Here is a 72,089-nt window from a genome sequence, read left to right on the forward strand (position 1 = left end):
TCCCAGATATGCTCAGAGCTAGTCCAAAATGACACAAAATACACTGAACCCACTGACATTGCCAACATTCTGGCAGTCAGGTTCAGTGCAAATTCACCCCCCCCAAAAGGAGAAATAACTATCCCAGCAGAGTGTAGCCTCCCTAACATCTCAGATGCCCAGGTGAGAGCCGCCCTCTCTAAAGCTAAAAACACAGCATCAATGGGACCGGATGGTGTCCCGGGCTGTGTGCTACATGAACTCCAAGAGGAACTAAACCCACACATAAGGCTGCTGTTTAATCTTAGCCTTACTACAGGATACGTACCTAAAGAGTGGTGTATGGCAACAGTGGTCCCACTTCACAAAGGCGGTGCTTCTACGGACCCTCGAAATTACCGCCCCATAAGCTTGACGAGCCTGGTCTGCAAAGCTATGGAGAGGATCATTATGGAACTCATAAACAAAGACATTGGGGACCTAAAGACATTGGATCCTACCCAATTTGGATTTGTCAAGGGCAGATCCTGCCTTCTGAACTTGGTCGACTTTTTTGAAACAGTCACTAAGGCCATTGATGAGGGTAAGGCAGTTCACACAGCCTACCTTGACCTTGCAAAAGCCTTTGACACAATACGCCACTCGGGCATCATAGACAAACTCACCAGCTTAAATGTAAACCCATATGTCACAAGATGGGTTGCAAACTGGCTCAAGGACAGAACCCACAGGGTCAGAGTTGCTGGAGCAATGTCAGACTCTAAGCCAGTCACAAGCGGTGTCCCACAGGGCTCAGTCCTGGGACCCCTCTTGTTCGGCATTTATTTTTCCGAGGTACAGGCAAACATAGGAGGATTGTGGCTGACAAAGTTCGCAGATGACTGCAAACTGGACGCCATAATTGATACTCCAGCGGACACAAACATCCTTCAGAGAGGCCTCATAGAAACGAATAATTGGTGCCTTAAGCTGAACGCCAAAAAATGTATAGTCATACCCTTTGGTTAAAACAAGGTACCGACAAATTACCACATAGGTGGTAATCCATTAAGTACGGAAGAGGTAATCAGGGACCTAGGGACCCAGGTTGACAGTAACCTCTCATTTGACACTCACATTGCCAAAGTGGTTAGGAAGACCTTCTATATTGCCCACCTTATCATGAAGGGTTTCACATCTAGATCAAGAGAGGTCATTGTGCCCCTGTACTCTTCTCTTATCAGGCCAATGATCGAGTACAATGCCCCATTTGGGATGTATCTCACCCGACACCTGCAGCAGTTGGAAAGACCCCAAAAGTTCCTCACCAAGAGGATAAAGGGTCTTAACATGTCATATGCTGCCCGACTGAAAAAACTCCAGCTCTATTCAGTCGCATACCGCCTACTCAGAGGTGATCTGTGCCTGATGTACAAGGCCATGTCCAATCCGGAATTAATGGACATGCTCCACCTCAGAAAATCCAAATCCATCAGATCCACGAGAACAAGAGACTTAAACCTCAACACAGAAATAAATAGGACGTGCTGGAGGGACAGATTCATAACCCAGAGGCTCCCTACACTCTGGAACAGAATCCCAGTCCATGTTAGGCAGAGCCCCTCACTGACTCTATTCAAGAGAAATCTTGACGAGTGGATGGGAGATCGTAGGTTTACCCCGGGGGTCATCTCTGTGTCACTACTAGACAGAGGCACAGTAAACTAAACCCTAAAAGGGCATAGTATTCTCATCCTAAGGGGTGGTGAAAACCACACACACTCTGGCTAGGCTTATAAATGCCCTAGGGCAGATAGCCTAGTACGAACCTATGAACCTATGTTCTTTCCAGAGTTTTACTTTTTTTTCTCCAGGCAGGAAAACAGATAATATTTTCTCCTGTTTTACTGTTTTCCTCTGGCTTGTGAATTTTTAGAGCATCCTCCTTTGATAAAAGAAGCTGGAACTAAGATTTGTACTCAGAAACCTGAAAGAAATATCCACAAAAAGCTTGACTTTGTAACACATACTATATTGACTTATAAATGCCAGCTACATATACTTTAAAGATCATTGTCTATTTTGTGCAAAGCACTTGTTTCTCTCTGTTAGTCAACAGAATACAGGCAAAGACAGGTGGTTAATGTGCCTCTCAGCTTAGTTCCTTCAAATCATACACCCACAAACCAGAGACAATCTGCAGTTTTCATTACCCGGAGATAAACTAAAAGCCCTGAGCAGAGACAGGCTTACCTGCTTGTACAGCAGACTGTAATAAAGGAATGTCCAATACAGATACTTCACTTAGCAAGCAGCTGATACATTTCCCGGCCAGATGATGCAATAATCAAAGTCAAAGAACCATGAAATTTATAGATTGTACTTCTATAAGGATCTTGGTATCTGCAAACTGATGGGTGTTATCACTGCATGCATATTACATCAAAATTATGTTTGCCAGCTGAACGTTTCCTAATACAGCGGGCTAGGTTAATATTGATTTCCTGTTGTGGTTTTTTAGGTTTCTTCTTTTGAAATACTCTGCATTACATTTTGCATAGATCATGAATATCAGGGCTATAACAGTCAGTCACACTGTCTGGGTCATTTTTAATTGCTTGTTTTGCCCAGATACAGAATACGGTTATGGATGAGTTAACAAGTTAAACTTTTATAAGTCTGAGTTGCTGTCACAAACGAAAGGGTGAAAGACAGAGGAGATAGTGGTAGTATACCACAGCAAGGAAGGTGCTCCAGTAACAATTCACTGTGTGCGTGTGTACGCGCGCGCACATGTGTGCATGTGTGTATATGTATGTATGTACTGGTGTATTGTAGGTTTATATATGTGTGCATGTATGTATACATACATACATACATATATATATATATATATATATATATATATATATATATATATATATATATATATATATGTAATGGATTCTCTTTAGAAGCTCGAATTCCCAAAAACCCAAACTTCATATGGTCAAGACTATAAGTTCGATATTCGGAAACTCGAACTCCTAAAATGAAACGTAAAAAACCCCAAAAAAGTCAAACATCACTTTTGCAGGGAGGCTCTCCACACACCTCCTACTTAAATATACCAAATCTGAGATTGCGCTACAGCTGGGAAAAGGGAAATCTCCCATTTCGCGCTGTATGCGGAAGCGCAAAACGGGAGATTTCCCATTTCCTGTTAACATTGCAAAAAAATTAAAACATTACTTACACACAGAGCATACAGGGGCCCTTGCCTCTGTGTGTAAGTAACGTTTTAAGGTAAGTAAAGTTTTATTTTTTAACAATTTACACATTTGAGAGTTACTGAAAGCTCGACCATATGCAATTTGAGCTTTCAGTAATTTGAGTATGTAAAGTGCTCCCATATATATATATATATATATATATATATATATATATATATATATATATATATATATACACACACACACACACACACACACACACACACACACACACACACACACGTGAACTTACTTCTTTTATACATATACTTCTGTTTCTTGTTTCCTAATTCCCCATCTTTATTAAAATTTTAACCCCATTTCCAACTAGCTTTCTCCCTCCCATACTGCTTTGCACTGTGTCTGTTTAAAATTACATCCATCACTAACAATACCCATTAATTCCACATTGCATGTTTTTCTCTTCCCAAATAAACCCTCATTTCTTATTTGGACTACATCATTAGACTACAGCCTTTAATACACATCTATTCTTTAAATTCCAGAGAAGATACCAGGACAACCTACAGCTCCTCTTTTATAGAAAATACTTCTCTCCTTACCTGTACTCTTCCAGCTTTCAGAATCCACCATCCCTGAATCTCCTACTGTCCTGCATCTTCTTGTTTTCTCCTTCTTTGTTGCTTTCTCCGCAACCTGACATGTATAAAATACAGATTCTTGTACTTAATTATGCTACTCTTCAGTTTATCCTCCCATGCCATCTTTCATCTTACCATGACTCCGTAATATCTCAACATTTCTCCTTCTCTGTCCCAACCACCTATCCATACTTTTCCTGCACCAAACCTATTTAATATTGCCCCTCACCTTCCAAATATAGGCTGATTAATTGCACTTAAACTAAAACCAAAAGAAAAAGAAGTGCAAGAATCCTCTCCAAAAACAAGTATGCATAATTCCCTAATATGCTAAAATCCTTCTAGGATGAGATATGCACCCTAATCATACCCCCAACTATCTCAATGAACACAAAGATAATTCTCTCTCACATACTTCTGTGACCCAACAACAGCCAACCCCCAAGCCTGGTGATCTAATTTTTTGCTGCAATAAATGTTAGAAGTGTAAGAAATAAAACTGCTGAACTACATGCCTGGATTACCCAACATAAGCCTGACGTTCTTCCTGTAAATGAAACTTGGTTTAAACCCAGCATAAAAGACTCTGAAGTTATACCTCCCGGCTATATCATCATCTGTAATGACTGTATAAAGAGGACAGGTGGAGGTATTGCTTTAATATTTCCCAGTACCTACCACATTTCCTCTTACACCAAACCAACACCAAACTTCAGTTCAGCAGAGCTTGTTATTGCTTTCCTCAAAATAAATAATTATAAACAAACACTTATTACTTTATTGTCTATCCCTCCTGACAATACAGCTATACTGGAAAACTTACTACATTGGATAGCCATAACATTTCTTCAAGAAAAATATTACTAGGTGACGTGAATGCCAACTGGCTGGACATAAACTCTAACTCTCTTACATCTAGCACGGACTTATATGGTTTCACACAACTAATTAACAGCCACAAACATTATACTAAGATATCATATTCTCTGTTAGACTGTATCCTATTATCAGACCCTAGCAAATACTCCACCACAGGCACAATGTCAGACTCTATCAGTGATCATCTCCCAATCTATGTGACTAGACCTCTCACACATCCAGTTAAACAGCATATTTATAAAACAACATGTAACCTTTCCAAGTTTAACCCAGAAATGTTCATTGCTACACTATCATTAATTAACTGGAACTTCATAAATATCCTCCCCTTAGATGATGGCATAATTAAATTCAATACAACTTCTCTAAATATCCAAAATAGCCTTACACCTCCGAGGAAGTGACTGAAAACAAATAATGCAATTTAGCTATCCAAAAAGAGTAGAATGCTAATGCAGGATAGAGAAAAAGCAAGGAAAGAATGGCAAGAATATAAAACACCTCAATATCTTAAACTTCAGAATACCTTGCAATCAGACTAAAAAGCAAATAAAGACAAAACCTACAGTAATTTTTAGAATAATATTAAATACAACCCTAAAAATATTGGACATCCATTAAAGAAAACTTACATTTTGGCCAACATTTCAACCCAAAATCCTCTCCTGATAACTCACCAATCAAAACTGCAATACAGCTCAACTCTTATTCTATAGATAGTATCTCTAACCAAGGAGTCCTCAACATCTAATCCCAACCATGCCCAACAGCTATATATCACCACATCCACTTTCACCTCAAAGTTGTGCCCACATCCTATATAAAATAACTCTTAAACAAACATAAACCATGTTTTTCAGCTGATGACCTTCCAAGCGAGTGCCTAAAAATAGCAGTCAATGGCCTTGCCTATCCTGTTTCAATCCATATAAGTAGGTCAGTCCAGGAATCCCACATTCCTTCCTTATGGAAAAGTCACATAGTATCCCTCTGCACAAAGAAGGACACTGAATAGACATTAATAGCTTTTGACCTACAGCAATCATATCTCCCCTTGCCAAAATACTTGAAAAATGTATTCAAAGACAATTGCTAGACTATCTCCTGCCAGAAGAACTCCTATCCCCTACACAACATGGCTCTTGTCCTTCCCATAGTACTAGTACTGTCATTCTATCCCCTACACAACATGGCTCTTGTCCTTCCCATAGTACTAGTACTGCCATTCTATCCCCTACACGACATGGCTCTTGTCCTTCCCATAGTACTAGTACTGTCATCCTATCCCCTACATGACATGGCTCTTGTCCTTCCCATAGTACTAGTACTGCCATTCTATCCCCTACACGACATGGCTCTTGTCCTTCCCATAGTACTAGTACTGTCATTCTATCCCCTACACGACATGGCTCTTGTCCTTCCCATAGTACTAGTACTGCCATTCTATCCCCTACACAACATGGCTCTTGTCCTTCCCATAGTACTAGTACTGTCATCCTATCCCCTACATGACATGGCTCTTGTCCTTCCCATAGTACTAGTACTGTCATTCTATCCCCTACACGACATGGCTCTTGTCCTTCCCATAGTACTAGTACTGTCATTCTATCCCCTACACAACATGGCTCTTGTCCTTCCCATAGTACTAGTACTGCCATTCTATCCCCTACACAACATGGCTCTTGTCCTTCCCATAGTACTAGTACTGTCATTCTAACCTGTACAGATACTGTTAAGGAAGCTAGAGATAACGGGCAGACTGGTCTCTTCCTTATTTCTAGACTTGTTTAAACCATTAGACAGTTTGTCACAGTAAACTTCTACTTCAAATGCCCTCACTAGGTCTCGCTCAGCCCAGACTTCCATGGTTCCAAAGCTACCTGTCCAATAGGTATCAGTCAGTAAAATGGTACTCCATGCTCTCTCCTTATCTCCCAGTCACCACCGGTGTACCACAAGGCTCTATCCTTGGTCCTATTCTGTCTGACATTTACACCAAGACCCTCTATACTTCCATACAACATGGCACCATAATACAATATGCAGGTGATTCCACTCTCACTTGTACATCTGACAACATGATACACCTCCAAAAACTTACTCAGGAAGCTTTAACCACCACTGAAACATGGCTTCATAACTCACAATTCATGCTCAACTCAAAAAGACCAAATTAATAGTTTCCCCCCATATCCATTTCTCATGAAAAAAATAACATCCTCTCTTTTGATAATACAACCACTGAAGCCACTTCTCATAGCAAATTATTAGAGGGTGATAGTGGATAATAATCTTACATTCGACCTGCATATACAAAATTGCACAAGAAAAACTCAGAAAAAACTAGGGATGCTTTACAGAGCAACCCCCAAAAAATCTGAAACACTATCAATCAAATCATCCACCCAGGCAACCCCACAACTCCAAACCCCTGTCCAAACAATACCCTCTTGAAACAGCCACCTGACTTTACTACTTTATTGACTGTCAGCAAACTAATACCAACCTCGATCTCCACTAACTCCACTGACCCCTCCACCACCTTTAACCAAAATAATTCCTTCTCTCTCAAACCTGTTCCCATGAGCTACATAAAACGTCTTCTGCATAAGCTTAAGCCTTGGTCTCCCTCTGTTGACAAACTACCTTGACTCTTCTCTCTGTTGACAAACTACCTTGACTCTTCCTTAAGTTATAAGCAAACTCCATGGCACACCCCATTTCCATCCTCATAATCTGCTGTATATCCAAATGCACAGTTCCCTGGCTCTGGAAATAGCTATCCACAGAGGTGGCAAGTCCACTGAACTATCTAACTACGACCCTATAGCTATACTCTCCCCCCTCTAAAATACTAGAAAAATGCATACATAAGCAAATCTTGGACTATCTACTCCTAGAAAACAAACTCACCCCCACCCAACCTGGCTTCCATCCAAACCACAGTGCCTCAACAGCCCTCATCTCTTTTACCCTCTCTAGTTCCAAACCCAGAGACGACAACAAGCTTGTTTATTGTCTTCTCCTAGACTTCTCTAAAGCTTTGGACACTGTCTTTCACCTCATGCTCCTCTCTAAACTCTTCCACCTCAACCTCTCTACTTCAACCATCTCCTGGTTTACCAGCTACCTCTCCAGCAGACAAAAATCTGTTTAAAGTCTCTTCTCACTACTTCCCTTCTTCCCATCAAGATGGAAGTTCCTCACGGTTCAATTCTTGTTCCCCTTCTGTTTAACATCTTCATCAATGACCTCTGCACATCCTGTCCTCAATCGACCCTCATTCAATATGCAGATGACTCTACTATCATTTCCACCTCTGATACCCTCTCTGATGTGCACATCCTCATCAAAAACTCCTTCACCTCTACTGAAAATTATTTTCAGTTCCAAAAAACCAAACTCCTCCTCTTTCTCCCAAAACTGCTCACCGACCTTAAACGCACCTTCTCTATAACATCACGTAACAAAACTGTCATTAATGCAGAAACTAACACTAAGCTTCTGGGGGCCATCATGGATGATCAACTCCAATTCATCCTCCATGTGCACCACTGTATAAAGAAAACCCACAAAAAACTCGGTTTACTATTCAGAAATAAAGAGTTCCTTTCCTTACAAAGGACTTTTGCATCTTTCTTGCCTATGCCAACCTTTTCTCCAGCCTCTTCTATTTTTTGTAACCAAGTGTATTCCACACTATATTTTCTCTGTAGTGTACTCATAAATTGTTACTTTGTAAACTTTGTGCATACTTTTGTGAAGCTTTTGTCCCTGGGCCTCTGCTAAAAAATTGCTCTGACTCAGTCGGATATTTCCGGTCAATAAATGTCAAATAAATAAAAAACTTTCTCACCAACGTAACTGAAGCTACCCTTGCCACCACTTACCTCTTCCTTACTCTTCTATATGGTGTTTCCATCCTTACAAACCTCCAAGCTTCACAAAAATTAAAACTTGATCAATGCTATAACAAAGTTCTTTAATTTGCAGCACATAGCCCTTTCAGAACCCACCAATTTATAGCACCAAAAAGCCTAAATTGGTTAGAACTGTCACATCAACTAACATATACACAATTTCTTACCAGCTATAAAATTATCCGGCATCCATCTGCCTGTCCATCACTAAAAACATTCTACACAACTATGCTCCCAGTTAGTCATTGCTCTCCAGTGACCAAAAACTCCTGCCTGTTTATAAACCTAAACAAATCCAAGGCTGAAGCAACTATTTTATTTGGTAAAACCACTTAAAACCAAACCAAAAAATACATATATTAAGTGCTTTTGTCCCTTATAGGAACTTCATCAGAATCCTATAGTTGCTGCTTGCGTTTTGGTTTTGGAGCCTCTTAGATTTTATGTTTTACTAGTTTGTTTGTAAACCTAGCAAATCTGTCTGTACTTGTACAAGGTTGCTAAGGCCTGGAATTCCTTAGCTGTATCCATCAGGTCTATATCATCCCTCACATCTTTCAAAACACTCTGAAAGACTTCCTAACTAAAATCTGGCTCTGTTCTTGCTCAAAACCAGAATAAACTATATCCCTAAATGTGAACAAGTACCTTTTCATTCCTTATACATCCTTACTCTCCCTTATTCACTTACTTCCTCACTGCTAATTTTCTTCCCCGACTTTCTTTCTAAAAAACAGAAGCCTGTTTTCCCTCACTTATATTGCAATTCCTATTTGTATTAGACTAACTTACATTTAATTTCTCTACAAACTGTCCAAAACTTCTCTAAATATTAAATGATTGTCACATACCCTGTATCAATTCTTTACCAATGTTTTTATATTATGTCTTGTTTGTGTCTTTCGGCTTTTTCCCGTTTAGGGGTCACCACAGCGGAACACCAGTCCGCTAATGTTTAGTAGCGGATTTTTACATACCGGGTTACCAGCCCTGATGCACAACCTTCAACGAAGGCACGCCCCATTCAAGTATGCCTCCACAAAGAAGACGCTCTAGCTGAGAATCGAACGGGACAACGTCTTGCTATGAGGCAACAACACTACCGCAGCACCACCACAACAGATGTAATGTTTTTATATTATGTCTAATTTGTTATAATTATTTAAACTATGGATGTTTTTGTTTTATGTTTGACAATTATAAAATTATAGTTCTTAAGATGTCTCCCTGCACACACGCATGCACACAGACACAGGCGTGTACACAAATGCACACAATCACATGCAAAAAGTTTTGAGAGGTGCTAAAAACAACTTTCTAGCACCAGTCTCCCTTTTTTGGTCTTATGGAAACATTTTTCCAACAGACAGACCCGTGTAGCACAGCAAGAACACAGTTATTGCCTACTCTTAGATTAAGTCCCCCATAATATAATTGTTTGTTATTTATCACTCTTAAAAACAGGATAGCAACGAATAAGCTGTCAGTTCATTACACATGCCATTATGCTAATAAACTACCACAATACAATCATTTTTTATATGAAATGAAATTAAGTCGTGCAATCAGAAAGATTAATATGCAAACAGCTAAATGCTTGCTGAATTAAACACAAAATAAAAGGTTTAAATAGACAGATGACAATTAGAAACAGAAGACTGGTCACTGATACTTCCATTAGATATAAAATGAATGTTGTCTGCCTAACTCTGAATTTAGAGAGCATTTATCATTTGCATAATTATAAGGATATGAACTCCAGATATGAGCTCGCAATCAAAAAAATTACTATAAAGACAAATACTCTCTGACAGTTACATACATCATTTAAAAGAACAAGGTTCTGTATTTTCTTTTCAATTTTGATTTCAAATATAGGCATCTTGTTTGTACAGCCAAACAGTTTTACAGAAAAGACAATTTAGTCATGGCAAAACCTTTGAAAGTAACTGGCTAAGGAAAAAAAGAGCTCTGCAGGGTGTGTTTTTGAAATCAGTGGCAAAGCTCATATGCATTTTACAAACAGTAGCAGATTTTCATCCATCTTTATACATTTCCCACATTTCTCATACTGCAAAATTTACTGGTATCAACAACTGAAGAGTTTGTTCAGCATTTGCATTTTTACTAAAAAGCATTACCCTTTACTTAGCTCATTATAGCTTTTATCCATTTCATAGTTTTACTACATTTTCACTAAAAAGACAAATTTCACAAACTGTCACACATTTTTCAACAAATAGACACATGCATACATTTTTATAGATTCCAGAGAGCTTTCTTGAGACAAGAAATGTAAAACAAATCCAAGTGGTTACAGCTCTAAACTTGGAAAACAAAAACAAGCAGAAAAGGCAGCCACAATGGGAACCCGATAATCAGCCATGAACTGATAATCTAAGTAGTAGTGCATAAAATGGTATATTTAAACTTTAAAATTATAACATTAGCTTTTCATCCACCAACAGGAGCCAATAACCACTCAAAAATAATTAACTTGTCTTGCTACTCCTGCATGTTTAAAGATACAGTAGGAGAAACTGAAAAAGTTAAAGAACAAACTATTTAGTAATATTTACAGCTTTACTAAAAATGTTTGACATGGTTTATCAAACACATTAGTAGAAAACTGAAAAAATTAACTGCATTTTGCCAGAGGATCCTGTATGTGTAGTTTATCTGGGGAGACAGGTAGAGTCTTGAATTAATAACACTGATTTCAGCAAAATATTAAAATGTCATTAATATACCTCATTGTCCTAACCAGGATTGGAGCTAATACAAGTGCAAAGTACGTGTGCCCAGCCAAAGTTGTGCACATCCGTCAACAAGTAATCAACTTTAAACATTGCTGAGCTGGTTTGGTTTGCTGTCATATTGCAGTGTTAGGTAAAATGCTGTAATGTCATGTAAAAACAGAGTTCAGTAAACTTCTATCTGAGAAAAAAAAACTGTAATAAAATGTGGTTTTGTGGTAATTAAAAAATGACAAATTGTAATGCGGTCTAATTTATACTTCTTCCTGTTAAATAAACTGGTGCACCACAATTCACCCCTGCATGCTTCCACAATTGGTTTGCTATCAAGAATCAGTAAAAAATGTTGCACCTGCTACTTTTGTTGCTGAAGCTAGTCTGACTGTTGATTTTATAATTTCTTGATATTTACCTGACAGCAGTGACTAAAACTTTTTGTTGCAGAGCTTGAAACCTGAACACACATTATAACCTGCAAACTCTTCCAATGGCCTTTGATGTCAGCATGATGTATTGGTATTACAAACCTTATGTACTTCAACACAACTGCTCTGTGTCAGAATTTTAAAGCCAGTAATTACAAGTTCCACGACTATGAAAAATAAATTGTAATTTCTCAAGAAATACAATGAAGCCTGAATCTCACTCGAAGGCCATTAATGTATTATTCCTGACTTGGAGGTTCAGCCCCCCCAACACACACTTCTGCCACATATCTATGCTAATGTCAACATCACTGTATTTGAATTAAGGGAGATACTCAGAGCTGACTCAGTCTTACACTTAGTGTGTATCCCCTTATTCACATTTTTTGTCCTGCTATTCTGAGCAACTGCAATACTTTACATGTGCAACACTTTGTAACCCCCAAGAGAGGAATTTTTCCATTCCCCGGTTAGTATAAGAATCACATATTTCTACATTGTCATTTCATACCTTGCTTGATCAAATCAGCTGCTCACTAGCTTATAAATTAAAAAAAAATGAAATGTACAGTATGCAATTGCTCTGTAAGATAATGTGCAAGCAAACATCACCAGTCAGAACTATTTGATCATTAATACAAACACCAGCTTCACTAACGTTTAAAAAAAAAAGTATAATAAAGATATTGGAAAAGGAAAAACTAACACCAGCTTCTGATACAGAAATAATGTGCTGTGCTATTTATAATTCATAATGAAGTCACAAGCATAGTAGTTAGCAGCAACTATGGCTTAATTACAATCCACAGATAAACAGAAAACTTCAACTAATTAGCTAAAAGTAATGCAATGGAGTTGGCCTTCCTATCTACCATTCAACTGCCCATCCAGCATTAGTGGTTCTGGTGGTCTGACAGCAGTCCCTGTGTAAAATATTTGTAGTTTTTCATGCCAGGTCCCAATACAAAACTACTACCATCTCTCCTATCACCGCTCTGCAAAGTCCCCCATGTTTCTTTTTGCAATCAAGTGTTTCTCCATCAACAGACAACCTGTGGTCTTATACCAGACTTTTAAATTGCAAAGTAAAATAGCTGTAGTTTTTTGCCCAAGGTCCCAATACAAAACTACTATAATCTCTCCTATTACTTCTCTGCAAAACCCCCGCGGTCCATTCTGCAATCAAGTATTTCTCCACCAATGGACAACCTGTTGTCTTACACCTGACTTAAATTGCAAAGTACATCTGTATAAGGCTTCTTACCTGTGTTTTGCTACAGCACTCTGTCATACTGCAGGGGAAAAATGGTTGTTAAAAGCAACCACCAGAACCTAGTCCCCCCCCTCCCACCTTGCTAAACAGTATCTCTAAAAATCAGTGCTGAACACTTTCATAACGTCCATGTTAAATTGTGGAAAAATAGCTTTATCCTTTAAATACCCTGAATTCTTAGTTTACTTCATTTAGGATACACTAATCATTTTACCTAATAGGTCTTCATTCCTCTATCATTTTAATTTACTGATTTTAGTTTCCCGATCCATTAAGTCCTGGCACCGCTAGGTATTTTTCCTACCTACTGATTATTTTTCTTTGTTTGCACAAGCCTCCAACCGGAGGTTGGTAGGAATGACTGAGTTTGTTTGTAATGATGTTATTAGGTGGAATGTAGTAAGATTTGACAGTAGTATTAGTACTGAAATTAGGAAAAGATGGAGGATCATGGTACTGGAGTGAGAGATACAACTGAGTGCTGAAGCTTATTGGGAGATGTAGTTTATGAGCTAGTTAAGTATGAGAAATGTTAGTGGGTGTTGGCAATGGCGGACTTTATTACTCATTAGATAATGAATGATGATGGATGTTTAGTGGGACTGGGTTTGAGTGTATAAATGAAGTGATACAGGGGTGGGTAGGAGTGAGGGTGAGGTAGAGAGCAAAGCTGGGAAGTGTTACTAGCCACTAAAACAGAAAAAAATCAACAATTTCCAGTCTTATGTTAGGCTCTATATGGTGTGCTCTAATAGAATCACTTACAGATAACACCCAGCAGTAAGTAGCTGGATTTCAGCAAAGCCTAAACCAGAACTGTAGTATAACTTTTGCAGGCCAGCAGCTCAGGATGTCACTGTGGGTCTGTCTTCCCTGGAAGGTGCAGTAGCAGTGAGCAGCTCAGGATGTCACTGTGGGTCAGCCTTCCCTGGAAGGTGCAGTAGCAGTGAGCAGCTCAGGATGTCACTGTGGGTCAGTCTTCCCTGGAAGGTGCAGTAGCAGTGAGCAGCTCAGGATGTCACTGTGGGTCAGCCTTCCCTGGAAGGTGCAGTAGTAGCAGTGAGCAGCTCAGGATGTCACTGTGGGTCAGCCTTCCCTGGAAGGTGCAGTAGTAGCAGTGAGCAGCTCAGGATGTCACTGTGGGTCAGCCTTCCCTGGAAGGTGCAGTAGTAGCAGTGAGCAGCTCAGGATGTCACTGTGGGTCAGCCTTCCCTGGAAGGTGCAGTAGTAGCAGTGAGCAGCTCAGGATGTCACTGTGGGTCAGCCTTCCCTGGAAGGTGCAGTAGTAGCAGTGAGCAGCTCAGGATGTCACTGTGGGTCAGCCTTCCCTGGAAGGTGCAGTAGCAGTGAGCAGCTCAGGATGTCACTGTGGGTCAGCCTTCCCTGGAAGGTGCAGTAGTAGCAGTGAGCAGCTCAGGATGTCACTGTGGGTCAGCCTTCCCTGGAAGGTGCAGTAGTAGCAGTGAGCAGCTCAGGATGTCACTGTGGGTCAGCCTTCCCTGGAAGGTGCAGTAGCAGTGAGCAGCTCAGGATGTCACTGTGGGTCAGCCTTCCCTGGAAGGTGCAGTAGCAGTGGGGCTTCCCTGGAAGGTGCAGTGTAGCAGTGAGAAGGTGCAGTAGTAGCAGTGAGCAGCTCAGGATGTCACTGTGGGTCAGCATTCCCTGGAAGGTGCAGTAGTAGCAGTGAGCAGCTCAGGATGTCACTGTGGGTCAGCCTTCCGAGCAGCTCAGGATGTCACTGTGGGTCAGCCTTCCCTGGAAGGTGCAGTAGTAGCAGTGAGCAGCTCAGGATGTCACTGTGGGTCAGCCTTCCCTGGAAGGTGCAGTAGTAGCAGTGAGCAGCTCAGGATGTCACTGTGGGTCAGCCTTCCCTGGAAGGTGCAGTAGTAGCAGTGAGCAGCTCAGGATGTCACTGTGGGTCAGCCTTCCCTGGAAGGTGCAGTAGCAGTGAGCAGCTCAGGATGTCACTGTGGGTCAGCCTTCCTGGAAGGTGCAGTAGCAGTGAGCAGCTCAGGATGTCACTGTGGGTCAGCCTTCCCTGGAAGGTGCAGTAGTAGCAGTGAGCAGCTCAGGATGTCACTGTGGGTCAGCCTTCCCTGGAAGGTGCAGTAGTAGCAGTGAGCAGCTCAGGATGTCACTGTGGGTCAGCCTTCCCTGGAAGGTGCAGTAGTAGCAGTGAGCAGCTCAGGATGTCACTGTGGGTCAGCCTTCCCTGGAAGGTGCAGTAGCAGTGAGCAGCTCAGGATGTCACTGTGGGTCAGCCTTCCCTGGAAGGTGCAGTAGCAGTGAGCAGCTCAGGATGTCACTGTGGGTCAGCCTTCCCTGGAAGGTGCAGTAGCAGTGAGCAGCTCAGGATGTCACTGTGGGTCAGCCTTCCCTGGAAGGTGCAGTAGTAGCAGTGAGCAGCTCAGGATGTCACTGTGGGTCAGCCTTCCCTGGAAGGTGCAGTAGTAGCAGTGAGCAGCTCAGGATGTCACTGTGGGTCAGCCTTCCCTGGAAGGTGCAGTAGCAGTGAGCAGCTCAGGATGTCACTGTGGGTCAGCCTTCCCTGGAAGGTGCAGTACTAGCAGTGAGCAGCTCAGGATGTCACTGTGGGTCAGCCTTCCCTGGAAGGTGCAGTAGCAGTGAGCTTAAAATGCTGATTCCTTCAAAGGCAGACAAGCTGATCATGAGTATGAAGCCACACCTATCAATATATCCTGGTTTTAACAAGTCTACACCACATTAACTGTCCCTTTTCTTTAGTAGTAACACTGGCTGCAAGCTCAGTAATGCAAGTGATACTAGAGCTCACCTGGCAGCACCCAAAGGTGCCCGAGCATTTGTTGTCACACAGTACAACAACTTTTGTAGGCAGCAAACCCTCCTAGCAGAAGAATGAAAATGTAATGCAGAATGAGAGGGAAACCAATGACATTTGGCACGGTGTGGAAGGGGTAATCTTGCAAGCCATGGGCAGCTATGATCCTCTTAGTATTACTGTTGTTTTTAATACTTTTATTACTATGGAGGTCACAAACGGGAAGAGCTACTAGAAGTAATTATTCAGATATTTTTCTGAATATGTTGAATGGAACTTAGCTGATATTCATAGTCTGTGGATACAGCAATGCATCCTGCACTGATGTGCTGAGTTGCACTGCTGTAATGTTTAGCAATTAATAATCATGTCAATTCTCAAAAAGCAACATCTCATTAACTGGGAGCTTAAATGAGTATGAGCTACACACACACACTCACACTCACACACACACACCATCATCCACTACATGCACATCCCATTGATATCAGGCATAGGACATGTACTTGATATTCACCCCCCACATTCACACATATACATCCACATACAAACGCACACACAAACTCATAATAAGCATTCATGTACACACATTCACAGACCCATTCACACATACACACACAGCATCCATGATGCATCTAATTCTCAACACAACATCCACGATGCATCGGATTCTCAACTTCCACTTTGTAAATTATTATTTTTAAGGTTTTACAACATATGAGTCCAGATATATTGTCACAGCTGTTGCTGATGATACCTCAGATATTCTTTGTTTTTTCTTGTCTTTCATGAGAACTGAGGTTACTTGGTAATCAGATCATAGGGCCCTATTATCCTTCTCCAACATATGTTGGAGAGCAGCTCATGAATTTCTATGCCTACCCTTGACTTTATACACACTTCACTGAGGCCATGATCCCTTTGTGAATGTTTGATGTTCATTTACCTTCATTGTGTCTTTGAAGCATTTTCTTTGACCATTTCAGGAATCCTGGCTATGGCAGAATGGGGAATGCAAAACTTATTTGGAGAGCTGAGAGAAATTCCTGCATAATGTAGACAAACTGAGATTATATCAGAGGAATCCTGCCTCAGGGCTATTGATGTTATCTTCAGTGAAAATACTTCTTTTGAGGAATGGTCTTCCCACTTGATGTACAGTTTCCTATGATGTAATCAGTGTCCTATGATGTAATTGCTTGTCATCTTGTCAATCCAGGTTTCATTGTGGATCCTCTGGCAGTATACTGATTTATCAGGTGTGTTACTTCTGTTCTGTTGTCTAGAGAGGGCTGCTGTGTGTATGTGCCATGCTGAAATAAATAATGAAAACTCCAGTTTGAATGCACTAGCAATTTATTTGCATATAGACTGTGTGAGGTACAATCCTTTTAAGGGGACACTGAATAGCCTTGCAACTAGCACAGGGTCTCATTCTAAAGATGATTCTACATGTCTATGGAGTTAGTCAAACTGAAACCTTTCATCTTTTACAAATTTCTTTCATTCAAATGTCTTTGACAGATCCACTAACTTTCAGATATTGATTTTTGCTGCATAAACACTGGCTACTTATGCATTTATATGCCATGTTTAGAGGTAGCCATAAGTCAAAAAAAGTCTATATATTAGCAAGAAAGAGATATGAAGAATCCATGTCTGTTACTGAATCATTCATATAAATAAAAAATAACACAGCAAACAACTATAGGAAAAAAACTCTAACAGATATGCCCAAACATGTAGTTCTGAGAGTGCTTTGTAATAATTGCTAAGCATAAATCCTGGGTTTCAAGAACTATAAGCACTGTATATGGTCATGTTATTACAGGTTTCTTCACGTCATACAGGGATCTAAGTATGATGGCATATACTTCATTTAGTTGTATTATGTATTTCTTTGTGTTTTACTGTATCTTTCCTGCTTGCTACCTAATAGACTGTGTTGTGGACAAACAGGGGCAGTTACTGATTAACCCATCTCACAAGTTTTCAAATATACACATACATAAAATGATGCTCAAATGAGTTAAATCTGTAAATTGTAAAGGCTGAGCAGCCCTATACTTATATGAGTGTTTGTTTTCTGTGCATGGGTTATATTAACTGCTGTCTGTGTATCCTCCACTGAAAGCAGATAGATGTTAGTACTTATAAAGTAGCAACAGAACCATAAACTCACTTCTTTGACATTTGTGACAAATAGCTTTTACACAATGAATATTAAATAGTAACACCTACATCTTCATATCACAGGTTTGTTTAGTTCTGTAATCTTACACATACCTTGCCAAACAGTTGAATTTGGTGTCTTTACTTAAAATTTAATTGAAATGTTTATAGTATTTTACAATTGACAGCTTCTTATGTGTTTGTTTTCACATTATGGCTTATCATTGGTACCTGCCTTTGCTACGTGGCACTCAATGACAAGTCGTAACAATTGTGTAGTATGTGCCATTACTGAAAATGTTAATGAAGTGACATAAGACAATAATCAAATATTTGTCAGTACAAAGGGTACAACCTTCACCATTTTACAACAAATCCAACAAATATTCCTAAATCACATTCATATGCTTTGCACAAATAGCATGGAACTCTTCTATTGTTATAAATTGTAACATCTAGTTGTCATTTTTTTTTGAATGGGCAGTCTTTGGATAATCCCCAGTTACCATACAGTAGGTTGTATAGGCAGTTATCACAGCAAATTAAGCATCTCACTTTATTTAGTATTTCTAGTAACATAAAACAGAAAAAATACAATATTCCAAATATGACAAACAATTTTACAACAGCAAATGTTTTCTGATTCATTCATCCTTCATCATTGTCATAAAAGACTTGTCCCATGTGCACGCTGCTGCTATGTTTTGCTGTTTTGATTTTTTATTTAGTTATTTTTATGTGTTGCTGCTTCTCTTTCATTTTACTTGTTTGTAGTACAAGGGGCTGCAACTGAGTCTTATGTATTTGCTTTACATTCATAATAATATTCTAGAAAATGAGGGACCATTTCAAAATGTGGCCTACATCACGCTCATAAGTAGAATCCCGCTTTTGTACCAGAGCTCACTTTGATGCAAATGCATCCATACATACACTGCTTTAGCTACATTATGGAACAAATGAACCTGGTTTTCACGTCTTCATAATTGTGAAATGCTATAATGCTATGACATTGTGATATGTCTTTCCATAGAGTCAGAACATATTTTTTGCATGGCAGTTTTCATGGGAAATACAATCCGAAGAGGAGGTGAGAGCTTTTTCAAGTATTGTTATGCCAAAGCACCTCTAAACTGACCTGATTGCTACTCTTAGTAAACAGAAAGAAGATCCTGCATGAATGAGTAGTGTGTTTGTAATCTTTTCTTCTGTGGATGCAGAATGTATTGTGGGAAACGGGCAACTTTGACAAAAACACAATCATGTCAGTACGTCAATTCCTGTTGACTCATTTTGAGTTAGAGCAAAATAAAAATTAGAAATAGTAACTTACAATATCACAGGATCATTAGCACTGTACATAATGTAATGCTAGGAAAAGCATATTGTTTCACTTTCTGCCTATAATGATCCTCTTAAGTATCAAGGTGTGAACTCTCATCAACATAACTATTGTTTGAACAAGCTTCACACTTCTCACTGGTACAAGGTGAATGGTGAAAGTTTAATGTCTGGACTGTATAACATATGGCACAAAGATTTTAAGTATACCAGTACACATGCATGAGACTTGATCTGGGGGCAAAGTTTACCCCATATGACCTATTGTTGTTCAAAGAGGTTTTACTATACTTTTCCCAGCTTATCACCATCAAATCTTTCTCTAAAAGCCCTCCTCCCTATATTTAGCATGCCCTGGGGAGTACAGGTCTGCATGCTCCACTTTAACCATTGAGGTTTGAACAACTGGGTAGTGGGCAACTGGTAATCAGAACTGTGGGTATCAGTAAGGTGGTACTTGGTAGTTGTTACTCAGTCCCTTATGCAACATACTAGAAAGAATGTTTGCCTATATGACCTTTCCTCTTTTTCATGGTATTGTAATTTGCGATGGGATTCGGAAATTCATCTTGCTGTGAATTTCAGGGTATACCTCCCCTAAAAATGCTTTTTTTTGTATTTTGGGACTTAGTATTGATAAGTCCCAGGGTGGCCACGGTGGTACAGTGGTTAGCATTGCCACCTCACAGCAAGAGGTTCTCCGGTTCGATCCTCGACTGGGGTGCCTTCTGTGCGGAGTCTGCATGTCCTCTCTGTGGTCAAACAGGTTTCCTCTGGGTGCTCCGGTTTCCGCCCACAACCCAAAGACATGCTGTAGGTGGATATGACACTCTATATTGGCCCTAGGTGTGCGTTTGTGTGCCTTCTGTGGAAATTTAGGCACCAGGCTGGCAACTCGACACCGTGAAACTCCATTGCCAATCATGATCGGACAGGTGATCCGCTGTGGTGACCCCTAACTGGGAAAAAGCCGAAAGAAGAAGAAGAAGTATTGATAAGTCCCATTTTGATGACTTAAACATACAACTTATCAGAATCATCAGCTGTACCCGCAGCCTTAGCTTGAAGTGGGTCTTACAGTAACACCCAACCAACCATTGCCAATAAACGGATGGGGAGCAGTACACAGGGTGGATGCCCTCCCATACTTGGCTTACTCTCGTGTTCCAGGTTTGTGTCTTAATAGAGATCACTGGCAGTGCAGATGGAAATGAAGCCACTGGACTAACAGAGCAGCATCACAGGACCAGGTTGTATATACTGCACTTTCCTCCTTTTACCAGCCCAACTGTCAATGAAACTGCTTCATGGAGAAGTGCACTAAGCCTGTTTACTGATACCTAACTAGATGAGTATTTGTTACTACCCACCCATGCTTTACTAGGCTGCAACATCTCAACCTACTGCTTTACACTGCCTGTACAGAGAAAACTCTTAACAGTTCAAGCACCTCTGAAAGAAACTGCCATCATTGGCATGTGTTGGGCATGCATTTTTATTTATCTATTTATATTTGTTGACCGGGAGTGTCCGACTGGATGTAGGTCCATTTTCAGTGGAGGCCCGGGGAGAAAAGCCCCACAGTTAAAATAAACAGACAGTAGTTACATTGGATTACATAGCGATTAACAATTTACATAGCAATTACTTACAACATATTTACAGATGAAGAACATAGTACATCAGTAGACAACTAGAATCTTTATCTGTGAAGTACATAACAGACATTAAAAATGTTACAATAAGAATTTCCTGCTGTATAATAAGTACTAGGCTTATGAGCATCTGAGCTTGCTATAATCAAGGTAGTTAGTGGAGTGGAAAGAAAGGTAGTGGTTGGGTGATATTAGAGTGGGAGTTGCAAGGGCATAGCCAGCATGTTTTTAGGTGCGCTTTTAGTAAAGTTTTGAAGTGAGTGCATGATGGTATGGAGGTAATTGTGGGTGGGAAGGAGTTCCATAATTTGGCTATGGTGCAAGAGAATAGTGCTTCACCAGCACAGTTATTGACTTTAGTGATCTGCAAGTGATTTTTGTTGCTGGATCTTAGTGGTCTGGTGGTGCGATAGGGTTGGAGTAGATTCTGGAGGGATGGGACATTTAGTGGATGGTTTACTAGTTTGTGGGCGAGTGAGAGTTGATAACCACTGAAGGAGGTGAGGGAGTTCAAGCCAGCCCAGTTCAGCAAGTGAGAGAGTGGTGACTATGGTAGGATGCTCCTGTGGCGCATTTGGCGATTTTGTTGTAGCAGGTCTCTAGCTTGTTTAGATCGCATTGCCTTAGGTTGGTATATATTGGAGAGGCATAAAGTAGGGTGGAGATAAGGTGGGAATTTGCTATTGAAATCTTTGCTGCTTTGGTGAGAAGTTGCTTATTTCTGTAGAACGCTCCTAGTTTTTTGTGGACTTTTTTTATGGTCATGGATATGTGAATGTCAAATTTTAGTTTATTGTCTATTTCCACTCCTAGTAATTTGGTGTGTTCAGTTGGGTATACAGTGGTGTTGTCTTTTGCTGTGATGTTAAAGTGAGAGTTGTTTTGAGTATGTTTGAATCATTCATTCATTGTTTTGAAACATTCATTTTCTTTTTCATATCATTAAGTTTTTGTTTTGATTGCATTACATTCTTTCTGCCCTCAGAGCTGACAAATCAGCAAAACAACACTAATCTAAAAACAGAGAGTCCATTAAATCAACCAAAGTGGTTAACCAGCCAGTTATGATACTGATCTTGTATGTTAATCTACCAGCTACTGCTGAATGTACAGTTTTTTGATAGTACAATCAGTTACATCTACAAGGGAAACCTTATCAACATCCACTGCCATTTACAGTATTCTGTTCCAGCAGATAAACCTAATACTAAGTGCCAGTATTTTCGCCAAATGCTGGTCTGAATAAGGCCACTGATATTTATCTATTTGTATTTGTTAACTGTAGATCCAAACATCCTTTTTCACACTCCATCCAAGAGTCCATACTCTTGAAATGTAATAAGACAATATATGTGAAACATCAGCACTAACATATATCTAATATCATGTAAAGTATATACAATATAGAACTGGAAAATACAGGTGATATTGTAGGTACAAATTTATAACATCAAACATTAATACTAAGAAAAAGCATACTACATAAAGCATATTTCATTATTATTTATTATTACACATACGTAGGATGACTTCTGTTAGATTTATTATTGAAAAGAAAAAGACGACATAAGATGGGGTATGGTGGAGTATTATCTTGGAAGCTTTTGCATTTTGCAGTTTTCAATAACTGCTTTTTTTTAGTTTCTTTCAGCTACAGTTAGAGTCCACCTAGTCCTAGACCATTTAGCTGATTTTTTCAGAGCAAGACTCTAAGAATCTGGGTTCAAAGATGCAGATTCTAAGGTATCACCAAATACAAGAATGGGAGATGTTGCATGAATCTTGGGTTCTTCCATTTCCGAAGAAGTCTAGATGCATCTTTGTCTCTAAGACTTCTTTAGACCACAACTTACCTCATTAACAATTACCAATATTCTGCAGTATCCTGGAAAAAAAAAAAAAAAAGTGTGTACCTACAAGGTGACATTTAAAAATCCACAATGATGCTTCATACAAAAATAACCTTTTTCTTGGTTCCTCCTAATACCTTTCAGCTTCTTCCTTCTCATTTAAATGGAAGGCCCCTTAAAATAATCTAGAATCTTCCCAGATACCCATCTGGATTAAACAGTAAGTAAACTGGGAAAATGAAGATGTGTCTTTTGTACATAACACAGAACTTCTCATGTACTTCTTTTGACTGATAAATGGGTGAAATCTAACCAATGTGAGGCCATCATTCAGGTTACTATAAAGGGATTTTTTGTATGTGCCTACCACTTCTTGTACTTCACATGTCACGCAGAAGGACTTGGCATACAAATGCCAACTGAGGGCATATTACCATCTTCACATGTGATCCACTTTCTGAAGGCCCTGCCCCAGTTTCCACACATGCACCTGCATGTAATCACCAGGCTCTACTAGGAATTATAGCACAGTTTACGTATCCAACTCATGCATACCTTAAACCCACCCTCCATCTGGAGAGAGGTGAGAAGGCATTGCCTTGCTATTTCTCTCCCTCCACACTCTAGCTCTTTTGGTGTATGGGCAGCTAATCAATCCAGGAATATCTGCGTCATAGTCAGGGGTTTATTCCTGTATTGCATGAAACTGACATCTCATGCACAAATTATCAACAATGAATGTTTGACTGGCATGCCTGCAGATAAACTTTTCTATGACAGCTGTAGATGAATATTCCATGCTCTCTCTCTTTCTCCCACAAGTCACAGCCAACTCTTAGAGTAACACCTTGAATAGCTACTACTATCTGTGGAGTTTACAAAGCATGGGGAAGGAGGAACAGAAGAAGGTTTCCAGGTCTTTCTTCCATATCACACACGCACACATTCACATTTATGGACAATTTAGAGTCTCTGATCTACCTGATGCGTGTATTTGGAGTTTGGGACAAAACTGGAGTACCAAGAGAAAACCCACACAAATGCAACGAGGGCATGTGGACTCTGCAGAGAATGTACCCCAGCCAGGAAGCAAAGCAGAGGTTACATGATGTTTTTCTGTAATAAAGTGTGATCTTATTAATTGCACATTTCTAATGAATACAGATATGTTTAAAGCATCCCTCTGTCAGCTGAAGTACTATGGGTTTGACTGAGCTGGTTTCATCAGAAAAAAGGAAGTACAACCATTTCTGCACATGAAATACTTCACTTAGTCACTTGATATTTGTGAAAACAGTAGCTGCAGCAACAGATGATAGGGGATTTGCTGCAAAGTAAACAAGGTGATTCAGGCCAGAGGGAGATCCTGGACAAATCATTAAAATCTGCTGAATGTGTTCAGACCATAAAATAGGTAGAAAGAACAGAAGCCATTATCATAGGTTCATAGGTTCATACTAGGCTATCTGCCCTAGGGCATTTATAAGCCTAGCCAGAGTGTGTTAGGCTTTCGCCACCCATTTTAAATTAATTTTGCTATGCCCTTTTTCTAAGTTAGTATACTGTGCCTCTGTCTAACAGTGACACAGAAGGGATACCCGGGGTAAACCTATGATCTCCCATCCACTCATCAAGATTCCTCTTGAAGAGAGTCAATGAGGGACTCTGCCTAACCTGGACTGGGATTTTATTCCAGAGTGAAGGGAGCCTCTGGGTTATGAATCTGTCCCTCCAGAATGTCCTATTTATTTCAGTGCTGAGGTTCAAGTCTCTCGAGCACGTAGCTCGATGGGATTTGGATTTTCTGAGGTGCAGCATGTCCATTAATTCCGGGTTGGACATGGCTTTATATGTCAGGCACAGATCGCCTCTGAGCAGGTGGTATGCCACTGAGTAGAGCTGAAGTTTCTTTATCCGGGCAGCATACGGCATCTGTTTGAGCCCTTTGATCCTCTTGGTGAGGTACTTTTGGGGTCTTTCCAGTTGCTGCAGGTGTCTGGTAAGGTACATCCCTAAAGGGGCATTGTACTCCATTATGGGCCTGATGAGGGATGAGTAAAGAGGTACAATGACCTCCCCTGATCTAGATGTGAATCCCTTCATAATTAGGTGGGCTATATAAAATGTTTTTCCAACCACTTTGGCCACGTGGTTGTCATATGAGAGATTGCTATCAACTTGGGTCCCCAGGTCCCTAATTACTTCTTCTGTACTTAATGGATTACTACCTATGTGGTAATTTGTGGACACTTTGTTTTTGCCAAAGGGGATGACTATACACTTTTTGGTGTTTAGCTTGAGGCCATGGCTCTGGCATCAGTTGTCTGTTTCTATGAGGCCCTATTGGAGGATGCTTGTGTCGGCTGGAGAGTCGATTATGGTGCCCAGTTTGCAGTCATCTGTGAACTTAGTCAGCCACAGTCCTTCCGTGTTGGCCTGTACCTCCGAGAAATATATACCGAACAAGAGAGGTCCCAGGACTGAGCCTCGTGGGACGCCACTTGTAACTGGTTTGGAGTCTGACATGGCTCCAGCAATTCTAACCATGTGGGTTCTGTCCTTGAGCCAGTTTGCAACCCATCTAGTGACATAGGGGTTTATATTTAAGCTGGTGAGCTTATCTATAATACCCGAGTGGGGTATTGTATCGAAGGCTTTTGTGAGGTCCAGGTAGGCTGTGTGGACCACCTTCCCCTCGTCAATGGCCTTGGTGACTGTTTCAAAGAAATCAACCAGGTTTAAGAGGCAGGATCTGCCCTTAACAAAGCCGAACTGGGTAGGATCCAGTGTCTGTAGGTCCCCAATATCTTTATTTAGGAGGTCCATGATGATCCTTTCCATAGCTTTGCAGACCAAGCTAGTCAGGTTTATGGGGCGATAGTTTCCAGGATCCATTGAGGCACCACCTTTGTGGAGAGGGACCACTGTTGCTGTACGCCACTCTTTAGGTACATATCCTGTAGTAAGGCTGAGATTGAACAGTAGTTTTATGTTTGGGTTTAGCTCTTCTTGGAGTTCATGTAGGACGCAGCCCAGGACACCATCTGGTCCTATTGATGCTGTGTTTTTTGCTTTGGAGAGGGCGGCTCTTACCTGAGCATCTGAGAGGTCAGGGGGGCAGCACTCTGCTGGGATAGATATTTGCCCTTTTGGTGTGGAGGGGGGGGAGAAGTTTGCACTGAACCGGTCAGCTAGGATGTTGGCAATATCTGTGGGTGTGGTGTATTTTTTTGTCATTTTGGACTAATTCTGAGCATATCTGGGAATTCTCACCCAGGTTCCTAACATAACTAAAGAAAGCCTTGTGATTATCCTTAGTGTCCTGTGCAATTTTTCTCTCGAAGCTGGCCTTAGATGATTTTATGAGTGTCTGTAGTTTTTTGCTAATACTGATCAGAGATGCCTTCCCTTTTTGGGATTTTGCTCTATCATGTAGTAGATTCCTCCTTCTAGTGTATAGTTTGTTTATGGCTGGGGTCCACCAGACAGGACGTCTGCCTTTGGAGGATTGGGTCTTGGTTTTATTTGGGATTGCATGATCCATGCATTCCTGAAGGTGTTCATAGAATGTGTTTATAAAGGATTCTGCGGTCTGGGCCGTATTTTCCACAGGCCCGGGGGCTTTGAAGGATTCCACCTCGGTTTTGAGGAGTGTGAAATTTGCTTTAGAAAAGTTTTTCACTGTGGTTTTCTGGGCAGGGGGTGGGGTCAGGATGTGAATATCCAGTGAGATTAGTTTATGGTCTGATCTTACCAGTGAGGGATACACTTCTGGTCTGGAGCATAGAGTCCCCATGTTGGTGCTGATCAGGTAGAGTATGTTTTCCCCTCTTGTGGGAGTGGTAACAAGTTGTTCCATAGCATTTGAGTTTATAAATTCTAGGAACCTTTGGGCTAAGGTGTTGGAGCTAGAGTAATGCTCCCAGTCTATGTTTGGGCAGTTGAAGTCGCCCAATATAATGGTGTTTGGAGAGACCTTCATATTTTCCAGTGTTCTCAGGAAGGCCGAGTGGGGTTCCTGGGTTTGGGAGGGTGGTCTGTAGCAGGCTATAAACTGGAAGGCAGTTTTACCCACTGTTAGTTGCACATGGATAGTCTCTGATGCTTCGTGCTGTGCCACCAACCTGAAGGTGTGGATATCTTTGACGAATATTGATACTCCCCCTCCTTTTGTGGTTCGGTCCAAGTTTTGGGGCCGAAAAGCATGGTATGAGGTATAACCTGGTAGTGCTGGGGTGCTCTCTGGAGCCTTGAACCAGTTTTCTGTTACTGCACAGATATCAATGTTCTCTATACTAAGGAGAGTTTTGAGTGTGTGCATCTTGAGGTTTAGACTTCTGGCATTGAGTAGCATTACTCTTAGTTTCTTATCCCTTGTGATACCTATGGAGGTGGGCTTGTCTTTTGAGCCTTGCCTAAAAAAGGCACTATGGGGGTAGCAAGAGCCTTTGCCAATATCCGAAAGCCCCAAGGTGACAGGTGCAAGCCATCCCTAGTGAAGCATCGTGGCTTGTCGAGCATGTCATCCCAGGCTGACAGGCATTGGATCCCATTTGAATGACACCAATACTTAAGCCAATTGTTGAAATTGATCATCTTGTCTTCATATTGTGGCATCATAAGATGCTACTCAAGGTCAGGGTCATACCGGCCTGGGCTACATGCTCAGAGAGCTCCTCTATATCTCTTTTCATGTAGTCCAGGGAGGTACGTCTCAGGTCATTCACACCAGCATGGACAATGACTGAGCCATATTTGTACTTGCCTTGGAGTGACCTGAGTGCTTGTGTTATGTGGTGGATCCTAGCGCCCGACAGGCAGCTCACCATGACCTTCTCCTTGTTCAGCCTGGTGAGCAGGACCTCAGTGTGCCTAACGATAGAGTCACTTATTACAAGTGTATCAGGTGTGTTGTTTAGCCTTAAGGGCTGTGACTGTTCGGCACACTGGCTTTGTGAGCTATGTGTTGCACGTGTTTTGTTTTGGGGTAGCGGTTGCTTGGGTGTCTGCTTTGGAGGTCTCTGCTGCTTAGGCAGATTTGTATTTAGAGCCTCCGAGTATGTTTTTGTGTGTTTATGTGTTTGGTTTGCTGTTGTGGTAGGCCTATGTGAGACTGGAATTGTAGTGAGTGTGGTTTCCTTCTCCTCCTGACTGGTTACGCCAGTACTGAGTTGAGAGAGCTTAGCCTCCAGTTTGGCTATATGGTTGCATCTCTCACATGTGTTGGAATTTGTTGGGAGGAGGAGAGGGTTGTCTGTGTACATGAGGCAGTTGTAACATTGCCTCAAGATTCCCAGATTCACTAGCTGGACCGGAGAGGAGATTGACAACTGACCTATGGACATGCTAGAATAGTATTGGGAATTCCTTTATAATTGAAAAAAAGGGCCAGTGGGGAACAAGGTACTCAAGGGGAGTTTGTGAGGGTGTAGTGCTTTTAATTTTTTAGTGCTGACTTATATAATTGCTTTAGTGAGCAAGTGCCAGGTAACTTAAGTGCAATGTGTTACAGGTAACTTAAATGCAAAAATGACAAACAGTAACTTTCTTTCAAGTGAAAGTTGGAAATAAGTACAGTAAGCAATGCAGATATCACTAGGAATCCACAGAAGCACTGAAAAGCCGTGTTTTAGGTGGAATTAGTGTTTCAGGGAAATAACACGCAAACAAACAACAAGCATACAAACAAAGCTAGATTCAGCAGGCCTGGATCTAGTCTATGCTACAGCAAACAAGGTGTACCAATTTCAGTAAGAAACAGTTCAAATATGCAGGCACTATAAGCCTTTAACCAGAAATTCCCAGCTCAGAAGAGCAGAGTCCAGCCTCTCCTCCCACAAGAGTGCAGACCACGAACCTTCTTAATGTAAAATAACTGGCCTGAAGCCCAAGTGCTTAAACCAGAACTAATACACTTTTAGAATAACAGACACTGAGCCCTCAATCAGCAGTTCCCAACTTAGAAAGATGTAAGCTACCTGTCCTGCCACCACAGTGCAGGCCACAAACCTTCCTAATGTAAAACAACTGGTCTGAAGCCCAAGTGCTTAATCCAAAAGGCTTAGAATGATAGCTACACTTTAATCAAGTTACTACCAAGCAGTAATAAATACAATTGAATACTTTAAAGAATGCCTGGATTGGTGCTCGAGTTATACAAACAAAGCTAGATTCTGCAGGCCTGGATCTAGTCTATGCTACAGCAAACAAGATATACCAATTTCAGTAAGAAGCAGTTCAAATATGCAGGCACTATAATCCTTTAACCAGAAATTCCCAGCTCAGAAGGACAGAGTCCAGCCTCTCCTCCCACAAGAGTGCAGACCACGAACCCTCTTAATGTAAAATAACTGGCCTGAAGCCCAAGTGCTTAAACCAGAATTAATACACTTTTAGAACAGACACTGAGCCCTCATTCAGCAGTTCCCAACTTAGAAGGATGTAAGCTACCTGTTCTGCCACTACAGTGCAGACCACAAACCTTCTTAATGTAAAACAACTGGTCTGAAGCCCAAGTGCTTAAACTAAAAGGCTTAGAATGAGTTACAACAAGCAGTAATAAATACAATTGAGTACTTTTAAGATGACGCAAAAGCAAAATAAAGTAGGAAGAAACACAAATACAGTAAAAGCAGATAAAAAAAAAAATAAAAAATTATTTGAGTGAGCAAATGAGATGGGCCCAGGAGTTACAGGACAGAAACAAGTGCAAATGCAGGCCTTCAAATCAGAAAGTTGAAAGAGATGGAAGACCGCCCAAACGGCCAATAACTACAAATTCTGGGCCAGAACCACTCCTTATGTGGTAGACAGGTTACCTAATGCTTACCACTCCCACTGATAAGCTAGAAGGCTTCCCTTCAACACAGAAAGGCTTGGGGGGCTCAGAAGCTTACAAACATCCTGGATAAAGCAAATCTGTATCTGGAACACTAATTACAGGAAAGGTAGGAAACAGGCTTACAATTTTTTTTTTTTCAGAAAAGTAGCAAAAACAGCAGTAAAAACAATTCACATGCAGTGCAAGTGGCACACTTGAGTATGTAGACAATATTAGTCCACACACAGTTGGGCATGGGGAGATAGTTTTAAATTTTTTTGTTGCAGTTAATGATCTCAACTGAACTAGTTCTGATTAAAGATTAAGCAAAGATCACTAAATAGACAGATGTGAATCATTAAGTGCCAGCAAATGAAAAGATAGGGTGTGAAGTAACACATGGAGCTAAAATATTAACGGGATGCAATACAAATATTTACAAAAACAGTGGTTGGAGTTAACAAGGAGTTTAAACATGAAAAAAGCTTCTGCAATATCTAGAGATAAAAGAAAAAGCAAACACTATAACCGTTTGAAAGGATGTTTTAAGTCGAAACAGTATATTCTGGAGAACAAGTTTTGTAAAAACCATTTTGGATGAGATTTATAGAGATGCACTACATATCTGAGCCAATCTAAACAGCTGCAAGCCATCCAAAGCAGAGCATGCAGCATGTTGTGGAACAAGGTCACGACCCCATGATGCCCAGCATGGATGTTGGAATACTTGAAGGCAGTTGGTAGTGCAAGTCAGTAAGTGGTACAGCAATATATCAGTAAACACTGCATTCTACTAAACTGCTGAACATTGCAAACACCTGCTGTTGGGTATGCAGTCACCTCAGTGGCTCCATGAAAGGGGAGGAAGGAGTAGTATAATATAGTCAGAAATGGTGGAATATAGCAAACACATGTTCACACAGAAGGGAGGCATAACGGGCTAGCAGGTGAGGGACGCACTGTAGGTTTCTGTGGAGAAAGGTTTCCCTTTTCTATATATCTGTACAGTGAAGGAATAATAAGAAAGATGGTAGTTAAACAGGGTGAAGAAATATGGGGAAGGGTATGTATGGACACACAAAAACAAAACAGTACAAATGAACAGGGCTGTACTCACACTAAGAAGGGGAGGCCTAGACTCGACAAAGAAAAACAGAGAATGGGCAAATGGTTGTAAGGCAAAACTGACAATGCGCAAGTGGTGGATTACGACAAACTAAGATGGAGGTACACCACAGATGGTGATGGGGAAGTTACAGGCAGCATAATGGCTGCTAACTAGCCCAGAGGGATGTCAATTTGACCCTGAAGATGGTTCAGTTGGGGACAGAGTAGCTGATGACAGGGCTTATAGCCTCCTCTCTGGCTGGATGACAGGGGCTTTTTGGTTAAGTGCATGTTAGAAGAGGGACATACTTGTAGCGATCCAGTTGTCCATCACCTCCTCAATTGCTCCCAATACTTTCTGCCTCTCTGATGGCTAGGCTACAAGACAGTATAGTCAGACTTTATGTCTGGGAGTGGTTGGAACTCCTCCCATGTGAGGAATTCCTGACTCCGAAGAGCTGAAGTCACAGGGAAAGGGGTCAGCTGTATCTGACACACCTACAGCTGCTTGGCTTCATGACCTACAGAAGATGACACAGTAGGAAGGATGACATTACTGATGATGTCCTATAAAAGGCATGAGGACTAGAGTACTACAATGTAGCAGGTAACTGTCACACTAACAAAGCTTCACCTCAAATCTCTGCTGCCCCCTGCAGCCTCCCAGCATGATTAGCATCCCATTCTGCCCATACTGAAAGACACAAGGGACAAAACAGGTGTCTAATGCAGGTGTTAGTGACAGATACACATCATTACAAAGCTACGGTCCCACATAGATATGCATAATACCAGATGCCTGGTAACAGTCCACATCTACGTAACAAAGGTACAGCTCCACATGTACGTGAAAGGAAGCTGATGCATAGAAATATGCCTACAGCTTCACATCTAAGCTACAGGCTCACATGTACATGCAGGATAGCAGGTTCCCCCAGTGGCATAACTGAATCCCTATAAAGTACTTCACAATATGCAGCCATGCAAAGAGAAATAGACAGGCAACAGTCACAGAGCAGACAGCTGTCTCAGTCAATAACCAAACTAGTTCACCCTGGTATTTGTCACAGCATATAGATTTTATTAGCAACACAGCTCTAAATGAAAGAGAAAAAGATAAAAATTACACTTAGAAAAATCGCAGCAACAGCAAATACCTACTACACACCACTTGGACCTTTCTTATCTTACCTCTGCTCCTACTGCTAGAGATCTTCAGAGTGGCTGTGATGCAAGTCATCACACTAGTGGCTACATTACTCACCAAATTTGGGGATGTCAGCAACCTCAGTAAACAGGTCCACAAGGCCATAGTATTATTGTATGCATTGACCTTATGAAATGGGTCCTAACAGGGTTTCAGCAGCTGATCTCTGAACTGGTTCTACATGAAGTACAGCATATTTTGCTCTTCTCAGAACAGCAGCATAGCTAGGGTGGGGTAAAGGGGGGCAACTGTCCCAGACCAAAAGTGTTTGCAGATACATCTAAGACTGATCTTGATTGCTTTTACTGTTTACCACCTTTTAAAAGCCAGCATTGATTTCGTGGCGAGTCCTGAGCACTGCAGTGATCCCTGTGAGCAATTTTAGTAAGCAATTTCCTACAGTTTAAATGGAAAAAATGTGTCTTTCATTTAATTTTCTTTCTTTTTACTTTTTACTAGAACCTTAATGCTGTAGTGTTGTGTGCTGGGTATACACTGTAGTAAATGCTTGCTACAAATCTAGTAAGTTTGCTACAGTATAACAGAAAAAAAAATATTTTCCTTTTATGAAAACCTGAGCACTATAGCATTCAAAGTGTGGTATAAAGTGGAACAACAGTGCAAAAGAAAAAAATTATTTACTTTTTTCATCGACCCCACCCAATAAAATGAGGAAGGAGGGTCGGTGGCAGGGGACAGAAACAGGATCTGATCAGCTCCTGCATTTTTGAAGCCCTAAATACATTGTTTTCTGTTCTCTTGAAGAGTTAAGGTTTTTGCGGCACCTGAATTTGGCAGTGTACCCTTCCTGCAGTCTTGCGGAAGTTCCTTTTTTCTTTATTATTCATTTAAAGAGATGACGGTTGGGTCACTAATTTGTGGGACTGGCACAGAGTGCTATTTGGAACAGCTTTACGTCTGCCTTAGAACAACAGGCAGGCACCCATCAAGTAGCTTTAGCATCAGCAGCCATCACTATAAATGTTCTGTAAAACAAGATAGTGGCCTGGGCTTTACTTTGGAAATGTGACTTCTGAATTATGAGAAATGCACCCTAGTGCAGCCACAAACCATGTTGTACATACATGAGTAGGTAGTTTACACAAGCCTTCACATATGGTGTTCTCAGCTGTCTGCCGTGTACCTCATCTGTGCACTATGTCACCTGTGGGGGTCACCAAAATATAGTGGTTCATAGGCATACATGGAACCTAGCCCCTTTTGCAAATGTGCCACACAAACTGCAACTTAAATGTCAAACAGCAAACCACACAAAACAGCAGCAGCACTGCTTATACAGCATTTAACAGCCACTTTCTGACAGCCCAGGAGAAAGACATTCAGGAGTTGCATGGTTTTCTGCGCTACTGGGATATGAAGCATATTCATATCACTCAACTGTCTAATATTTGTAGGAACTTAAAATAATGGGGTCCCATGAAATCCTTAATGTACCCTTTAAATTACAATTTCATAAGTTCAGTTTGCCATCTTTGTCAGACTTCAGCACTATAACTACATCACTGGAGTCATAATCACAGCTATATGTGAGTGGGTTAGCAAGTCTGCAGTTTGCATTTGTCCTTGCCAAGGACAGACTTAAATAAGTAGTAAAAGATGGAGTACAGAGATAACTGTTTGAAGTTGCCATATTATGAACGTAGTATGATAATCATTTATCACACAATACAGGCCTGTAATACTGTTTGAATCTGAAGCTAGCACTCAGTCAGCAGGGCTTTTCCCACTTAATCTTTTATCTGTCCAAGTGTAATTAATTGTTGGGGTCTGTAGAGATACAGTTCCATCAGACCAACCAATATTGAAGTGCCTGAACTACAGGGCTTCAGTTTTCAGTGATTTGAGCATTTCCTTGTTTTTTGTCATGTGACAATGTTATGATCATTGCCAAATAGTAGGAAACGTTAGTTGCACTTGCCAGATACAGTCATTATCTTACTGTGTGAAATATTCGTGGATGTTTTAATGCATATGAATGTTGCACTTGGCTGAAGCATTTTTTTCTGTACTGCCAAGTCATTGCACAAAAAATATCTTTATATTTGGCATCATTTTTCAGTATCCACTTTTTAAACTCACGATTTTACATAAGTATCTCACAGCCCTCCTGAAAGTGTGAGGATTTGGTTATTCGGTGTGCATATTTTATGCTAATTAGATGCCAACATTTTGGCTGAATATACTTATTTTAAGTATTTGCCTAGGCTTTTGATGTGTATAAGCTGAGAGATATGGATACATCACTGGTTTAATGTACATGTGAGCTCTTTACTTAGAATTGAGTATAGGTCCTTATATTTATGTTTAATATAGCTCATATGCAGTACATGTAGCTGTTGTAATTGAAGGAAGACAGACCACTATCAGGAATATTTCCATACTATTGTGTATGCATTATACATTTGGGCTGTGAACTTATGATGTGGGGACAGCTGGTGTGGGCCCCCGATGTATACCCCAACAGCATAATATGTGACCTCACTGTCACATATTACCACATACTTATCTCCAACTCACTCATTCAGTCATGCCTACCTTTGACCTTTATGTCTTTTAGGTCCTTTGTGTAGCACCACACAAATCCACCCGATTCTCCAAAAAACAGCCAGGAACCAGTAGACTGAGAAAATAGTCAAATGTTTAATTCAGTTAAACACTTTACCCCCCAAAATGGACTTTATTGAAACTGAACGATGAAGCATGAATGCCATAGTTAAATACTTAAACTCTTGCTTTTAATTGTGTCCCTCCATGAGAATTGTGAGTCCTTACTAGGGAACACTACTAAACCATTGTACATAATCACTTTGTTTTATATTTTCTAATGTTATCTAAATTCTTGTATAATCTGTGTAAGTTTGTCTATTTGGCGATTTTCTCCCCAGGCCTCCTCTGAAAATGGACATGTATTCAGTCGGACTATCCTGGTAAACAAATGTAAAATAAATAAATAAAATTAAATACAGTCACATGACAAGATCACGCAACACTAAGATAAAAATAATATTCTAAACAATGTTCTACAAAACAATAACACACTAAAAACGCAACAAATACTTCATCAATAAATAAATATCACCTAATGAATTTGTGCTTTAAGTTTCAAAACCAGTAAAAACAGAAATAGTGTAATCTAAACCAGGAGGATGACTAGCACCAAGCATAAGTTGTCATAGCAATTCCTGATACTCTAATAATGTTTTCCAGGGACTGACCCTCTGATCAGTGATCACCTTGTCAATATTAAAAGAAGTAAACTTCTTGAAAGAAATACAAAGTAAAGAATGTTCATACAAAGCATTGTTTTTATTCATAATACAGTGTTTTGAGATTATGGCTTTCTGTAGCACCACACCATCTCTAGAGATACAAATGTCCAATGTTCATCGCTATTACTAGTCTAGGGTGATACTGGAATACCACACTGTCCATATCATATCTGTGACACCTATTGTGTTCATATCTTTGTCCTTGCCTGTACTCTTAACTATGCCTATGGTCACCCATTATTATTGATTGTGATTGGTAGCCTTCTGTTTCCATGAGTCACCTACCTGCAGCTATATGTCTTGTTTCCCAGTGGTGTCCTGATAGTTTCCAGAGGGGATGGATGTCTGAGGTTGGACAACGTCAACTCAACTGAGAATAGCATCCTGCTACAGGCACTTAGGACCCATGAACACTGCCAGTTGGGGGGGGGGGGGAGTGCTGTCCGGTCTCTTTGAAGCCATTTGTGACAGGCAGTGGAGGAAAGCATCAGTCCTGTTTGTGGGCAGAACCAAGCAGCACTGCAATGTCAAAGACATGTCACCAACATGATCAGGTAGGGCTAACTCATCATTTTTTGTTCAACCAGTCCTAACTAAAATAATGCAAAAACTGATATTGCAGCTGAAATCTACAATATTAGCAGTCAGCCAACTTCCTACTGAATACTTAAAATCTGATACAGATGCCAAATCCTACCCCATATTGATACTAATCAACAGGTCCATATTATACTCATATGAACCCAGATTATAACAAAACATGCATTATCCCACTACCTAAAGGAGAAAAATCACTGCAATTATCAAACAATCAGCCAGCAGCCATAATCGTTCCCTCGTCAAAAATCATAGAAAGCAGTGTACATTCTTACCTACTAAAGTATCTCCTGGATAATAACCTGCTCTATCATACATAACATGTCTTTTGCCCTTTGCATAGTAGCACTACTGCTCTTCTGTCCTTCCTCAACACAATAAATCAAATTAAGGATGAAGGTAAACTAGTCTCCTGCATTCCTGGCTCTATCAAATGCATGTGGTACAATCTTCCATACTAAAGTGATACAAACAATACTCCTGTTCTGTCTCTCCACCACTAACCAACATGGTTTAAAAACTCTCTTTTACATAGGACATAATGTGGCAAATGTGCCACCAATTGTATCTACTCATAATCATTGGTGACCCTCAGGGCTTGATCCTAAGTCCTCTCCTCTGCAATATTTTTATAAACAACCTCCATACTGATGTGGGACAAGAGTCCCTGGTTCAGTTTGCAGACTAGTACACTCTTATCTGCTCAGTTCCATCAAGCCAACATTACAAACTATTACATAACAATCCTAAATCTCTATCAGATCTTTTCTGAGCAAATCTAATGTTCTGCTGAAACCAAACAAAACAAAAAAATTATACTTTTCATCCCAAAACAATACTCTGATTACAAATATACCTTTACTATATATTCTGCACAAAACATTAAACTTAAGGCTGTCACACACACTAAACTACATGAGGTCCCTACAGATGCTAATCTAAAATTTGTCTTACGCATACAAAATTATAAAACTAGGTCTCCTTTACAAAACATCTACCATACCTTGCAATCTAGAAAGACCATTGTCCTCTTATACCTATTGGCAGCTCTCTCCTATGCCTCCCCAATACTCACAAATATCAACTACCCCTTTTTAAGAAAACAGGAAAAATGTTATAATACAATAGCAAAAATTGCAACCCACCTTCCAAGTAAAATCCATCATCGCCTAGCACTCAACTAACTAAACTGGTTGGAATTCCCGAGCTATTATACATTCAGGGAACACAAACTGGCCCAAAGTACACTTCATTACCCAAACAAATGTCCAGCACTCAAGACAGCAATGCTATGGTACTCCCCATCTGGATCGCTCAGGTCTAAGGTCACATATTTTAGATCTCTCTGGTCTAAGGACACATATCTTAGATCTCTCTCATCCAAGCACACATATCTTAGATGCCTCTGGTCTAAGGACTGATGTGGGACAAGAGTCTTAGACCTCTCAGGACTAAGGACACATATCTTGCCTAAGTCCATAGACTGAGAGTTGCAGTTGGCTCATCTAGCACCTTGTTCTGGTCTCACAGATTTGCACCCCACCCCCTCAGCCCTTCAAGTGAAGAGAAGAAATGGACTTCTGCTTACTACAGAAAGCCATTTGGCTTTCTACAGTACAGCAACCAATCCACATGCCCCCTTAGATTTACAGGTGAAGAACAAAATGTTTTTGGATTACTCCACTAATTATTCCCCACTCCATCAATAAATCATGCCCACCAAATCTATGACTCCCCCAGCTCCCAAAAGAAGAGCAAAACAAAAAGTCTTCAGATTCCTCTGTCAGTCATACCCACCACTGCCCCACTGTATTCAACTAAAGAGCAAAAAAGAAAAAAAAAGTTTTCAGATTTTCTGATTACCCCCTTCTGCCCACTCAACAGCAATAAAGAAATGCTGAAGTGCCTACTTTTATACTATATTTATATACTGTGTACTAATATACACATTTATACTGTAATTGCCTGCTATACCGTGCCTATAAAATCAAATTATATCGCTGTTTTCACTTTTTAGCAAGCTTTTTGTTGTTTCCACTGTTTAAGTATTTACTGGTATTTTTCAATGTTTGAAAGCTATGTGTTCTGCCTGCTCTAATTTTCCTGTCATGCATACTTAATTAACTGACCTGTTAACTGGTTAAATCATTCTTTAGAGTCTCCTGGCTGATGTTCTGGTGTTTTAAATGTTTTTTACACTCTCACTGCTATTTTTCTGCTGTGTTAAACATTCTCTAATGTTTCTCACTGAAACTAGGGTAGCTCACAGCTGTAGCATAGTCCACATCCAGGCCTGCTGCTTCTGGAACTTTTTGTAGTGATTTGTTTGTTCTGAGGATATTTTTAGGCCATCTTGGATTGGAAGGGGACTATCTACACTTTTGAGAGAGAATTGCGTTGATTGGGACCTTACGAGTAAACGGATGCCGTTCTAGGGCTTGGAATAAGCATCCTTATTGGTCCTTTTGAATTTTGATAGAGTTTTTTTTTCCAAGTCTTAGGTTCTGGTATTTAGGTCCTGCATCTGAAAAGGTTTTTGCTTGCTTGCGCATTGTGTAGCACTGCTCACTACTGCACAATTCTGCGACAAAGCGGGACAGTTAAATTCAACAAATTTTTCATTAAAACCCAGGCAGAATTATCCTTTTGCCGAGCTTCTCTGTGATCATTTCTGAAAAGCCACCCCTATTGACAACAGTCTTGGACAGTTGGACTACCCTTGTTTCTCCTGCTAACCTTGTTGACTTGGGTCTCTTAAGGCAGTGTAGCAATTGTACGCAGACAACCCACTTCTAATAACACAATCTATTAAAGAGTGCAAGAGATGTATTTACACCAAGAATCTACAATCCATACTCTCTCTCACACTCAAAACAGTAACACGTAAAAGGTTGTCAACTCACCCACCACTACATATTCACATAGTACTACTACTCATACACATACCACTACTCACACACAGTAAGCATCAAACACATAAATCCACATACATGAAGGTTCTCTCAAAAAACTTACAGAAACACCAGAGATCTCTAAAACACAAGTCTGCTACAGCTAACTTTGTCAACGCAGCACCCATGACACATACCAACACCAGTGTCTCACCCACCAAACCCGTAAGGCATAAAACTCAAAAAAACAAGTATTCTTGTCATTAGAGACTCAATAGTGAGACACAGATGTCCCACTCACCAGGTTGGACAAGGAGATCATCATGGTCAGATGCCTACCCAGTGCCAGGATTCACCATATCACGCATGCACTCAGGTCTCTCAGCAACAAGTACCATTATAGTTCATGCTGATATGAATGGCCTGAGATGTACCTCGCTGGACTACATGAAGAGAGACATGGTCAAGATCTCTGAGTATGTATTTCAGGCAGGTATGTCCCTAGCCTTCAGCAGCATACTACCCTCACCTAGAATGATGCCACAGTATAAAGAAAAAATGATTGATTTCAATAATTGGCTTAGTTGTTATTGTCATTCCAAGAGGATCCAGTTCCTAAAAAAGACAGTAAAAGCACTGAACCTACAGGGCTAGAAAACTTAGTTTATTTTGAAATCAAACAGATCAGGTAAGCGCTTTCACGACAGCAAGGTCACTTCATCAGACAAGAATTCCAAACCAAGTACATCAATAAATATTCATTAGGCAGTCACCTGATTAGTCAATTAATGCAACTGGATAAAAAAAATCCCTTCTATAAAGGAAATGCAAAATGCATATAATGCAATGACATATCATAGACACATAGATTATAAAAAACTTAGAAACTGTTGAACATTTTTAAAAAATATATAATCTATCATGAATGTTTATTATTAAAAACTAGAAAAAAATAAAAAATAAACATGACTTGTGTTTTAAAGGACATGCCTTTAAGAAGGGTTTAATAGAAGAAGCATTATTTAACCCTGGAAATTTCTCAGTTTTGAGCAGAAGAATCCATTTCTGCTCAGCTTCTTCAGTACGATTCTCTAGGTCTCCCCCTCTAATAACTGTGTCTATAACCTGTAGTATAAGGAACTTAAAAGTATGTGTAGTATCATTTTGTAAAACATGCATTGCTAAGGCATTGTTCTCTTTCTTATTTTTAATGTCCCTAATATGTTCAAGCACTGTATCTTTAAAATATCTATTTGTCTTGCCTATATAGTAGGCATGGCATTTTTGACAAAGGGAAAAATACACTAAATTGACTTTTCTACAATCAGCATAATGATTCAATCTAAAACTAAAATTTAGCAAAGGATGTGTATAGGAAGAACTAGTATAAATATATTTACATGCTGTGCAGTTCCTACATGGAAAAGTCCCTACCCTATTTGATTCGTACAATTTAGCAGTGGTAGTATTCCTATGACAAAGGTGTTGTTTAATAGATTTATTATTTCTAAAAGAAATTAAGGTGCATTGCCAATTGTACTCGACAGTTCTGGGACATCATGTAAAATTCTCCAGTTACTCCTAATGATATCACAAAACTCATTAATATCACTGGAATATTGAAAAACAATTATAAAATTATCATTATTAACAGCTAATGGCTCATTCATGTTATCTATAGCATTCATATTTCCAAAATATGGTTTGCATCTACCCATTCTTTGACGCCATGCTTCATCTATAGCAATATCTATTTCTCTCTCTGAATAGCCTCTGTCCAGAAATTCATGCTTTAACTGTATAAGGGCTGCCTGTGCATCTACATCTTCACTATGTAACCTTAGTACTCTATATATTTGCCCCTTTAACACATTGCGAGGGACATGTCTTGGATGCATGCTGTTTTTATGAAGGAGAGCATTCTTCCTAATGGGTTTCCTATAGATGCTGCTGGATATTTGATTAAGCTCAGTCTTTCTCAACAGAACATCTAGAAACTCTATTTCATGTAAGGAGTATTTATATGTAAACTTAAGAAACTCCGTGGTACTACGCATATAGTGAACAAAAACATTCAGGTCATCTATACTTCCTCTCCATAACATAAAAATATCGTCCACAAACAGACATACCACATGATATATTCCTTATGTGGATTTATCTCTGATAGTATAGACGTTTGTTCCCAGTGTGCCAGAACCAAGTTGGCGTAGCTATTTGCACATGCAGTGCCCAGAGCCACGCCAACTTTCTGAAGATAGAAACCTTGTTCAAATACACAGACATTGTTTTCCAAAACAATTTCCAACAGTGTACATATAAGTTTAACCTTGTTATTAGAGAAACAGTTTTTAGTAAGAAACTCTCTAATAGCATCTATCCCCCAGTCATTTGGAATGGTAGTAAAAAGGGATTCGATGTCTAATGTAAAAAATAAATAATCATCGGACACTGCTAGTAACTGAGAATAAAGTCTCTCTAAAAACGTCTTAGTATCTTTCAAAATCAGTGAACATTGGTCCAACAATGTGTGTAGATTACTCTCTATAAATATAGAGTGAGGTTCAGTACACCAGCCTGTACCAGACACAACAGGTCTCATGGGTGGAACATCTCTATTTTTGTGGATTTTGGGTAAACCATATATCCTAGGAACAAGTGGATGCACAACATTAAAGTATGTAAAAAGTTCTTCATTAATAGATCAAAAATTAAAAATGAGACCTTCTCCATAACACTATTGACAATCAACTTAGAAATAGGATGCTATGTATGTTCATCGTTAATGAGTAGTCTCATCTGACTTAAGTATACATCCTGGTCTAGAATAACAATTCCTCTCCCTTTGTCAGCTGATTTAATTTCTATAGAGTGCATATTTTTAAAGTTCATTCAAAGCCATAAAATCTTGACTGGACATATTACAAAAACCTGCCCTAGTCCCTTCATTAAATAACCATCTAAAATCATTCTCACACATATTGACAAAGGTTTGTACCACAGGATGTACATTAGATATAAATGGACTTGGCTTCTTAAAGGGAGTTGGCCTAGCAACAGACCTAGGGAATTACAGACTCATAAGCCTGACCAGCCTCATCTATAAGGACATGGAACGTATCACTATGGACCTCATAAATAAAGACATAAGTGACTTCCAAACCCTGGATCCTACCAATTTAACTTCATGAATGGCAGATCCTGCCTGTTAAATCTGGCGGATTTCTTTAAAAGTGTGACTAAGGCCATTGATGAGGACAAATCTGTGCAGACAGCATATCTCAACTTGCTAAAAGGCTTTTGACATAATTCCCACATTCAGAAATTACCGATGAAACTTGGCAAAATAAAAGTAAACCCCTTCATTGTAAGATGGGTTGCCAACTGGCTCATAAATCGGACACACACTATCAAAGTGGATGACTCCACATCAGCCAGCAGACCTTTTACCAGTGGGGTGCCACAGGAGTCAGTGCTGGGCCCCCTACTGTTTGGTATATACTTCTCAGAATTTCAGGCAAAAACTAAAGGGTTCTAGCTGACCAAGTTTGCAGACGACTGCAAACTAGGTACAATCATTGAATACCCAAATGATTTCGGTATACTCCAGGAGAGTCTCACACAGACTCATGACTGGTGAATTAGTGACAGTCTCAAACTGAATGCAAAGAAATGCATCATTTTTCCCTTCGGCACAAACAATGTCCCTTTACACTATCAAATCAACAACAATACCTTAAGTACCCATGAAGTGGTAAGGGTCCAGGGATTACAGGTTGACTTTGACCTTAACTTTGAATACCATCTGTCTACCATTGTAAGGAATGCTTTCCACATAGCTCACTTGATTAGTAAAGGGATCATCTCGAGTGCAAAAGAGGTTATAACCCCCTATACTCGGCACTTATCTGGCCCATAATTGAGTGTAACTCCCCATTCAATATGTACTATACTAAGCACTTGCAGCAATTAGAGAGACCTCAGATGTTTCTAACAAAAAAAATGAAGGGCCTCGAGCACGTGCTTTACATGGACCAGCTAAGGTCCCTGTCACCATACTCCATATTGTATAGACTTCTTAGGGAGACTTATGACTGGCCTACAGAGCAACCCATGACACAAACCTAATGAACTTATTGTATATTCGTAAGTCATATGGGTCTAGGACTACCCATGCCAGGAATTTAAATATGGCCTGTGACTTAAATAGGACTTGCTGGAGGGACAGATTTATCTTTCAATGACTGTCATGTCTTTGGAACAGGCTACCAATTCATGCAAAACAGAGCACCTCTATGACACTATTTAAGAGGAACTTGGAGAAGTAGATGGGACATCGTAAATTCTTACTGGGAATAGTGCCCACGGCTCTCCTGGACATGGGCAGTCCTCACTAAATGCAATCTTGGGTACTGACTAGTACATTTGCTATTACATTGGGTTGAAACAGCTAGACTTAAAATGACCTTCAGGTCGATAGCCTAGTAATCTATGATTCTAAGTGCTTTTCTGTACCGGTATTTGGGTATATAAAAGAGCTCCTGATCATACCCCATAACATTTTGCCCCTGAGGCAATTACCCCTTCATCCCCACCCTTGGTATGCTACTGCCCGGACCAAAGAGTAAATATGGTGAAACAATGTATTCCTGATATTTATCCAAATGATGGAATATATTCCCACAAGACTTAAGGCAAATCATAAATGAAAAGTACTTCAAAGTAAACTTTAGGAACCACCAATTAGATGTGAAAACATGCTCCTGCTGCTCTTTTCCTCGCTAAACATTGCTACAGCTCTTACCTTCTGTGTCATTTTGGTCTTCTTTCATAATCTAAGCTTCTGCTCTTTTATCAGAAAACTCAGTAGCTTAGCCACACCAAGAAAGTCTTACCAGTTTGCTATCTAGTAGTAATGCCCTGCACTTAATATAACGCTGAGGAATATAATATGTAGGATCTATATCTTTTCTGATTTTTTTTCTTTATATAGTAATTTTTGTATCTTGTCTATGATATTTAATATTTGCTGTTTTGCATTGCATTGTATGATATGACATCTTGTAAGATTTGTTAACTGGAGAGCATTTATACCCAGCCCTCCACTGAAAATGTGTTTATCATGGCCCAGCCAGACTTTCCTGGTAAAGAACTGCTAATAAAGAATTAAATAATAACAAGATTTTTTGTATGGCTACTGGAACACAATGAAAGAGCAGTTGTCACACTATGGAGATTAGTTTTCTGAATACCAGCCAAGCTCTTAAAATCATCACTTGAAGAGTTATACTTCATATTCGAGTATCCTGCATCCTTTTGAACTGATGGAAAATCTAACAAATTTATTCAAACACCTGTGATCATTTTTTTGTACACATTAATCATTCTGTTGCAATTCCCACTTTATGAGGTGTAAAAGTTCATGTTCAAGAGTGCAGAGTACTTATAAACGTGCTCTGCAAAGGAAATAGCCTGCATGTGAAACTGAAAAGTCTGATGATGCATTAGATTTAATCTCTTGCTATTCTGCTATAAACTTGAGCCGCATAGCTGTACACAGTAGCCCAGCACTGGTTAATGCTGAACTTACTAACAAGGCCGAGGCTTCATTTCTAGGGCAGAGATAAACTCACTTATTACGCAAGTCTGGAAGTTCCTGGAATGAAATAAGCTAACTTGGCTGCACTGTATAAACATTTAGACTGGAATGGATATGCGCACACACACCACATTAATCTACTAATCAATTGGGATAGCATGTCTTAAAGAAATGCTAAAGCTTTGGCTGCTTACTTTGTAATGTTTCACTGGAGATTTTGTCACTCCTTAATCTTTCACCAAGTCAACAGAAATAAACATGCTTTGTTTGTCCAGTTAAGTTCAATTCAGGAAAATTTCTGTCAGCAAAGAGACTCATCAAGTGCAAGAAACCCACAACTCTGAAAAGTCTTGCACTGATTGTCTCTGCCTTAAATTTCTTATGACATATTAGACATTAATTCCAATTATACTCAGGAACATCATACATACTTCCCTGGTAACTATAGAATTTTCTGAAATATGGAAACTTGCCACAGTCATACCACTACCCATGACAACAAGTGGAAAAATGTGAAACTAATTCCTATAAACCATCATTTACATTCATCTACAATTGCATATATTTTCTAAAAAAAAAAAAAGCAGTAACTATACAATAATGAATAAAAACATGTTTAATCCTATGATATGCTTAGTGACAATCATCAGGTTTGGAAAGGCCACAGTTCCACCACAGATTTGCTGTCCTTTACCAACACACTGTTTATGTTTACAAATGAAGGTAAACACTGTGGTACTGGGGTTTTTTGACTGATCTAAAGCCTTTGATCACTTAAACCATCTGATTCTGCTGAATGAATTGTCAATCTACAGCCTAAATTATAAATCATTTCACTAGTTATCTATAAAATGCATATTTCTTGGTATGAATTAACTCATTCACTCCAATGGAGCTCAGGAAGTTTCCACTGTAACTTCCAATGGGTGGAGCCTAAGTCTTTTGGCAGAATCAAATTATGTCCTCACATTTCAAACAAATGTTCATATCTCTGGAACCATAGTAGTTATGAAAGAAGTGTAAATGGAAAACTCTTCAGCAAAAACTATTTTTATAGTGGTAGTAGTCTTTAGGTTCTAGCTTTTGCACCAAATTTTATAAGTTACAGTAAACATGGTAACTATTATATTTGTATTTTTTGTATACAACTTAAAATATCTCAGCAACCACTGAAGTTACACAAATACTGTCAGCAGAATTTTATTAATCTAGCTGACAGCTTCCATATAAGTCTAAGGAGTTCTGACTGTGTTACATGGTTGCTGAGATATTTAGAAAAATGTGAAAATTATAGCTATATAAATTAATATCATAAAAACAACAGCTATTTTTTTATTTAATTTATTTATTTAACATTTGTTGACCGGGCTAGTCTATCTGGATATAAGTCCATTTTCAGTAGAGGCCCGGGGAGAAAAGCTCCAAAAACCGACAAACGATTTAATACAAATTAAAGTTAGAAGGCACTTGTGATCATGAAGAAAATCCAAAATTGTTTGGTTATGTTAACAATAACAGCTAAAATAATTAGAATACAACAACAGTTAAATTCACAATAAAAAATCTCATCCCATTAAATCCACAACAATAAGTTTTTTTTTTTTTTTTTTTTGTTAATACAAGGAGTAGAGAGGGGATTAGTGATGGTACAATGAGACAGAAAGAAAAAAGGGGGGGAGGAAATACAAAGAGGTTTGCTAAGAATAAGGTAGGAAGGAGAGGTAGTGTAGCTGGGAGAAATAGTTCAAATTTGCAGGTTATGTGGCTTATAGAATCAGAATAGCACAATGTGAAATAACTTAGGAAGACTAATCTAGTAATATGCAGGAAGGGAGATTTTTAGTCAGGGTTGCTGCATGGACAGAACCAGTGGTTTGTGAGATGAAGTTTTAGCTTATTTTTGAAGAGTGAGGAAGAGGAGATTGTAGTGAGGTCTGTTGGGAGTTGGTTCCAGCATTTTCCTACTACATAGGAGAAAAGTGAGTCTCCTGCTTTATTATTGGATTTATGTGTGGATACTAAAAGCTTGTGAGATGAGCGCAGGTTAGAAAGATTTTTATAGGGACTGATAAGTTTGGTAAGGATTGGTGATTTTTCAGGAAAGTAAAGGATTTTTTAGGTTATAATAAGTTGCTGAGATAAGAGTTGATTGTGCAATTCAAGCCAACCAAGTTGTTTTAGGTTGAAGCAGTGGTGAGTTCTAAAAGGGGAGCTGGTAGCAAAATGGGCTAGACTATTATAGGCAGTTGATAATTTATTCAGGTTGGTTTTGGATAGGTTAGGATATAAAGGTGATGCATACAAGAGAGTAGAGATGAGGTGGGTGTGGGCAATGGTAGTTCTGGCTGTAGGAGTAAGGAAAGGCTTAATTTTGTAGAGGGAGCCAATTTATTTGTTAATGGATTTAATAGTGGAATTAATATGAGTGTCATAGTTTAGGTTATGGTCGATAGTAACCCCTAAAAGTTTGGTTGTTGTGTCAGGAGATATGACTGTGCCATTTTTAGATACGATAGAGAAATGGAGTGTGTTAGCTTTATGTGTGGGAGTGAAAAGCAGTAGTTTAGTCTTATTTGGGTTAAGGAGGAGACAACACTGTAAGAACCAGTTTTCTACAAGCTGAAAGACATTTTGGGTGAGGGATTGAAGTATGGTAGGGTTAGAGGCTGAGGAGATCAAGGGGGAGTCGTCAGCATATTGAATGGTTACTGCTTGGGGGATACTAGAGGCAAGATCATTAATAAATATGGAGAATAAGAGAGGACCTAAGATAGATCCTTGGGGAATGCCAAGGGAGACAAGAAGAGGGGATGATAGAGTGTTTTCCCAGAGGACTGCCTGCTTTCGATTATCTAGGTATGACTTGAACCACTGTAGTGCCACAGTATCAAGTAGAGAGAGATTTTAAAAGATTCAAGAGAATTTGATGATTAACCATGTTGATTGCTTTAGAAAGATCTATAAAGATAGCAGATGAGAAGATGTTATTATTGCGGTTTTTATTTATGTGATCGGTAAAGGAAAGAAGAGCAGTTGTAGTGCTATGGGAGGGACGAAATCCATGCTGAGAGGGGGCTAGTAGACCATTAAGAAGGAGGTGGTTGAGCAATTGTTGGTGTATATGTTTTTCCATGATTTTAGCTAAAGGAGAAAGAAGGGCAATAGGAAGGTAGTTTGAAAGTTCTGTTGAGTTTCCACCTTTATGAAGGGGAATAATATGAGAGATCTTCCAGATGGAAGGGATAGTGCCTTCTATGATGGTTCTATTTATAAGGATAGAGATAGGGTAGGCAATAGCTTTAGCTGCAATTTGAAGATATTGAGCGGGTAATAAGTCAGCAGAGGGGGTAGAGGGTTTGAGTTTTGAAAGAAGGGTACTGATGAGGGATGTAGATGCAGGTTGTAATTGAAAAGTGGGTGGGGAGGGAAAAGAGGAGGGTGAGGACAATGTAAGAATGGGAGGTAAGGAGTTTGCAAGTGACTGGATAGCTTCAGTAAAGAAATTGTTAAAGGAGTCAGCAATCTGTTTAGGATTATTTTTGGCAATACTAGCAGGGGTTGGTGTCTTAGATGTGCCTGGGTGTAGTAAAGCATTAATCCTTGTCCAGAATTTCTTTGGGTTCTGGTGGTTATTTTGCTGGAGGTGTAAGAAAACTTTTTTTTCTCAAGACGTACAGATGATTTAGTGGAATTTCTTAGGTGTTTAAAATTAGTGTGATCAGATGGATCTTTGGTGGCTCGCCATTTAGACCAGAGTTTGTTTCTAAGCAACATTTTGTGTTTGGTTTCTTTTGTGAGCCATGGGGCAGTTTTAGTCCTAATTCTAATGGTACAGGTAGGTAGCTTGTAAAATCTTCTGCTGACATCCTTGCCTGCTATCCCTGACCATTCATCCAAAAAAATAAAATTGTGGTGGATTGACATTTTGAATGTTTACCTTGTGGTTGTCAAGAGTGAACTCCTTAATGACAACTACCCAGAGGCTAGTGGAATCCAATTAAAAATCCCACACCACTGGCACCAATAAATGTTAATTATTGCTATATCCCACCAGACTGCCATCAATTAAATGATGTCTCTTATTATCCTGGGTCAGTAGCTAAGGGGCTTCAGTCCTCACTGCTGAATCCAATATAAGACTGTCACTTAAACAGTAGTAATATTTCACAATTTTCCCCTTAGAGCACAAAAGGGACATTGTATTTTCCTTGGACTGGACTTATATACCTCTGTCCACCCAAATGTATTTACTTATACATTTTAGAGCAAAGTGTCCCAGTTTAAGACCTATGATATACTCACACTCAAAATAAATTTGAATCTTACACATCCAAACACTTCTGGGAAAGCCTGGCAAAGATTTCTAGTTGTATCCATCTCCCAAAACAATATAGCAATCCTGTCACCAATCAGATACCCTTCTAAAATAATGAAAAACATTTAATAATAAAAAAGTGGTTACAAAACTGAAAATGAAAAGCTCTTAATAAACATTAGAATTCAGTCACCAGAAATGTAAACCAAACTGTAGGATACGAGTCCATTAGTCAAGAAAAAATCTATCTCAATAACTAAACTTTCCTGATCTATCTAAAGCAATACTGTCCCTGATCTACTCTAGAATATAATAGCAAGGCCAAAGCAAGCTTACAGTTTCTTTAGTGAGTTCTCTTTTCTTGGTGTCTACTGACTGCTCTGTACTTGACAAACTGCTGTCTCAACTGTCTAATTTCAAAATATAACAGTCATCTGTTTAAAAGAAATTATTTTTCTGTCAATCAGCTGCTTAAACAATTTCCTAGCAATCAGGGACATTCCAATGATATCATCTACTGTTCAGCTGTTTCTCCACAGTTTGTACTTTATAATGTCCCTCTCAAATATGCACAGTTTGAACTGTAGCAAAGCAGTGACAGATTCTTTAAACATTCTGTTTAAATAGAAAAACAGTCAACATTTCAAAACTTATTTACATTTTCACAATTAGGCATGGTGGCAAACAATACAATTTATTCTGAGAATATGTACAAATCTCCTGCCATACATGATAATACAGATAACAGTGCTTTCAGTTAATTCACAGGTGCATATTTAAATGTATCAGTTTTATGTATCTGCATCAGAAGTTTTTTCTATACAAGCTAGCCTAATACTGTTATTTATCTTACGTTTTATTTATTTTAGTGTTAACTAACCAGTGAATGTTTCACATCATTTACCTCTAACAAATAAATCAAGGTAAAATAAAAATAAGCATAAACAAAAAATTATTAAATACAAATTCTTTATTGCAATGTTTATTCTTTAACTCAATAAAAAGATTTTAAATATTTTTATACAGCTTTATTCTTGTTATACCTATATCATGCATAATAGTTTTGTTTATCCATTTGTTTTATGAGACCATTTAATTCTGCCCATGTTTCGAGGTTAAAGAAAAAAAATGTAAATAGTTAAAAATGATAATTTGCATAATTTCAGTATAAAAAGGACATCTGATATTTCTTGAAATGCACTAGGCAAAGATGAAATAACCCTGGTAATCCTGCTGCCTTTCATGTAAGCATTAAACAGATGGCTTACAGCAGATTCTACACAACATGACTTTGCAATTACTGATGTAAATATAAACAGAAAATTGTAGGTACCTAGAGGAACCACTTGTCTTATCAGAAATAAATGCTTGAAGGTGGTACTAGTGTTGAATGAATGAATTTCAATGTTTCCTGCACTTTTAATTCTTATAGGGCATATCCACACTTTCTATCTCCTCTTCCAGGTTTAGCCACCTCCACACTTTTCTAGTTACATAATTTATGTCTTTCTTTGGCAAATGTAATTCTTCATCAATATTTATTATTTCTTTTTTTAATCTTTTATCATATTCTATTATGTTGCACTACCCCACTTTGGTGTGTATTCTTTAAATCTTGTTTTAATTTCAAAGCTAAATATTCCCATAATATAGTCCTTTATCACCACACAAAAATATTTTCTTATTACTTATTTCAATCCTGTTAGGTTCAACACTCCTAACCAGCATTGCATCCTCTGCTTTTCTCTCTGCCATTATTCCATTCCTCTGTCTACTCTTTTCTGCTTGCTCTGAATTTGCTTTAGTTTTTTCCCATCTTTAAACTCCTGTGTCTGACTTTCTCAGCACTCTCCTTCTGCATTTCAACCCTTCCTTCATTGCTACCTTTATTCATTCCTACCTTTATTCATTCCCATCATCCCAGTCTAAGTTCTTCTTTTCCTTTTTAATTATTCTCTTATAATTTGCACATTTAATCTCCAACTTTCCTCCTTATATCCACTCACCATTTACATGCATCCCATCTTCACCCCACTTTATAATTTTCTGTCGCTTCTCATTAAAGATGGATACCAGTGTCATATAGGTTTATAGGTTCTTACCGAACTCACAACCACACAGGCCATCAAGAAACTCAAGACACATCATTGATAGGAGGCTAACAATGTCCTACTTAAATAAATTTTACCACATATCTCAAGTAAAAATTTTCATTTGGCCATCCAGTTATCCTGACTGCTCTTAAAGGTTGCTAGGGAAGTACTCTGCTTGATATGCAATGGCATCCTGTACAGCTACAGAAGCCCGGTAACTAGCAACTCAGAAAAAATCTGTTCCTTCTGGCTGCCTACATTCCATCAAAGCAAAATGTTATTACAGTGAAGCTGAGAAATACCAGAACAAACCCCACACAAGTGGAATGTACCTGGGCATCTGCTAGAACTGATCCATCTGTGGGGGGCTTCCTATGTAAATCTGTTAGGCTCTGGCTACAACAGAGAGTTAAAGAAGTTCTGTAATGGCACTTTTTGCAGATAGACCTGGGAGACAGATGCTTTTTCATTTCCATTATGAGAATGTTCCTGTATCATTTTCTACTCTTTCTATGATAGCTAGGGGTCTTTTACATATTTGGAAGGACTCCCCAAAGATAATTGTAGTGACTCCCTTTTGGTCCAGGCAGGAGTGGTTCTCCCTTCTTTTGAAAATGGCTAAGGGCAACTACCACATGATCCCTTGCAGAACACACTTACTCACACAGCAGAGAGGTTGTTTGATATATCGCAGCCTTGAACCTCTTCAGCTGACTGCCCTGGATGATATAATTTCACTACCTTTTTAGGCATCTGTTTTTCCTGGTGGCATGAAGCAGGTATTAAGGGAGGCAAAGAAACATTTTTACTAGAAATAATTTCTGGGTAAGTGGAAAAGACTTTCTAGTTAGTGCTAAGAAAAGAACAGTATTTTTAAGGCTCTTTCTTCTTTTGTTCTACAGTAATAATTTTTACAATGCTTGCTTACCTGTGGATCTCCCCATTTTTAACCTTCCTCAAGACAAATAGTTTCTGAAAGATGCTTTGCAAACTTAAGTACAAGCATTTCATAGATTAACACAGATACATATCTGCATGTAAGCAATATTTTATTTATTTAATTTCATTTTGACATTTGTTAACCAGGTTAGTCTGACTGGGCAAGAAGCCCTTTTTCAGCAGAGGCCCAAGGAGAAAAGCTCCAAAACAGAATGAAAACATAAACCATGACAAATACAACATTAGTGTGCATACTCCTAGTAACGATAAAGAATTTGTAAGGTATGTCAATACTGAAACGGACTTTTAGACAAAACTTAAATAGTTTCATATATACAGAGAGTGAGGGTGCAGTTAACAATTAGCAAATAACAACTAGTTGGCATAAGGAATGTAATTAACGTAAGACACCTTACAGTTTTTTTCTGATATTTAGGAAGATTTCCTGCAAGATATATAAAGAATAGGGGTATAATTACCAAATACATAATATTAACAGAGATAGAGAAGGAAGAGTAAGGTTGGAGTGAGACAGGTGCAAGACCATGTTTTGAGCATGTAATCTTTTAACATGTTTTTTGAAACAGAAGCTACTAGTGGTGGCTCTTAGGTCTGGTGGAAGTTTATTCCAGGTGTTAGCAACTGAATGACTATATAGAAGTTTCCCAGTATGTTTACTGGGCTTATAGATTTCCAGGAGATGTTGGTCTGAACTGCAGAGACAACATCTGGGAGTGTATGGAGAGATTAGTGTAGAGAGGGCAGGGCAGCGAGAGGGATTTGCAAGAAGAGAGTGAGTGAGGTGGAGTTATGGAAGTAGGAGTTGGTTTGAGCTCCTGTTCATTGAAGCTTTTGCAGGGCAATGCAGTGGCAGGAGCAATAAGGTAGATTTGCAGCAAATTTAGTTATTTTATTGTAGTTAGATTCCAAAGGTTGATTTGTAGGTTAGTGAGAATAGGTGCAGTGTAGAAGAGAGTAGTCAACAGAAAAGCTTGTGCCAGAGATCGGTTTGTGTCCATAGGTATTTTTGTTCCTATATAGTAGGCCTAGTTTTTGGTGTGCTTTTTTGATGGCTTATAGAATGTGAATGTCAAACTTAAGTTGGTCATCAATAACACCACCAAGGAGTTTAGTACGAGTTTCAACGAGGATGGCAATATTGTTGAGAGATGTGACTGAGAAGGTGGTTTTGCAATGTTGTAGGATTTTAGGGAGGAACAGAAGTATTTTGGGGGGTTAAGAAGGAATTAATTGCTAGTTAGCCATTTTTCAACAGAGAGAAGTGATAGAAGGTGTGGGATGATTATTGGAACAGGATATGATAGTGGAATCATCAGTGTACTGGATAAGAGAGGAGTGGGGGCAGGCAGAGTCAAGATTATTTGTAAAAATGTTAAAGAGGAGGGCCCTAGTATTGAACCTTGGTGCACACCTGTATGAACAGGAAGGAAGGGTGATTAGGCTGATATCTATCTGACAGACTGGAGTCTATCAGTGAGGTAGCTAGTAAACCAGAGTATAGTAGATTGTGAGAGATTAAGGTCTTTAAATTTAGATATAAGCAGATTGTGGGATACAGTGTCAAAAGCTTTGGATAAATCAAGGAAGAGACTAGAGACTAAGTTGTTTTCATCATGAGCTTTGGCAATGGTCTGGGTTAAAGTTATGAGAGCGGTGGCAGTGCTGTGATGGGGACAGAAACCATGATGTGTTGGTATTAGGAGATTTTTCTATATAAGGTGCTCAACGATTAGTTTGTGAATACATTTTTCAAAATTTTGGAGAGGGGAGATATGATAGTAATGGGGCAATAGTTGGAGGAGTCAGTAGAGTTCCCTCCTTTATAGAGAGGAATGACAGAGAATTTTTTGCATAGTTTGGGCACTGTGTTTTCAAGGACAGATCGACCGATAAGTATGGAAATGGGGTAGGAAATGGCATTGGAGGCAATTTTGAGATATTTGAAGGGGGTAAGTTGCCAGCAGAAGGGGAGCATGGTTTAAGTTTAGAGATATGACATCTGATGTGTGCAGTGGGAGCAGGTTTTAGAAAAAAGGTGGACGTAGGTGAAGTAGGGAGGGTATCACTAGAAGATGGGTTTGTAGACTTAATTTTAGTAAGATTTTTAAGAGATTCAATAAAGTGTTTAGAAGAGCAGCAGTATCAAGGTCAGAGCTATTTGGACAGGGACTAGGTGTGGAAGGCTTGCCTGGATAAAGAATCTTGTTAATATTATTCCAAAATAGTCTATGGTTAGAGTGAAGATTATTTAGTAGTTTCTGATCATATTGTTTTGTCATTGTCAATGTGTTTTTTGGTATGGTTCCTGAGTTCTTTATAGTCTTGCAGATGGGCTGGGAGATTAGTTTTTTACATATCCTCCAGGCTCTATCTCTCTGTAGCATAAGGTTATGGGTGGGTTGTGTTAGCCAAGTTGAAAAGTTAGATTTTAGTTTACTTTTTCGGATGGGGGCCAGAGAGTTTACGGTATTAAGGAAAATTTCATTGAAATTGACGACAACCTCATCTAAAGGAAAGTTAGATAAGAAGGACAAGTTGAAAGCGGAAAGTATATTATTGAAGGTAGCAGGGCTTGAGGTTGGAGAGTTTATGACAGTTTTTAAACTGGTGGAGTCTATGAATTTGAGGAGAGTGTAGGTGTACAAGGGTGTGAAGATGGTCACTGAGAGAATCACGAAAAGTACATGGATTGTGATAGAGGTTTGGGTTGGAAGTTAGAACCCAATTAAGGATTGTCCTATTGTTGCCTTGTTTATTACATTGAGTGGGAGTAGAGATAAGTTGAGAGAAACCATTACAGGTTAATGCAGGTATGGGGAGGGACAGAGTTAATAATGCACCAGTCAATGTTAACATCACCCAGAATAATGGTATCATAGGTGATGTTATCAGAGATCCTGGAGACAACTTGTTCTAGGACAGGAATGTTGTTACCAGGGGCATGTAGACTGCAGCAGTAGCAAGTTTTTTATGATTATTAAGTTTACAGTTAACTCTAAGGACTTCAGAGGGGTGAAACTTAAGATTGGATGTGGGAAGTGGGTAAAGTAAGAGTTTTTCTGACTACAGAATGGCTTCACCTCCCCCTTTTTTAGGTTGTTGGTCAAGTTTGAAAATATTAAGGCCTAGGGAAGAATTTCTGAGTCAGAGATATGAGGTTATAGATATGTTTCAGAGAGAGTTAGAATATCTGGGGTATACTGAGTGATCATGGCATGAAGAGGGCACACTTTATTTGATATACTTTGTATATTAAGGGAGATTATAGTGAAACTTTTGGAAGAAGAGAGGTTAGCTGAGTCAAAGGAAGTAGCAGGGCGAGGAATGGTAGATATAGTAGGAGATGGAGAGATGATAGGGCTGTCAGTAGAACTGTGTGTGGAAGTAGTGGTGTGAGGCCCAGGATTGGGGTGAATGTCACCAAAACATAGTAGGTTGACTAGGAAATTTAACTTAGAGCTTGCTAGGGGAAACTACTTGGGTCTGATTTTATGGGTAGTGAGAGGAAGGATTTTAATTTTGTGGAAATGTTTTGTGCAGTTAGAGAATAGTGAGGGAGCAATGGAGTAGTTGATAGTGGCTTGTATATCACTGTGAAGATATGTGATGGTAGGTGAGAGCACTGTTGTGGTCAAAGGGCCATAGTAAGAATAGAAAGTTGTATTACCACATCCAAAAAACCAATGAGTTCTGTTCCAAACGAATATCTGTTTAATTCCACAGCATGTAGAATAATAGAGATAATTTTTTTGTTTACCAAAAAATTCATAAAAATTTACAACAACCCCCAGGACGCCATATTGTTTCAGCTGTGGGGTATTTTACACATAATTTGGGATGTCTTTTTCATGAAGTACTGCTTAAGGAAGTAATTAAGCTTCCTTCATATATTAAAGACTCGTTTGATTTTTTGGATAAGATAAAAAATTTGAGATGGTTAGAGGATATGTATTTCATAGTTGTTGATGTAACCAGTTTATATACTAATATTAAACATAAATATGGATTGGAAGCAATACAATTTTTTCTAGGAGAAAGTCCAAGAACACATTATAGAGTTAGTTCATTTTTGTCTGAACAGCAATATTTTTGAATTCAATGGAAATCACTATCAACAAAAACAGGGCACGGCCATGGGGGCAGCTTTTGCCCGCATGTATGCCAATATGTTTATGGGTTATATGGAAAATACCCATATATATATAGAAATTCATTTTTTCAAAGATATGTTAAATATTATTTTAGACTCATAGATGATCTTATTTTTATATGTCATAAAGGTAAAGAAAAGGTTAACCAATTTTTGAGTTTTCTGAATAATAAAAAGTTTGGAATTAGATATGATCAGGTTCAAGTTGGTGTTAAAGCTGTTTTTCTAGATATGACTTTGGAAGGGATTAATGGTGAGAAAATTAAAACTAGTATCGATAGAAAATTTAATTAACAAAATTTAATGTTACAGGCTACTAGTTGTCATCCACCTAGCACCTTGATTGCTATTCCACATGGAGAATTATTGAGAATCAAAAGACTATGTAATGATGAAAATGAATCTATAAAAGAAGTGATGAGAGCTATGACTATGTTTTTTTAATAGGGGTTATGATAAATATAATATAGTGGAGAATTATTTGAAAATTTATGTAAATTATAATATTAATAGAGAGATTAAAAATTAAGGTCATGTTGTAGGTAGTAATCAAATAATAGAGAATAATAGTATGTTTTTTGTTACTAGATATACAGTTTTTTTCAGAAAGGTTTAATAAATTATTAAAAGAGTATTGGAAAATAATTACAAAACAGGTGTCTAGTCTATCAGGAATGGAATTTAGGATCTCCTATCAGAGGGGGCGTAATATTCAGGACTTTATAGTACATAGTAAATATAACAGACTAACAACATTTCCAATGAATAATATGAGAAGTTTAGGTACTAGTGCTTGTGGTAAATGCTCTGTATGTCAATATATAGTGCCTACATTCCATCAAATTAATGGTTAAGAGATTTCAAACACAAGATATTTTTTCTTGTACAACAAAGGGCATTATTTATGCAATAAAATGTTCATGCAATTATTTTTATATAGGTGAAAGTAAGAGAAGTTCAAGGGAAAGAATTAAAGAGCATGTCAGGGATATAAAACATAAAAAAATGGTTAGCCCTGTAGCAGAACATTTTAATTCAGTACATAAAGGGGTAATTGATAGTTTAGCAGTTACTATTTTGGACATATTTCTGTATAGTATTCTAGTGATGAATTTTTGAAATATTTATTAAGAAAAAAAGAGTCTATTTTCATAATGAAATATAATACTTTACAGCCCATTGGGCTAAATAAGGAGTGCCACTGGCAAAGTTTTATTTAACTTCTGTTATTTTGTTTTAAATGATGCTGATGCTGCTTTAAGATAATTAATTAATTGATTGATTGTGCTTAGAAGAGTTATAAATTGGTATGTTGTGTGTAGGCATTTTACTCTGTTAAAGGCTGTTATGGCCGAGGCGCTAGGAGAAGATATTTTTTCTAGATTATTTGACATTAATTGCTATATTTTTTATTGTGCTTCTCTATTATTCTACATGCTGTGGAATTAAACAGATATTCGTTTGGAACAGAAGTCATTGGTTTTTTGGATGTGGTAATACAGCTTTTTCTTCTTTGGTGGTTTTTGTTTAAGAATAGAAAGTGTTAGAATACCTAAGTGGGATAAAAGAAGAGTGAGAACATATTTGAGAGGGAATGAAAGGTATACATAGGGTAATATGGAGGTACTGTAGAGTTGAAAAAGTGAGAAAGGGAGATGGGGGTGAAGTTTGGACATGAGATGGGGAATGGCTAATTAGGTTAAGTTGTAAAGGACATGAAAGTGGGGTGGGTGGGAATGGGGGTGGGTTAAGGGATCAGAGTGAGCCTGACGAAGCAAGGGTAAATGGAGCAGGTAGACCCCTCAGCTGTAGCCTAATGAGGACAAAAAAGTTATCAGTTACACAGTCAACAAGGTATGTACACAATATAGTGTAGCCCCAGGGTTTTGTATTGCCTTATATTCAACTAGCTAGAGTTCTAGATCTATTTTATGACTTCATACCATATGACTTGCCACTTCCCATAGATGCGTTATTTTTTTTATTTTCCTTTTTCAGCCTGTCATGTGTGGAAGTCCATTCCTTCAGAGTGCCATGCTTATTCAGTGCTCATTTGCATCCTTCTAGAAAACCTGTATATCACGTTACTCCCTGAGGCTCAGACATTAGTCAGTGGCGAGTCTGCAATCAGAGTTCCAGCCATTCGTTTATCCATCCATCCATTTTCTGATAACACATTTCCTCTATCATCCATAACAGAGTCACAGGAATGTCAGGATCTGCTTCCACAGCCAATGGACAAAAGGTATTGATGCCCATTCTGCAAAGGGCTTTGGTCTGTCACAGAATGCAAACTTTGAGTCACTTACACACTGGTGCACACCCACAGGCAATCTGTGGAATGCTAATTCATCTACAGCATCTCAATGGGAGGTGGGAAAAGCAAGAGCACAAGAAAAAATGCATGCAGATGCAGGAGTGCTATGTGGGCTTGGCACAGAGGCAAAAAACTGAACTGCAGTGTATCTTTTTGTGAAGTCACAATGCTACTCCCTGTGTCACTGTGCCATCAGAGATGTGGGTAACAACAGGCAATTGATTGAAGGAGGTGACTGAGTTACCAAGACAGCAAAATCAAGAAATGATAGTTGCCCTCCCTTTTGTAAGGAATGGAGTATACACTGATGTAACAGCATCCATCCTGCCATCTGTTCCTGCTATACATCAAGTCTTTTAAGGTTTATCCAGGGACTGACTTCAGAGAAAGATATATACCCAGTTCCTTCTCTAGGATAATGAGCAGTCCATTGGGTACTCAGACTTCCATCTCTCACTGGCCCTGTGATGTTCTAGGTCTATTCTGAACTTGGAGTGAAACTAACAGTGCTGATGGAAATGTAGCAATCACACCTGCAGTCCAGCTTCATGCAGACTTAATCCCTCATCACCAATATACATAACGTTCTTGTACCTACTCCCCTCAGCAGTGCACTGTGTTCATCATCCCTTGTTGGTCAAACCCCTAACTCTTCAGTAAGTAGTCACTCAGTCTATACTAAGTTATAACATTACAGCCTCTTGAATTACTCATAACTATTTTCAAAACCTGAATAATTGACCTCAGGAGAAAAACAGAATTTTAATTGAGCCAACCTCTACTACTATGCTTGCATTGCCTGCAACTGTGTTTATAGACATAAGTATTTTATTCTGTGTGCAAATGTGTATTATGCTTTTAATTAGAGAAAATTCAGCTCATTTTAGTGTTCCTGTAGCAGGAAATAAAAGTAATCTAATCAATTCAATCTGACAGGAAGTTTTAAAATGATTCAAATGATAGTGATCTACTATCTATGCATTAATAAAGTCAGTTAGTTTGCAATTATCAAGATTGCAATCAAAGCACAACTTAAAAATTCCTCATTGTTACTAAAGTGAGCATCACATCTTTTGACCATTTGACTGTTGAGTTAATAGCTACCTGCTTATACTGTACCAAGCATCAGCACAATGAAGTGTCTGTACTGAGTACTCCTTTGCAACCTGATACAGTTTATTATGGTACAAGCAAGATAGCCGCCAGGTAAGTATGAGTTATGGAAGACAATGGGTTCATGTATGAGTAGTAGTGCTTACCATCTGGTTTAATTTTCTCATTTGGGGTGGGGGTAGCGGGGTCTCAGTAATTACCTTGTGTGCCTGTGATATATCACTTACCTGCCAGTACTAGATTCATTAAAGATAAAACACAATAAAGTGTATAAAATCAAAAATATTAGCTGCTACAATTTTAAGCTCTGTGTTTCTTTTACTTATGTTGAACATATCTGCCCCTTGCTTTACATAGCAAATGTGGAGTTTTGTAAATGTCACAAACAGGATAAACAATTCTTTTACTGTTTTCTTATAGGAAACTGAAAATCACAGAGAAGCCTGTGTACCTACTGCATGACACACAACTTCTCCATTTAGTAGTCAATACAAAAACAGCCATGAAAAAACAGCAACAGTCAAATATACATTAAGTACCTTTGTTCTTTTAATATACAGAACTATTTTCATCTTTGTTTCATCTTTCTGAGCTTTTGGTATCTGTTTTATCCTTCCCCATTAAGTAGATTGCTTACCTTGTCATTTGTATAATTCCAGATGTAATATTTTTGTGGCCTGAGTCATACCTTTCATTGCCCATTAAATAATTAAACAGAAATTTTGAGAGTGTGCTACACTGAAATGTTGAAAGAAAAGAACAATTAAAACAAAAAATATGCATTAATAATAAAATAATTTCTGAAAATGATAGTAGGGTCTATGACATATCTTTGAAAAGATATCAACTGAAAATAGCATAATCAAGTTTAAAGAAAGTAATTTCAGTAAAAGACACATCAACTGAAAGTGCACACAGTGCAACAGTCATTAGATTCTTTAACGCCTACACTAAATGCACACTAAGTGTACATGATCTGGTTTGAAGCATTTCACTTCCATAGTTTTTGTTTTTTTTAGTCACTCAGAAAGATTATACTAAGCGTACATGTAGTCTACACTTTGTAGTAACCTTTATGAATCTTCCTAGATATTTAGGGCTGCAAGAAAATCAGTAGAAAAACTAAAATTAGGAGGAATAAGGTGTGAGTTAGGCTTGTGTTGTCTGTTCACTCAGAACAGTGTACACTTAGCGCAGGCATTAATGAATCCCAGTGTTTCCTACAACAGTTAAAGTTCCCCTCTCCCAACAATATATAGTGATCACATGCCTCAAAACTCTAACCCTAAACCCAGTTCAGTCCCAAATATAAACCTGACCATAAACCTAACCTTAACCATATTGGAAACATAAATCCAAAAGAGTCCTTTAGCAACCACAGTTGACCATCTGGCACTTCATTCACATGTAATGTCTAGCAAAAAGTAATTTCATTCAAATACAAGACTTGCATAAATTAGATGCTAAAAACGGAGTTAACTAGGGTACCCACAAATGGGTCTACTTCATTTAGTCAACTTTCATATCATCTAGACGACAATTTTGAAAATTTAAAAACATGAACACCCGCAACATCGTATCTTCTCTCCCAGTAAGTAACCATTTCACCACCAATAAATAAAATAGAAGCTTAAAATGAAGGGGCTTCACCATCCACATCCCCCATTGAGGGTTGCATCCCCCACACACACACCCTAACTAGATAGTGTTTGAATTTAAATTATTTGTAAATTGCAGCACTCAGAATCTTGTGTATCTGGCTGTTTGTCAAGCATAGGTTCATAGGTAGGTACTAGGTTATTGGCCCTAGGGCCTATATAAGCCTAGCCAAAGGTACCTTAGCTTTTGCCACCCAAGAAAATTATTTTCCTGTGCCACTGTCGAGCAGAGCCACAAAAGTGATCCCCGGTGTGAATTTCCTATCTCCCATCCAATCATCAAGATTTTTTTTGAACAGTGCTAATGAGGAGCTTTGTTTGATATAGATAGGTAGTTTGTTCCAGAGTATGGGAAGTCTCTGGGACAGGAATCTATCCCTCCAGTATGTTCTGTTTATTGGGGTGATGAGGTTTAGGTCCCTAGAGTGTGTAGCTCTTAGGGATAGGGATTTCTTTAAGTGGAGCATGTTTAAAAGCTCTGGGTTTGACATAGCTTTGTGTGTTAGGGAGAGATCGCCTCTGAGTAGGCGATATGCAATGGAGTAAAGCTGCAATTTTTTGAGACGGTCTGCATAAGGCATCTCTTTCAGGCTGGTAATCCTCTTTGTGAGGTATTTCTGTGGCCTTTCCAGTTGTTGTAGATGTCTTTTGAGGTACATACCAAAAAGGGCATTGTACTCTATAATGGGTCTAATGAGTGACGAGTAGAGGGGAACAATGACCTCTTTTTTTCCTGTAAGAGAAACCTTTTGTGATGAGGTGTATCACAAACAATGATTTCCTGACTACTGTGGCGATGTGATTATCAAAGGAGAGACTACTGTCTACCTGTGTCCCAAGGTCTCTTATCACACTTTCGGTGTTAAGTAGACTACCACCTATGTGGTAGTTCATGGGTATTGAGTTTTTACCAAAAGGAATGGCAATGCACTTTTTGGCACTGAACTTGAGGCCATGGCTTTGACACCAGGCATCTGTCTCAGCAAGGCCCTTTTGTAGGATGTCCACATCTTTTGGAGTTTTGATTATGGCTCATAGTTTGCAGTCATCTGCGAACTTCGTTAGCCAAAGACCTTCTGTGTTGGCCTGTACTTCAGAAAAGTATATACCAAAAAGGAGAGGACCCAGGACTGAACCATGTGGTACTCCACTTGTCACTGGTCTGAAGCTGGATTTGGAGTCTGCTACTTTCACAGTGTGGGTTCTGTCAGTTAGCCAAGTTGGCAACCCATCTTGTGACATAGGGATTTATACCTAGTTTAGTGAGTTTATCTATAATTCCAGAGTGGGGGATGGTGTCAAAAGCCTTGGCGAGATCTAGATAGGCTGTGTGAACCACCTTACCCTCATCTACGGCTTTGGTGACTGCTTCAAAGAAGTCTATCAGGTTTAGGAGACATGATCTGCCTTTTACAAACCCGAACTGGGTGGGGTCCTGAGTTTGGAGATTACCAATGTCATTGTTTATAAGCTCCATGATGATACGCTCCATAGCCTTGCAGACCAGGCTCGTTAGGCTAACGGGGCAGTAGTTTCTGGGGTCTGTGGTGGCTCCCCCTTTGTGGAGTGGGATAACTGTTGCTGTGCGCCATTCAGTGGGCACATAGCCTGAGGTGAGGCTATGATTGAACATGGTACTTAGGTGAGGTGCCAGGTCGTTCTGTAGTTCATGTAGAACACAGCCTGGGATGTCATCAGGTCCCATGGATGCTGTGTTCTTGGCTTTGAATAGTGTGTTTTTTACCTGTGCAGCCGTGATTACAGGAACTTTGCATTCTTCTGGTATAGAGATGGGCCCTTTAGGGGATGACAGAGGGGTAAAGTTAGCATGTAACTGTTACTATGTTGGGAAGATCAACAGGTGTTTTAGAGATCGCATTAGAGAACATTTATTTAGTATTAACAGGCAAGATAAGAAGAATGCTTTGGCCAAACATATAGTGAATGAGCATGGTACACATAGCTTTAAATTTATGGTTATTGAAAAGTATTTTGATAATGGTAGAGGGGGTGATATTATGACTGATACTGAATGCCTTGAAATAAAATAGATTTTAAGATTAGCAGTTCATACATATAAAAGGTTGAATGAGAGAGGTTTGAAACGCAGATTGCTTTAATTAGGATTAATGTTGTGTATTCATGTTGGGTCCTTTTTATGCTGTTTTAGATTTGATGAAGCACCTAGTAGTGGTGCGAAACTGCTCATGTTATCATTTATATTTTTATTTTGATGTGTGTCCATTATTTACATTTTATTAAAGGTATACATTCCATCTTACTAGCTTCTGTGTTCACATGGTAGAATGAAAGGCTGTTTAGAGAAAGGTTATATCAACATATATGATATTAGTAAATAGGACCAGCATAATGCATTGCATAAACATACTAGAATTAACCAGGGTCACCGTTTTTTTCTTTTTTATGTAGTGGACAATATTAGTGTAGATTGGGGGGGGGGTCACTGGAAGAATGTTTTAGAAAGTAAAGAATTATCAAGGCAATTAAAAACTAATGCCACAGCTAAATTCAGTCTAAATGAAACTACTTCTGCTAGTTTGTTAAAGTTGAAATCTTTGCCCTTTGAATTGATTGTTCACTAAATAATTGTTTTATATTAAAGATTATTTAATTAGCAACTTAGCATCTTAGTACATTAATTTAATGCATGATATGAAGGTATTAGCTTATACAACCAGATAGTGTTATGAAAACAATTTTTATTGAGAGAAAAATTGCCATAGATTCAAAAGACAATCATAAGGCCTTCTTCAGCTATGTCAGAAACCTGGGTGGAAACTCCCAGATATGCTCAGATTTAGTCCAAAATGATACAAAAATCACTGAACCCACAGACATTGTCAACATACTGGCAGACAGGTTCAGCGCAAACCTCACCCCCCTCTCCCCCCCAAAAGGAGAGATAACAATCCCAACTGAGAGTAACCTCCCAGACATCTCAAATGCGCAGGTGAAAGCTGCTCTCTCTAAAGCTAAAAACACAGCATCAATGGGACCGGATGGGGTCCCCGGCTGTGTGCTACATGAACTCAATGAAGAACTAAACCCGCACATAAGGCAGCTGTTTAATCTTAGCCTCACCACAGGATATGTGCCCAAGGAGTGGCGTACGGCAACTGTGGTCCCACTCCACAAAGGCGGTGCCTCTACGGACCCTGGTAATTACCGCCCCATAAGCTTAACAAGCCTGGTCTGCAAAGCTATGGAGAGGATCATAATGGAACTCATAAACAAGGACATAGGGGACTTGCAGACCTTGGACCCAACCCAGTTTGGCTTTGTCAAGGGCAGATCATGCCTTTTGAACTTGGTCGACTTCTTCGAAACAGTCACCAAGGCCACTGATGAGGGAAAGGCAGTCCATACAGCCTACCTTGACCTTGCAAAAGCTTTCGACACAATACCCCACTCGGGTACTATAGAGAAACTTACCAGCTTAAATGTAAACCCATATGTCACAAGATGGGTTGCAAACTGGCTAAAGGACAGAACCCACAGGGTTAGAGTTGCTGGAGCCATGTCAGACTCCAAGCCGGTTACAAGTGGAGTCCCACAGGGCTCAGTCCTTGGCCCCTTGTTGTTCGGCATCTACTTCTCAGAAGTACAGGCAAACATAGGAGGACTATGGCTGACAAAGTTTGCGGATGACTGCAAACTGGGTGCCATAGTGGATAGTACATCGGACACAGACATCCTTCAGAGGGGTCTCACGGAAACTGATAGCTGGTGCCAGAGCCATGGCCTGAAGTTAAGCAAAAAGTGTATAGTCATACCCTTCGGGAAAAACAAGGTAACCCCAAGCTACCATATAGGTGGCAACCCACTAAGCACAGAAGAGGTTATCAGGGACCTGGGGACCCAGGTTGACAGTGGCCTCTCGTTTGGCGCACGTTGCTAAAGTGGTTGAAAGACCTTCTACATTGCCCACCTGATCATGAAGGGATTCACATCCAGATCTAGTGAGGTCATTGTTCCCCTGTACTCTTCACTTATCAGACCAATGATCGAGTACAATGCCCCATTCGGGATGTATCTCACCCGGCACCTGCAGCAATTGGAGAGACCCCAAAAGTTCCTCACCAAAAGGATAAAGGGACTCCAAAACCTGTCATATGCTGCCAGACTGAAGAAACTCCAACTCTATTCAGTTGCATACCGTCTGCTCAGAGGTGACCTGTGCCTGACATACAAGGCCATGACCAACCCGGAATTAATGGACATGCTCCACCTCAAAAAATCCAAATCCACAAAAACCACTAGCAAGAGACTTAAACCTTAGCACGGATATAAATAGGACGTGCTGGAGGGATAGATTTATCACCCAGAGACTCCCCATGCTGTGGAATAAAATCCCGGTCCATGTGAGGCAGAGCACCTCGCTGGCTCTGTTCAAGAGAAATCTTGACCGGTGGATGGGAGATCGTAGGTTTACCCCGGGAATCATCTCTGTGTCACTACTGGACAGAGGCACAACAAACTAATGGGCACAGTATTTCTAACATAAGGGGCGGCGTAAGCCACATAACTTTGGGCTAGGCTTATAAATGCCCTAGGGCAGTTAGCCTAGTATTAACCTATGAACCTATAGCAAATGTATCTCTTTAAATATGCAAAGTCAGAGGTGTGACAGACATTACATAACAAGCAAAGAAATAATGTTGGGTTGATTCTGAAAAATTCCCATATATTACTTCTAGGGATGAAAGCGCTTAATCTGCAATTCATTTTTGCTTGTAATGTTTACTTTGTTGTTTTATATGCTTTACGGTAAAGTGAATGGTTGCATTAGACCCAGTATCTAAGTGAAATACTCACTGACAAAAATTTCCTGAGTTTTAATAAAAATGGTACTCCCTTAGCTACATAGTTTCATGCACATTGGTGACAGCTACAAATCAACTAAAGAAAAATAAAATTCTTCTCTGGTGATACTATGTTCACATTAGCTTTCCTTTAAACTTGTTTCCTGCATCACCTGTTCTTCTTTGACTTCTATCTGGCTCAGTCAATTGCCTTCACTTTCATGCTATTGCTGTTTATGCTACATGTTGTTTCCATGTTTCTTGTTATTTACAGATTTAGTAATTTCCTTATAAGTGCATTAAGAGACTTTTGATTTCAAGTAATACACAAACACATTAATAAAAAAAGAACTGACTTTCAATCCTTTTATAAGACCAAATGAATATGACCTGGCTATAATAATTAATGGTACTAGGTGTATAATATGTCATCTGGCCAGTGATTTGAAGAGAAAGGAGTCTAGCAGGAAGACATTGCTTACTGGTGATTGAGCCTGATATGATCCAAAAGCAGCTGCTTTAAATCATGCAACAAGCAGTTTGGCTGAGCTGTGACTGCAGTAGACCTTTCCAGTTCAAGATGCATATCATTATAAAGATAAGGTTGCTCTTCTTTTGTTAAACAGCATTTTATTAACTTTCCAAAGCAAAAACAAAACATAAATTACAATTGCATGCTTTCATATTTACATAAAACCTCCAACATAATACTCCTGATGATCTATATTAACATTACATCTGTTAATATCCAGGAAATTCTGATTAACAGAGGTGCCTACACAGCCATTTCTGTTGGCATAGAAAGATAAAGCTTTTAGCATGACCCGGGCGACCTGAGTTTGAGTAGCGACTGTGGAGCCTTACGGCATCAGGAAAAAAACTGAGGTGGGCATGCCACGGTGTGCGACTATTCACCTTTCCTGAGGGAGGGAGGAGAAAAGGGATAAGGGTGGGGAGTTTGAATGAGGCATACCACCTGGTCAAGCTCTGAAATAAGCTACAAGTTGAGAAGATGGGTAATATTTGGCTGGGTAGCAAGTGGGTTAAGAGGGAGGGTGTTCCTACCCTATTGTCCAGGTGGGGCCCACATTATTGACACTTACTAACAGCCTTAGTAATTAAATAAGTCACTAGTCTGGTATTTAGCTTCATGTTAATAAACATTTAACAGAAAAACAAAAATGTATACAGTCAGACTTTGAACAACATTATTAAAGACAAGATAAAATTACATACAGATTAAAAGGTGGTGCAGGACAAGCCCTGACTTGTTTTCCACCACCACTGGAATGTATACCATTCCTGTTGATGATGTGCAAAATCTCTTTACTATGTTACTTCTTCCACTAAAAAACAAATGTTTTCCACTTTTATACAAAAAGAGAGTAAACCTCATTTACCTCTTAACTGTTTGTAAAGTAAATAAAGACAACCATCCCTTGATGTCCTTCTCCAAAAACATTTTCTCTGGGATTCAGAACGACTTAGCACACTGCAAAAATGTTTACTTGGAAGGTTTGCACAGTGGAGTAAGTCGGAGTAATTCAGAGACTACTCTTCCCCCTACAACAATATGCAGGCACTAGCCATGATATGGACAATGTTTCTGTTGGTGAAATGTGGCAGCCCAGTGTCACAGCTAATAATTAGCTGTGTGTTCTACCCAGGGATTGGTGCCAACACTAGAAAAGCACAGTGAAATCATTCAGAGAATCACACTACTATGTGTGTGTGTGTGTGTGTGTGTGTGTGAGAGAGTGTGTGTATGTACATGTGTTTTTGCATATGTGTGTGTGTGTGTGTGTGTGTGTGTGTGTGTGTGTGTGTGTATATGTGTCTGTGCATGTGGGTGTTTGTGTACATGTGTATGTGTGTGTGTATGTACACATGTGTGTGTGCTTGCGTGTGGAAATCAATGTCAGTATTGCATTTGTGTGCGTTTTGATAACAGCTGAGGTTTTTTTTTTAACCGTCTTTAGCTTTTATAACAGGTGGCTCCCCTGATTTGCAGCCCTATTGTTCCCTGTATGAGAGGATACAATTAATCCCCTTACAGACTCTGAAGCGAGAACGCCGCTTTTCTACTGTTTAAACATACAGGTGGCTCCCTGATTCGCAGCCCTATTGTTCCCTGTATGAGAGGATACAATTAATCCCCTTACAGACTCTGAAGCGAGAACGCCGCTTTTCTACTGTTTAAACATACAGGTGGCTCCCTGATTCGCAGCCCTATTGTTCCCTGTATGAGAGGATACAATTAATCCCCTTACAGACTCTGAAGCGAGAACGCCGCTTTTCTACTGTTTAAACATACAGGTGGCTCCCCTGATTCGCAGCCCTATTGTTCCCTGTATGAGAGGATACAATTAATCCCCTTACAGACTCTGAAGCGAGAGCCGCTTTTCTACTGTTTAAACATACAGGTGGCTCCCCTGATTCGCAGCCCTATTGTTCCCTGTATGAGAGGATACAATTAATCCCCTTACAGACTCTGAAGCGAGACGCCGCTTTTCTACTGTTTAAACATACAGGTGGCTCCCTGATTCGCTGCCCTATTGTCCCCTGTATGAGAGGATACAATTAAATCCCCTTACAGACTCTGAAGCGAGAACGCCGCTTTTCTACTGTTTAAACATACAGGTGGTTAAAAAAAGTACCGTTTACCTTCAGTTGCTCTCTGCCTTTTAGGATCCAAGGTTTTACTTTTACAGGTGTTATTAGTTCCAGGTCTTAGACTTCACCTAAAATTAAATTGGACTTGCAACGGACTTATATCTGGTGCCTGAAAATCATAACTAAAGCTTAACAAGGCTGTAAATTGGTGCCTGTAAAGTACTAATTAAAAGCAAAATAAGGCTGTATAGCCTGCTGAATTTCCCCAAAAATAAAGAGCTATCTACCTTTGTTGAGTGTGTAGCCAAGCCCGCGAAACCCTGCTATATTTCATTACTCCTCCCCACAAGCGAGGTTTCAAATAAGACTTCAGTTACCCGCCATTTCAAAACCTGAGAATACCTGGATCCTACAGGTAGCGTTCCCATCAAGTGGTATGTCTATTTTGAATTCTTGAACTAAAGTATGTATTTCACAGTCTACTTTGAACATCGTGCACTGTAAAATGGATATGTATTTAGCTAATCCTGAATGAGTATCTTACTGTTGTTATAGCGCTAACCACGCTAGAAGTGGTGAAACAGTTTTGTTTTAATGTGTATTTCGGCTACTCCTGGATGCAGTACTGTAATGTCAAAAGCGGCAGTAACCCTTTAAACTTAATGCTATAACTAATCATGCTTAACAAATTATGCTAGTATTCAACTGCATGCTCGAACATTTGTTAGCGACTTTCAAATAGAGTGGAGGAACCATTGTTTACTGCCTTAGGCTCTAGTATAGTGGTGTATTTTACATGTACTCAAGGTATAAATACTACATCTACTGTCTACTGTTAGCGACTTTTAACTAGAGTAGAAGACCAATTGTTACTGCCTTAGGCGCTAGTTGGTTGTGCAGTTTACTTGTACTCAATGTATAAAGATTACATATACTGTCTTTTCACTGCCTTCTAACCTTATTCCTGACCTCCCTCTTTCATCCTAGGTGGCTCCCCTGATTCGCAGCCCTATTGTTCCCTGTATGAGAGGATACAATTAATCCCCTTACAGACTCTGAAGCGAGAACGCTTTTCTACTGTTTAAACATACAGGTTGTTAAATAATAGTACCGTTTTGCCTTCAGTTGCTCTCTGCCTTTTAGGATCCAAGGTTATACTTTTACAAGTGTTATTAGCTCTAGGTCTTAGACTTCACCTAAAATTAAATTGGACTTGCAGCGGACTTATATCTGGTGCCTGAAAATCATAACTAAAGCTTAACAAGGCTGTAAATTGGTGCCTGTAAAGTACTAATTAAAAGCAAAATAAGGCTGTATAGCCTGCTGAATTTCCCCAAAAATAAAGAGCTATCTACCTTTGTTGAGTGTGTAGCCCTTCGTTAAGCCCTCACTACGCTCGGGCTCTCTTCGCTCCCCTCCCTGCCCCCCATTCCCACCCGCCCCCACTACCTCTACATTTATAGTCATAAAACCACTCCCTCTAAAAACTGGTCCAATCCCTGCTGTAACCAAAATTTCCCCACCCAACCCCTGAAACTCCACCTTCCTTGCATTCTACCCACTCCTGCTCTCCCCCTCCTTCTCATTCTCTGAATCATCTATTCCTCTCCACCTATTCTTTCGGTAATAGCATTTTTTTTTCTACGGCCCAATATCACAAGTACTTAAACATGTGGTATTTCTTTCTTCTTCCACTGCTATTAACCTCTTACTTCACAACATCGTATGAAACACAAAACCTGGTATTACTCTCTACTACCACATCAGGGACCAATATAATTGGAAGTAAATTCAATAACTACTTTCATGTTTATGGTACTTGGGAAGAATCAACCTCCTGTTTACTGCCACCTTACACAACCGCAAATAGAAATAAAACCCCCAAACTCAAACAATTTTACAAAATTTTAGATAAATTCCTAAAACTTATCTCCAAACTTAGACTTAATCTGCTCCCTCATGGTGATATACACCCCAACCCTGGTCCCACCAGCATTGACCAGCAGTCCTCTCCCAACATTGATATTAGTTCCAACCCCATTACTGCCCGTCCTACTAACTCTCTTTTAACCTGTCATCTGAACATCAGAAGCATAAACAACAAAGTACATGAACTTCATGCGGTACTAGTAGACCTTTCCCCTGAGATCTTGTGTCTAACTGAAACATGGTTAAAACCCACAACTACCGATAATGAGATACTAATCCCAGGTTACAATATACATCGTAGAGACCGAGTTCCCAGGAAAGGAGGTGGAGTAGCCATACTCTATAAATCTGATCTAACTGTATCTATTGATGTTTTGCAACCACCTCAATTTAACAATGCAGAAATACTAATTTCCAAGCTTCAGATTAACAGCAATAAATGTATCTATATTATTTGCTTGTACATTCCCCCAGGAAATAATATAGAAACCCTCGAAAACACCCTTCACTGGATATCAACTCACTTCCCCCAAGAGACCTTAGTTCTCGGAGACTTTAACATAGATTGGAATACCTGTGCCCCCTCAGCTCCTTCCTCACATATTAACCTTTACTCTTTCAAGCAAACTATTAATACTCCAACTAGGCTAGGAAACCTAATCAGAAGGACAGTATACTTGACTGGGTACTAATAAATAAGCACCCTGATCACTATACATCTGGTACTCTCCCGATAGTTTAAGTGACCACCACCTCACCTACATCATTAAGCATAAGATAGCCATTCCCATGCAACCCACAATCAGAACTGTTAGAAACAAAAAGAAACTTGACTTAACTAAATTACAACTAGAACTATCTTCATGTAACTGGACATTACTAAAACATCTACCCCTAGAGGAAGCTGTGCTTTACTTTAACAAAAAATTCTTAGAAATTCTTAATTTTCATGCACCCACTCGTTCAAAGAAAACCAAAGCTGTAGATGTTCCTTGGCTTTCAAAAGAAACAAGATTGAAAATAAAACTTAGAAACAAGGCGTGGTCTGTCTGGCGTACTTCAAACTCCCTTTGGACCAAAGTAAATACAGACAACTTAGGAATGAAACTAAAAGGCAAATATTACTAGATAAAAGACAATACTATTGTAAATTACAAACCGACCACCAAAACTGTCCACAAAATTCTGGGCTGGACTAAATCAACTTCTTCATCCTGGTGCACTACTACCCCTGCCCCTGCCACACTCATTGATAAATCCCTGACGATGTCTCCAATAGTTTTAACCACTTCTTCACTGAGACAATACAAACTCTGTCTAATCAATTACCACCTAGCCTTCATACCTCTGACCCTCGAACACTAAAAATATTCCCCTACTTACCTTTCAACCTGTTGCAACTTCCGTTATATGTAAATTAATTAAAAAACTAAAACCCTCCACACTCTCAGCCGACCAACTCCCAGCTGAATATTTGCAAAAACAGCTGGCGTAATTGCTTACCCAGTGTCAATCCTCATCAACCGCTCCTTAGCAGAGGCCATAATCCCGAGATCTGGAAGATATCATATGTAATTCCTCTCCACAAGGGAGGCACTTCCACTGATCTTTCTAACTATAGGCCCATATCCATACTTTCCCCTTTAGCAAAAATAATGGAAAAATGTGTTCAGAAACAGTTCATGAAACACCTAATAGTCAACCAACTACTGGCTGATACCCAAC

This window comes from Protopterus annectens, chromosome 13.part0 (genome assembly GCF_019279795.1).
Source record: "Protopterus annectens isolate FY-2018-M chromosome 13.part0, PAN1.0, whole genome shotgun sequence".
Classification (NCBI taxonomy): Eukaryota; Metazoa; Chordata; order Ceratodontiformes; family Protopteridae; genus Protopterus; species Protopterus annectens.